Consider the following 71796-nt stretch of genomic DNA (forward strand, 5'->3'; position numbering starts at 1 on the left):
AAATATGGTTTAGGGCAGAACAGTACCGAATCTAAAATTTGCTTATGGGGATTTTCCGGAATTGTTGTTTGTTGTTCCGGCCTCATTTTAAACTTGCCTAGATGGGTAGTTTTATTATGTTTCACCTCTTGCCATGTTTAATAACATTTAATATTGTTGGGTACAAAACCGAGAGAGAACTAAATAATCGATGTGGTGTTTCGTCAATAGGCAACTCGTTGCATATTGAGCTCCACTTAACTTGTAGTATTGTTTGTTGCACTTTGCCATGCCATGCCTCTTTAAACCGGACATTCATCATACTTGTCTGTGCATCATGCCATGTTTATGCTTGTGTGTTTACCATGTTGTTTGTTTCTTTCCGGTGTTTCTTCTTAGTTCCGGTAATGTTGCGTTCGTGAGGATTCGTTCGACTGCTCCCGTTCGTCTTCTTCATGGACTCGTTCTTCTTCCTAGCGGGATTTCAGGCAAGATGACTGCTACCCTGGATCTCACTACTATCATTGCTATGCTAGTTACTTCGTTCTATCGCTTTGCTGCGCTACCTATCATCTGTTTGTCGAGCCATCCCAAATTGCCATGAACCTCTAACCTTTGAGACCTTCCTAGCAAACCGTTGCTTGGCTATGTTACCGCTTTGCTCAGCCCTCTTATAGCGTTGCTAGTTGCAGGTGAAGTTGAAGATTTCTCCATGGTGGACAGGATTTTGGTTGGGATATCACAATATCTCTTATATTATTAATGCATCTATATATTTGGTAAAGGGTGGAAGGCTCGGCCTTATGCCTGGTGTTTTGTTCCACTCTTGCCGCCCTAGTTTCCATCATACCAGTGTTATGTTCCCGGATTTTGCGTTCCTTACGCGGTCGGGTGATTTATGGGACCCCCTTGACAGTTCGCTTTGAATAAAACTCCCCCAGCAAGGCCCAACCTTGGTTTTACCATTTGCCTCACCACCACCTATATTTCCCTTGGGAGTAATTAACCCAAGGGTCATCTTTCTTACAGCCCCCCCGGGCCAGTGCTTGTCTAAGTGTTGGTCCGAACCAGAGCCACTTGCAGCGCCACCTCGGGGAAACTCGAGGGCTGGTTTTAGTTGTACGTAGTGTTCATCCGGTGTTGCCCTGAGAACGAGATATGTGCAGCTCCTATCGGGATTGTCGGCGCATCGGGCGGTCTTGCTGGTCTTGTTTTACCATTGTCGAAATGTCTTGTAAACCGGGATTCCGAGTCTGATCGGGTCTTCCTGGGAGAAGGTCTATTCCTTCGTTGATCGCGAGAGCTTGTCATGGGCTAAGTTGGGACACCCCTGCAGGGTATAATCTTTCGAAATCCGTGCCTGCGGTTATTGGCAGATGGGAATTTGTTAATGTCCGGTTGTAGATAACTTGACACCAGATCCGAATTAAAACGCATCAACCGCGTGTGTAGCCGTGATGGTCTCTTTTCGGCGGAGTCCGGGAAGTGAACACGGTCTTTGGGTTATGTTTGACGTAAGCAGGAGTTCAGGATCACTTCTTGATCATTACTAGTTGACGACCGTTCCTCTTGTTCTCTTCTCGCTCTTATTTGCGTATGTTAGCCACCATATATATGCTTAGTCGCTGCTGCAACCTCATCACTTTACCCCTTCCTTTCCTATTAAGCTTTGCTATTCTTGATACCCATGGTAATGGGATTGCTGAGTCCTCGTGGCTCACAGATTACTACAACAATAGTTGCAGGTACAGGTTATGCGATGATCATGACGCGAGAGCGATGTTTGCTTGCATTGAGTTCTTCTTCTGCTTCTTCGATCAAGGGATAGGTTACAGGTCGGCAGCCTGGGCTAGCAGGGTGGATGTTGTTTGAGTTTCTGTTTGTGTTTCATCCATAGTTGGATGATGCTCTTTTGTATTGTGATGTTGTATTCGTGTGGCATTGTATGCCTCTGGTATGTATCCCCATCTATTATGTAATGTTGATGTAATGATATCCACCTTGCAAAAGCGTTTCAATATGCGGGTCTATCCTTGGTGGGACCTTCGAGTTCCTTTTGGATAGGGTCGCATATTGGGCGTGACAATGGGCCAGGGAGTTGCATTGTCTCTTTACGCAGCTGATCTTGCAATCCTCAAAGCCATCCATGGCATGCCTAATGTCCATGATTAGGCTGTAATTAGGTGACCTTGTCTGTCCTTGGGATCTCAGTTCATTTGCAAAATTTTGATTATCCATTTCAAGGATTATCTGGCCCTTGTACACTCCAGCCACTGCCTGCAGTCCAACAAGGGCGGCACGAGCCTCGGCCTCCTCAGCACTCTGACAGCTGGGAAGTTTTTTGCAGACGGAAATGAGGACAAGGCCTTGGGAATCCCGTCCGACCACTCCCGCCGCACTTTCTCCAGTTCCCGCAAGAAAAGCAGCGTCGGTATTGATTTTGATAGTTCCTTGCTCTGGTGGCCTCCACTGGTTGGCAGCAATTTCAGTGTTTTGCTCTCTGATTTCTCTCCCACCTTCCTTGTCTTTGCTTCCAGGTCCCTCCTCAGCCCCCGCTGCACGTCTCAAATCCTCACCGTAATTCTGCAAGAACTGCACGGAGCTACCGATCAACTCCCTCCCGTTATTCCGAAGGGCGTCTTCTCTCAGGTGCCAGCTTCGCCATAGGAGCGGCAGGATTTTGGCTCGCCCTTCCTCGCTCTCCGTGTCCAGCAGATTTTGAAGCCAGTCATCACCAGTAAACCAGAATTTGCTCTCTGGTGGTAAATTCCAAACATCCCTCATAGCAGCTCGCAGGGCTCTACTCTTTGTGCACATTACCACCGCATGATGCTCGTCCTCGATACCATTTCCGCAGATATTGCAGGTGGCATCCACTTCAAGTGTTCTTCTCCACTTGTTTTTCTTTGTAGCTAGCGTATTAGTAGCCACTCTCCATCCAAATATGCAGACCTTCCTAGGGACATTTGACTTCCAGATGAGGTCCCATATGCTACGATCATTTGGGTCTCTGGAAGAGCTTGAGGCGGATTGGGCCATTTGTGGGGAGCTAGCCATAGCAAGTTTATATGCACTTCTAACCGAGAAGAATCCGTTCTTCTCATAATGCCAAGCTATACAATCCTTCACTTCCGATCCCGGTATGTTTAGTTTACAAATTTCCTTCACGTCAAATGGGTAGAAGAGTTGTCTAATCAAGCCCTCGTTCCATTCACGTCTGTCTGCATGCATGAGTTGGCTAACCCATCGGATACGCGATCTCCGAATGAAGGACGCTGCCTTCAGGCCCTCTCTTCTGGGTATCCATTGATCTCTTTGAATTTGTATGTCTTTCCCGTCTCCAACCCTCCAAATAATTCCTTTTTTCAATAGTTCAAGACCAAACTCGATGCCTCTCCACACTGGGGAAGCGTCAGAGGCGAACACCGTATCCAAGAGATTGCCATTTGGGTAATATTTGGACTTCAGTACCCTTGCACACACACTATTTGGGTTCTGTAATAGCCTCCAACCCTGTTTGGCCAGGAGCGCTTGGTTAAAAAAATTCATATCTTTGAAACCAATGCCCCCCGCCCTCTTTGGCATTGTCATCCATTCCCATGACATCCAGTGCACCTTTCGGTGTCCTTCTATGTCTCCCCACCAGAAATCTCTAATCATCCTTTCATACTTCTCACAAATACCTTTGGAGAGCATGAAGACACTCATGACGAAAGTTGGAAGAGCCTGCACCACTGATTTCACATGTACCTCTTTAGCAGCATACGACATGAATATTTCCGACCAATCACTACATCTCTTCCGGAACCTGTTCATGATCGGTTGAAATTGCTCGTCTTTCATCCTACCTTCTGGTGTGGGAAGCCCTAGGTATTTGCTCTCAAACGTGTCTGCAGTCACTTGAAGGATGCTTTTAATCTCTTCCCTTGTTTCCAAAGGGCATACTTCACTGAAGAGAATGGAGCATTTGTTGGTACTTAGGAGTTGACCCGTGCACCTCTGGAATGTGGTTAGGACTCATTTTATAGCCTCGGCTTGCTCTGGTGCGGCTTTGAAAAAAAATTAGGCTATCGTCAGCAAACAATAGGTTGGATATGCCCGGGCTATTTCTTGCGATTTTAAGAAATCCGGAATTTGGAAAACTTCTCGTGATTTGCACAAAACAAGAAATCTCTTGAATTAATAAAATGTTCACAATTAGAAAAAGGTTCGCAGATTTGAAAATATTGTTCATCAATTCAGCAAATATTCATGATTTTAAATTTTTACAAATTCAAAAACTGTGCAAGAATTTGTAAAAAATCTAAACAAAAGGAAATCATACAAAATTAGGAAAAAGAGAAACCAAACATAAAACATGCATAAGTTCCCCCCAAACTTTTTTTGAGACAATCTCGCGAAGCTTTATTACCGAAATAGGCTTGCGCCCCGCTATATTAATATTGCAACCACCCGATACAACCAGAAGTTCGACGCTGGGGCAAACAGCATAACCATGCCCAAAAGAAAAACAAGAGAAAAGCAAAAGAAAGAAATGCCGGCAGCACCGGATGAACGAAAGCTGAAGCATCCCGCAACCGTTGCGCCCACCGGAGATATCCACCACGCTCCAATGCCATCGAGTCGCCGCGAACCAAGCAACACCTTCAAGAAGGACTGCGACGACGACGACGCTGCTGCCCGGACGAATCCTAGGATTTCTCCCGGTACACGGAGGGAAGCGGGGGAGAGGTACTCCCGACGCCCTTCAAGAAGGTTGATGGCGCCCGCAGGCGTCACCGCATCGGTGCCGGGTGGACCCGAGAGGGATTTCGCCCTACCCCTCAAACCCACAACCCAGGACCAACCGGTGGCTCCACCACGCCAACCGCCCACCACCCTGCGCCACCACAATCACGAGGACACCACCGTCGCCTCTCCATCGAAGACACTGCGAGGTCGGCCGAACCAAACGAGACCACCGTCGATAGGGACCGGGAGCACCACAGCCACGTGGGAGGGGACAACCTCCACTGGCACAAGCACCATAATGTTTACAGGGATGAAATGAATACCGTCGGGTTGGCCCAACCAAACATGGTGGCCAAGCCCTAACCTTAATGCGTGCTTCGCTAGATTGTGAGCTTCAATATTTGAGCTCATGCTTTCATAGACTATATTACAGGAAATGAAAGACATTGAATTTAACTGTATTTCCTTGATGATCGCTCCAAAATCAGCAGCAGTTCCACACCTCACATCGCGTACCATTCCTTCACAGTCCGAAGCGAGCTGTATTTGATTTAGATTCAAATCTTCTGCCAGAGCCAGTCCCTCTCGAATAGCCAGAGCCTCCAGTGTCGTCGGATCATCGATGTTATTAAACACTATCGCCGAGGCTCCAAGAAAGACACCCTGTTTACTCCGGCACACCGCTCCGACCACTCCTCCTCGGCCCGTGATGACAGCAGCGTCAACATTCAGTTTAGCCAAATCATCTGGAGGTGCAATCCACCCCATACGTCGCTGCTGCTGCTGCACCCTTCTCACATCTGCAGCTTTGTTTGATAGAGCCTGTATTTCCGCCAAGTAAACAGTTATATGCCCATGTATAGCGTGGGGGCTTTTGAAGATATCCTCGTGCATGGCCTTTCTTCGTGCGCTCCAGATGGCCCATAACGTCACAACCAACGTCACAAATTCCACTGATGATAAGGATTTGTTCATCGCAAAGATCCAATCCTTTGCCTTCTCTTCATGGTGGATGCTCATTTGATATAGGATGTCCTCTGACGATAATGCCCAGGTGCTTCGAGACACCGGACAATTTAGTAAAGCGTGTCTCCATGTATCATGAGCTCCACAAAGATTGCATGAAGAAGTCGTGGCCATATTCGGGCGCTGCAGTACATCACCGGAGGGTATGGAATGTCTCGCCAGACGCCACACGAATATGCGGATTTTTGAAGGAACTTGAACTCGCCATAATGATTTCCAACCCTCGCTTTCTGCCTCCACATGCGACGAACTCTCATGTCCTTCCAGCTAGCCTTCTCTATTGTACTTTGTCTGGATTAACATCTGATATGCCGATCCTACTGAGAAGAAACCTTGCTGCTCCTCGTACCAAGCCCAAAAGTCTTTGATCCTTCGTGTGCAAAGTGGTATTTTGAGGATTGCTTCAGTGTCAAAAGGTGTAAATACCGATCGGACAACTTCCTCCTTCCATGTCGCCGTGGACTGCTCAATCAACTCAGAAACCCTTTGAGGAGGGTTCTGTATTAATGAAGTGATTGGTCTCTTGTAGCTCGCTCGCGGGATCCAGTTATGGTCCCAGATGCTAGTTGTTTCACCATCTCCTATCCTCCTTACAATTCCTTGCGCCATAATGTCCCGCCCATCCAAAATGGCTCTCCATATTTGTGATGGGTGGTTTCCCAATTCCGCATCTAGAAGTGAACAGTTCGGGAAATACACTGCCTTCAGAATGCAGCCACTTAGAGAGTATGGTTCCGTCAAAAGCCTCCATGATTGTCTTGCCAAGAGGGCAAGATTAAAAAGCTCCAGATCCCTGAATCCAAGTCCTCCCATATGCTTTGGTCTGGTCATGACATCCCATGCAACCCAAGCGGGTTTCCTTCTCCCTCTATTGCTTCCCCACCAGAACTGTCGTATGATGGTTGAAACACTTTCACATAAACCTCTAGGAAGCCTGAAGCATGACATCGAAAACACAGGGATAGCCTGAGCTACTGACTTGATTAGGATCTCCTTTCCGGCGGCAGACAGAAGTTTGCCCATCCAGCCTTTCACCTTCTCCCATACTCTATCCCTTAGGTACTTGAAAGTCCCATTTTTAGAATGACCAACCTCAGTCGGCATCCCGAGATATCGATCACTGAGCGATTCATTCTGCACTTGTAATTTGGTTTTCACCCCTTCTCTCACTACCTGTGGGCACCCTCTGCTGAAGAAAATAGACGATTTTGCGTTGTTAATTTGCTACCCCCGATGCCCTACAGTACTCGTCCACTAGGTTTGAAACCTCTTCTGCACCCTCCACACTAGCCTTGAAAAGCAACAGGCTGTCATCAGCGAATAAGAAGTGATTCACCGGCGGAGCCGAGGAAGCCACCTTAATACCTTCCAACAGTGATGACCGAGAACTGAATTTCAGGAGGCACGAAAGGACCTCTGCTGCAATCAAGAAAAGGTAAGGGGAGTAGGATCTCCCTGCCGGATCCCTCTGGATAGATTAAAATTTTCAAGCTTCTCACCATTAAAGAGCACTGAAAAAGAAACCGATGAGACCATAGCCAAAACTATATCAATCCATACCTGGGCGAAACCCAACTTGCTCATGATGGCCCTAAGATAGTCTCACTCCGACCTGTCATAAGCTTTCATCATATCCAACTTAAGTGCACAGAAACTATTGTTCTTTGACTTGTTTCGCTTCATGAAATGTAGACACTCATAGGCACAGATAATATTATCCATTATCAACCTTCCGGGGACAAAAACCAATTGCTCCCTAGAGATAATGTCTGGAAGTATTTGGTGCCTTACGCGTCGCAGGGTGGTAAACTTCTCAACTGGTCGTTACTCAAGAAAAAAAAACTTCTCAACTGGTAAAAAAAACATAAAAAACAGGAAACTGTTTTTTAGACAGTCTCGGACTCTAGTGTCGTGCCAACCGGCGGGTATACGTATACATCTCCCGATCCGATATGTACAGAGGCACACACGCCACAGGCTGTCTCGATCGTTCGTCGATCCGATATGTCACGCCGCGCACCAAGCCGCTGGTCGAGCATCCCTTCCGAGCTCGCCGGCGTCGTGCTCCGCCGCCTCCCTTGCCATGCCGACCGGACCCGCTTCGCCGCCGTCTGCAAACAGTGGCGCGCCTCTGCGCGGTGGAACTCTCCGCCCTCGCACTACCCATGGCTCGCCTTGCCTGACCGGACATTCTACAGCCTGCCTGGCTCCGCCTTCCTGCCGCTACCGCTCCACCTCGACCGCCACCGGCAGCTGCCGCACGCGCAGAGCTCGTGCGGCAAGTGGCTCGTGTTCGAGCGCTTCGACTGCGCCTACACGCTGGTCAGCCCCTTCTCCATGTCCACCACCATCCCGCTCCCCGGCCTCTCCGACTCGTACGCCCCCAACGTGCCTCTCCGGGTCGCGCAAGACGAGCCGAAGCCGTATATGTTGAAGCTCGTGGTGTGCTCCGACGACCTCATTGCCGCGATCGTCGATGACAATGAGGCATGGACGTATAGCAAGCTCGCCTTGTGCCGGCCAGGGGCGTCCTCGTGGTGGTCCGGCACGCCCGATGAGCTTCGCCACCTCCAAGACATTGTCTCGTGCGGGGGAAAGCTCTACGCCCTCGACAGCTGGGACGGGCTCTTCTCCGTGTCCATCGGCACCGACGGGCGCACCGGCGAGCCGGCCGTGTCACGGACTCACGGGTCGACCACCTCACGGGTAACCCCCGCCGGGGCCGGGCCCTCGGCAACTCGCCGCGATACCTGCTAGAATCCAGCGGAACGTTGCTGTTGGTCTGCAGGGAGGATCCTAAGAGCAAGGCGCAGCAGACGACGACAGGGGGGTGTCGGATGTGGAGTGTGCTCGAGCTGCAGATGGGGACCAAGTTCAAGGTGCTCGAGGCGGACTTGGCGCGGTCACGGTGGGCGAGGATGAGGAGCGTGGGCGACGACCGGATGCTGTTCGTCGGGCCATGGTGCTCCCGAGCGGTTCATGTTGCCGCCGCCGCCGCCGCCGAGCACGAGCAGGACTGTCTCTACACCGGGGACCGTATCTTCTTCACGGAGGACGCCATCGCTGCGAGATACAATCGTCGATACTACCAAAAACAATTGGAACCCTTCTACTGCAGCGTCTACGACATGAGGACGAGGCGGTCGGAGTTGTTCCTCCAGACGCCCGTGCGGCCGTTGAAAGGCTTCCCGGTCACGTGGCTATTCCCTCCAAGTCAGGGATAGCTGCGACGGAATTGTCACTTCTATGCATTTGATCTACTAGTAGCTAGCTCGATGTTGGTAGGCTCTGCATGCATGCTGGCCTCAAATACTTGTGTTGATGATTGCAAACCCTAGATAATGTACTCCACAAGTCCAGATTTTTCTCAAGTTAGAGTTTGAAACCTTTAGCCATAGTAGATGTTGTGTGTTAGATATTCAAATTCGAAATTTGAGATCCGGTTGCCATGTGCTAACTAACTTCTCCAGATGGCTATATGTTGGGCCCCACAATGCAAAGGTCTACAAGGGAATCTTCAAACGCTCACCTAAATTTTCTATGGCATCCGTCCGGCCGCGGACACCGCCATCCAACGCTATCCGCGTACAATTCAACCCGGTTTTAAACTAACCGGATGAAATTCAAGCAAAACACGGGGAATTTTCATATATATATACCGGACAAAATTCAATACACTTTGAATTTTTTTTTAACTAAACCTTACTCTAAACATAATATAAATGATTGCCGGTGCTTGTTCCCCATGTCCGGCCATAAGCCCTAAGAACTGAAGCTACGGTCATCTCCTGCTTCTGCTCGGACGAGAGGTTGTCCTAGAGGGCTTTGGAGTGCGAGAAGGCCATGGCGGTCATGGTGTGAAGAAAGGGATCGGAGGAGGATGACTGCGGTTATGGCCGAAGCTGGAGTTTACATAGCGGGCGGATATGGCAATGGGCCGCAACGGTGTGGTTAATGGTGGGTGACATATGGACAGACGGGTGGCGTCGAAGAAGGTTCATCGGCAATCGCATATCATTAGTGTAGGGCGACGGATCACCGGGGTGTCGTTTGAATGCGGAGAAGTCATGTGCACGGAAAGCGTTGATGTGATGTACGGTCACTGTTGACGGACACGTTCGGGCGCGTCCGTGGACGTTTGAGGGCCCAAATTTACGGTTTGCGGCTGTAGATGCTCCGGGGCAAGTATTTAAATATGGTGAGGGATGGCACAAACCATATCTGCCATGTTCGTTCGATCAACATGAATTTGATGCGCCATATACTGTTACTACCTCCGTTCGGGTTTATTGGTCCCATTGTATTTCATGCCAAATTTTGATCATATATTAAACAAACAAAATGTTCACGCCTATCACCAATATAGTACAAACCCAATGAGATAAATTTTTTTGACATGCATTAACATTTTGTTAGTTAAATCTTTAATCAAAATTTGAGATAAACCACAAAGAGGGTCTAAAAACCGGGACGGAGATAGTATATTGCTAAAAAATACAAGTCATGAATGCAGTGTTGGATCAGATCACGGGATGGGATAGCGGAAAGGATCAGTCATGAATGCAGTGCTACAGCGCGCGATTATTACCAGGAGAGGGCCAGAGGCTGTCTCCCCCGCCACGACAGCGGCGATGCATTGATACGTGAAGACTATCACAAACAGCTAGCTCCAGCGGTGCCAAAAATGGAAAAAAAAATGTAAGCATGGGCCGTCAGACAACGTTATTTTAAGCCTCTCTGTCTCAGTCCCACTCTCCCATGGTAGCTAACGCAAGCTCTCACATCCGGATCTGCCCCTCCTCTCCTCCAATCCCAGTTTCCGGCGAAGCGCAATGGCGTCGTGGGACGAGCTCGTGGACTCCACGCTCGCGACTCTGGCCGGCAAGAACCTGCTCTTCATGCAGCGCCTCATCACCCTTCCGCCGCCGGTGCCGCCCTCCAGGACCTTCGCCGGGCCGGGGCCCTGGGACCGCCCCACCGTCGAGATCCGGCTCGACGGCGCCTCCACCCAAGAATGGCTCGCCCTAAGTCAGTGCCCAGCTCCGCTCCACCATGCATGCATGCCCCTGCTGCCTGCCAACCGCCGAAACATCGATCGATCTTACATTTGTTTTCGTGTGGTTGATCAGATGGCTTGGTCAGCGAGGAGGGAGACGAGGTGGACCGGAAGGTGGTCCTCTTCTCCGGGAACGACTACATCGGCCTCGCCACGCATCCGGCAGTCCTTGAGGCTGCGGCCAAGGTTCATGCATCTTAATTTACTCTCTGTCTCGCGATGCTAGTGCTGTAGTAGTGCATGCTGTGAACAAGCTCCCAATTTTGGTGTGTGCTTGCCAGGCAGCTCAAGGCCCGGGCATGGGGCCGAGGAGCTCCTCCTTGATCTTTGGGTACACTACTTACCACAAACTGGCCGAGGAATCACTCGCGGATCTGCTCAAAATGGAGGTACGGATTTGCTAATTCTTCGATTTTGGATATGCGCAATCAGAGCATTTTAGCCCATCCCATAAAACCGGTCAGAAGAGTAAAATCCGGTTTTACTCCTCTAACCAGGACGTAGCCGATCCTGTAGCGGCCTCTCTTCCCCCAAATCCACCGTTGCCCTCATCTCGCTGGCGACCTGCCCACTGCTCCCGCACCCTCACCCATGCCGCCATGGTAGGATCCCGTGGCCGCGGCTCTCTAGTGCCGCCATTTTTTTTCAAAATTTAGTGGAGGAAAAATAGCCCACTAAGTTTACACGACGATTTACTCCATTATTTTTTAGGAAATCTGCTAGAGATGCCCTAATTAACTTGTGGTCTGTTTTACGCAGTGATTCATGTAGATTCTTTCGTTTCTGTTTTCGTGGTAGAACTGTTTTAAGAACTACCATCTCTCATTCCTTCACCTTAATTTGGGACCACCTGTTGTCAACAAATACCTTGAAAGAAAAAATTATGTCAATTGAATGATCTGAGCTGGACGGGAAAGTGAGTGTCAATTCCGTTTCTTCTACTCCCTCTAATGTAAAACGTTTTTTAACATTACACTAATGTTAAAAAACGTCTTACATTATGGGACGGAGGGAGTACCTCTGAACCGTTTTCTCCTACCTCCTGACTGAGCGCTCCCTGCCCACGAACCACCAGCTGGACCACCTGCGACTGCCTTGCCGCCCAGTCGCCCTGCTGCCGCTGCCTTCCCTTAAATCCGGTGGAAAAAAATAGCACACTAAAGCACCGCTAATAGCACGCTATAGTGTTATGAGGATTGTCTTGCTAGATAAATCAGTGAACAATGTCTTACTAATAAGCTAACACCCAATTTGACTAACGTGGAATCTGTTTTCAAGTACCTGAGAAATAGCAAACGAAAACCTTAGAGCTACGGCCTCCTACGCAAACCAACTTTCCAATCCTGAGGCCCCACATTGCTTGGTATGTAAGTTCCGTAAGAAAATTATGTAGGTGTAGCAAAGCCAAATAGCAAATGTGCCTTAATTTATGATTTTATTTTGCTCTACAGGATTGCCTTCTTTGTCCCACCGGATATGCTGCCAACACGTCCGTCATGTCCGCAATAGGTAGCATCATCTCTCTCTCAGCTACCGGGAGAAACGCGGCGCAGGATGAGAGGATCGCCATCTTCTCGGATGCGTGGAATCATGCCTCCATCATCGATGGGATCCGCCTTGCGGAGAGGCAGCAGGAAGCAGTGGCCTTTGTGTACAAGCACTGTGACATGTCACACCTTGAGTCCTTGCTGTATGCATACTTTCTTCCTTATTTCCATCACATGGCATGCAACATACTCCCTCTGTCCTAAAATATAAATATTTATTATAACCAATGTACTCATATATAATTTGTAATAACATCTTATATTATAGGATGGAGGGCGTATATGGTACTGAATTATTAGGTAGGACTGGAGTTCCAGTAACTATATTTTAACTCTCTTTTCGTATGTGCAGGTCCGGCTGCTCAATGGCAAAGAAAGTTGTTGTCACAGATAGGCAAGTAACTAACGGGTTAATGTGATAAATGGCACTTGAATTCCAGCGATTCCAAGAAACGCCACTGCAATTTTCAAACTTTGAAAAATGCCATTTCCAGTGGCATTTTTCAAAGTCTGCAATGGCGTTTTTCAAAGTTTGCAAAAATTGCAGTGGCATTATTCAAAGTTTTGGAAATTGCAATGGCGTTTCTTGAATTGCTAGAATTCGAGTGACATTTATCCAGTTAACCCTTAAACAAGTGCTACTTTATATTCGTCAGAGTTAACACCATCTTAAACCAATTTTTCAATCATAATGTGTATACAGTTTGTTCAGCATGGACGGGGATTTTGCTCCATTGCCTGAACTTGTCAAATTGCGCAGCAAATATGGATTCTTGTTGGTCGTGGATGATGTTAGTGTTCTTAACTCCTTCCAGTTTCATTGTATTATTTTAGATCAATCTTTCTATCGACGATGAATAATGTGTTAGAGACAATATTTTCTAGCAAATTAGTTTTTTTCGAGAAGATCAGGGAGTCCTAGTTTCTGTTGCCTAGTTCTACTAGGTTTTTTTTTTTTCCGCGGGGGCTACTTCTACTAGTTCGTGTAGGAGTCAGGTTGAGTGTAAGGTAGCCGTGTGATTAGGTTAAGAAAGTAGTAATGCTGAATCCGGTTTGAATTTTAAGCCATGTCGATGTAGGTCTAGGAGCTCAGCTTGGCCCAGCTGATTTTTCATATATTATTCACAGCATAGGGAGTGAGTTTTTAACACTGTGACTATTGAGAAGAAAAAAGGGAAATTAGAGGGCGTGATACGAGCTCTTGGCTTAATCTTTTGTGCCCGGCCGTGTGTTCTATTGTTTTGATGTAATGATGCTCCGGCGAAATCTAACATAGTATTGGCTACAATTGTTTTTTCAAGGCACATGGAACATTTCTTTGCGGCGAGAACGGTGGTGGCATACCTGAGATGTTTGGGTGTGAAGATGGCATTGACATATGTGTTGGCTCCTTGAGCAAGGGCGGTGGTTGCCAGGGTGGTTTCATAGCATGCAGGTTATTATACCCTTAAGAACATAATCATAATTTTCTTTCCAATGACGAAGGAGCTGTTCACCCTGCTTATTAAAATGTGCACATGAATAGAGAACATGCTTAACAAAACCAAGCATGATGCTGCAAATCAGGTTATACCATACAACTACAAACTTATGATTGTACTTGACACCTGATTTCTCATGTTTATTTATTTATCGAGACCTGAAGACGACATCTCTTATGGTTCGCGCCTGACGGTGCCCCGGCGTTTTATTTTCCTTCTTAGAAATTTCCATGTGGTATGGAGTATTTCAGTGTTATTTGAATATCCCCACAGTAAAAGAACGTTGCCAACAAGATTTACCGATAAAAAAAATCCAAATTCACCAAGGAAATTGTGCTTGTAATGTTTGTGCAAACGGTGGGAAGATATTTTTCTTGTAATCTTATAGCACTTGTGCAAACAAAGACCAAATATTATGAAATTTCATATTCTTTCTTCAACAAAGGGTGGATGAAATTTCATATTAAGCTCATGCCACCTGTTTTCACGCATCCGCGGTGCGGATTCTCAAGGTTATAAATTTGCTGAATCACTACTGGACTTGAGCGTAAGTTGGTGGCCCTTCATTTGGAGATTTATGACTAAATGTTTGTCTTATGATGGACAGCATTAGATGGAAGAAGCTGATCATATCGCGAGGTCGTCCATTCATGTTTTCGTCAGCTTTGCCACTGCCCATTATTGCTTCTCTGCTTGGTAACATCTATCATTCCTGTGAATATTGCTTGCGCTCATCACGATTTTTCGAGCATTCTGAAACTGAGCATCCACCATCGTCGGTTCTATTTTAACCTGAATAAAAACCGTTGGTTTTAGCTGCGATCCATGTCTCGAAGAAGGAGGGATGGCGAAGATCACTTGTTTGGGACCACGTGAAGTACTTTGCTTCTTTGACAAAACTCAACATAACTAGTCCCATCATTCCCATTATAGTTGGAACCGAAGAAGCAGTGCTCAAGGCTCACAGGTTCCATCTTCGATCCGCCTACTTCTTCTTACTTCCCTTTCATTGATGCATGCATGCTCTCTTTACTGCTTCATATTTCTCATGCTTCCTGATATTTTTGACACTGTAGGCACCTTCATAGATCTGGATTTCTTGTCATCCCAATCAGGCCACCAGTAGTGCCAGCCAACTCATGCAGGTTCCGGAATTCATATTTTCCCTTGCTCATATATGCAAATAAGAAAAACATATATAGTCCATTTCAACCAAGACTGATTGACTTTGGAACTCCTGGCAGGCTGCGAGTTAGTCTTAGCTCAGCTCATACCTCAGATGATATCAAAAGGCTGGTTGATGCGCTCTCTCCCTGGCTCCCCACTTGCGCTTCAGCTTCAAGGTTATAAGCAACGGGCCACTATTGGTGATATATATGGCCTAAAGCCAGTTATGGCTACAATAATTATGTCACCACTATGTGTGATGTTATTTTGAATTATGTGTATTGTGTTATTGTATAATTTTTAATAAAGTTGTCAACAAGCATGTAACTTGTTCTGAATTGTGAAGCCTCATTTCCAATATGCAATGCTATTAAAACGACTCATGTTCTCATATCATCACGTGGGACATGGTTCATAATAACATATCAATATGATCAAACTCACCAGTTTAATAATTCACTGTGTAACCAAGTGAACTAGGAAGTTGTGGCTGAAGGAAATATGCCCTAGAGGCAATAATAAAGTTATTATTTATTTTCTTATATCATGATAAATGTTTATTATTCATGCTAGAATTGTATTAACCGGAAACATAATACATGTGTGAATACATAGACAAACATAGTGTCACTAGTATGCCTCTACTTGACTAGCTCGTTGAATCAAAGATGGTTAAGTTTCCTAGCCATGGACAAAAGAGTTGTCATTTGATTAACGGGATTACATCATTAGGAGAATGATGTGATTGACTTGACCCATTCCGTTAGCCTAGCACTTGATCGTTTAGTATATTGCTATTGCTTTCTTCATGACTTATACATGTTCCTGTAACTATGAGATTATGCAACTCCCGTTTACCGGAGGAACACTTTGGGTGCTACCAAACATCACAACGTAACTGGGTGATTATAAAGGAGTACTACAGGTGTCTCCAAAGGTACATGTTGGGTTGGCGTATTTCGAGATTAGGTTTTGTCACTTCGATTGTCGGAGAGATATCTCTGGGCCCTCTCGGTAATGCACATCACTATAAGCCTTGCAAGCAATGTAGCTAATGAGTTAGTTACGGAATGATGCATTACGTAACGAGTAAAGAGACTTGCCGGTAACGAGATTGAACTAGGTATTGGATACCGACGATCGAATCTCGAGCAAGTAACATACCGATGACAAAGGGAACAACGTATGTTGTTATGCGGTTTGACCGATAAAGATCTTCGTAGAATATGTAGGAGCCAATATGGGCATCCAGGTTCCGCTATTGGTTATTGACCAAGAATAGTTCTAGGTCATGTCTACATAGTTCTCGAATCCGTAGGGTCCGCACGCTTAAGGTTTCGATGACAGTTATATGATGAGTTTATGAGTTTTGATGTACCGAAGGAGTTCAGAGTCCCGGATGAGATCGGGGACATGACGAGGAGTCTCGAAATGGTCGAGACGTAAAGATCGATATATTGGACGACTATATTCGGAGTTCGGAAAGGTTCCGAGTGATTCGGGTATTTTTCGGAGTACCGGAGAGTTACGGAAATTCGCCGTGGAGTATATGGGCCTTATTGGGTCATACGGGAATAGAGGAGAGAGGCCAAAAGGAAGGAGGCCTGCGCTCCCCCTCTGGTCCGAATTGGACAAGGGGCGCAGCCCCCCTTTCCTTCTTCCTCTCCCCCTCTTTCCCCTTCTCCTACTCCAACAAGGGAGGTGGAATCCTACTAGGACTAGGGAGTCCTAGTAGGACTCCACACTTGGCGCGCCCCCTCCTAGGGCCGGCCTCCTCCCCCCTTGCTCCTTTATATACGGGGGGAGGGGGGCACCCCATGACACACAAGTTGATCTACGGATCGTTCCTTAGCCGTGTGTGGTGCCCCCCTCCACCATATTCCACCTCGGTCATATCGTCGCAGAGTTTAGGCGAAGCCCTGCACCGGTAGAGCATCATCATCGTCACCACGCCGTCGTGCTGATGGAACTCATCCCCGACACTTTGCTGGATCGGAGTCCGAGGATCGTCATCGAGCTGAACGTGTGCTGAACTCGGAGGTGCCGTATGTTCGGTACTTGGATCGGTCGGATCGTGAAGACGTACGACTACATCAACCGCGTTGTAATAACGCTTCCGCTTACGGTCTACGAGGGTACGTGAACACACTCTCCCCTCTCGTTGCTATGCATCACCATGATCTTGCGTGTGCGTAGGAATTTTTTTGAAATTACTACGTTCCCCAACAGTGGCCTCTTTTATTTACCCAATAGAATAAAATCTGGGTCGTAACCAAACCTGGCAAATTATTTTGTATTTATATAAGGGATAAGTATATTTTCTGTCCTCGAACTCTTTCGAAAGTTGAGAAATCGTCCCTCAACTCCAAAACCACCAAAAGTTAGCCTCTCAACTATTTGAACTGGATACTTTTCGTCCCTCATAAGGTTTGAGGTGGTTTTTACATTGACATGGACCCCATTTTGACTACGTTCAGTTATATTCAGATTTTGTTAAGCTATATTTAGTACAGCTGCCTTTCTCTTGTTCACACACAAGTAGAAGAAATGCAAACACTTCCCTTTTATCTTGTTCTCACTTGTACACACCCACATACACATACTCATGCACAAACACTTAGTTGACATGGCAGTCAAACCAGTCAACATGGCCCGTTTCAATCAAAACAGGGTCCAAGTCACCGTAAAACCACCTTAAACGTTATGAGGGACGAAAAGTATCCGGTTTAAATAGTTGAAGGACAAAAAGTATCCGGTTTAAATAGTTCAGGGACTGACTTTGGGTGGTTTTGCAGTTGAGGGACGATTTCTCAACTTTGGGAAGAGTTCGAGGACGAAAAATATACTTATCTCTTTATATACCCTCACCTGCTGGGCTGGCTCCCCCCTGGTTGACAGATGATGTTTTTTTAATAGTTTCATCCATCTCATGGTAGCACGAGTTGCATTCTATGTGAGGGCAGATGTCGGGAGAAGTGCTTGGCTCAGAGAATGTTCAGAGCTTCACCACTTCCAAAGCTCCCCAACTTTCGTCGAGTCTTACGATGTCCCTTGATGTCCAAAATCCAACCTTCTAAAACCTTAGTCACATATGGAAGAAGGGTGTGTCTCTTCTCTTGAATTTACTCGAATAGGAAGTGAATGGGAGTACTTTATCTCCTAAATTATAGTAGAACCCTAATTTGGGCATGTTTGGGCTGACTAGTGCTTGCCATTATTTCTCCATGATAGGTCGTGCTCGAATCCTATGACGAGTTTGGTAGCCTGCATACACCTCAACCATGTCAGTTGGATGTAACTTTTTCGTGTTGGGTTGTTTGGTTATATGCAAACACTATTGGGCCTGCACGTCACAGTTCCAAAAAACCATTTTTCTTGTATCGCTGGAAAGCGAGCCAGACTCGATCGATGCTCTGGAGCCCACGTGTGACTTTGACAGGACGTGCATGTAAGTGGTTTGCAAATATTTCCTCTAATGACCTCATTAATCTCGTTCATCTACACAACCATACTTTGATTCGAGATAAGCTGTACACGAAAAATATGCACCTCGATATTCTGCTCCATTCAAGTGATCGGATCGTAGTTTTGTTCACTCTATATGTTGAATTTCGTGTTCTTATTTGTTGCCTTTTTGGACGGATTTCGACAAATTCGTGACACATGGTCGACCATTTGAAATTTTCTTTGAGGAGTAGTTTCACCTTGCTATTTGACACGACTTTCGTGTTGCGTTTTCTTTTTCACAAATCATAGACAAGTAAATCTACATGTGACCAGTATACTGTAATGTGCATGTCACCCTCCTAATCTTCTTCACTCCTAATCTCGTTCACTAGTCTTATCTAATCTACACAACCATGCTTCGATTTGAGATAAGTTGTACACGAAAAAGCATATCGACGTTGTGGTTCCATTCAAGTGACTGGTTCGTGATTTCGTTGAATGTACATGTTCAGTTTCATGTTCATGTTTGGAGCTATTTTGGATGAATTTCAACAAATTGATCGCGCACGGTCGTCTATCTGAATTTTTCCTTGACTAGTAGCTTCATCTCTCCGTTTCGTACGACTTTCGCGTTGTATGTATTCTATTTCAAAGGTTGTAGACAAATACTCCCTCCATTTCTTTTTACTCCGCGTATAAGTTTTGATCAAAGTCAAACTACATAAAGTTTGATCAAATTTATATCAAAAAATATAAATATCTACAATACTTAAACTATATAATATGAAAATACATTTCATGGTGCATCTGAAAATGTAGATTTCATATTGTGAATGTTGATATTTTTTAATATAAAATTAGTCAAACTATGCAAAGCTTGACTTTGACCAAACCTTATATGCAGACTAAAAAAACGGAGGGAGTACATATACATGTCTCTAGTCCCTTCTAATCTTCTCAGTGTACTTTACACCGTTTGCTTCGAATTTGTGGGAGTGCTCTCACGTCTGTGCTGTGTTCATGTGAACGTGTGTGTGCGCGTGCGTGTGTGTGCATGTGTTGTTCATGTGACCATGCGGGTGTGCCGGCATGTGTGTGTTCATGTAAACGTGTGTGTTGTCACGTGTATATTCTATTGTAACCTCTCTGTTTCAGTGTAGTTGTCAACTCCTAATTACGATGTATGTATACAATGAAACACTAGAGAGAAATTGCTTTTACAATGCAGACAATCTATATGCAGGTGACCAAACTGTTGGGGTCTATGGTAGGGTGCGTCGACTGTAAATTAAATTTTCTACACGCAGAACAATCAAGAACATGCTACGGGAGATGAATCACAGATTGTTACACTAGACGCGCAGTGCCGTGCAGCGGAAGTAGAGTTGAGGCAACGCGTTTCTGGAGTCGCCTCCTCTTTGCCGGTCTCCCACGTAGCCGGTCGGATCCCGCGAACAGGTTCGCCGGAGCGGTGCAAGTGCACTGCCTTTAATGGTATCCGTGCGTGCAGGAGGAACACCGTGCGGCGGACTGCTAGGTTCGATCACACAGTCGGCGGCGAGTGGAGGTGGCTATTCGCAACACATGCAAACCCTAGTCGCAGCGCCGAAGCGATCAACCTCATAAGTGCGCTGCACCTCCACCTTATATAGGCGTCCGTTGCGGGCTCAACACTTGGGCCTCGCACAGACCCTAAAGCCCAAAGTCTACTCGGTCACGTTTCTAGTCCAGTTCGGATCACATCCGACCAGTGTCCTACGAACCGACCTCGTAGGTTTCTTCCCTTAAGCGCGCGACCCCTTAGGTTCAAGTCGGCTTGGTCATAGTTCGGATCACTTTCGACCTGCACGGTTGGTAGCAGCCTCTAGCAAGGCGTGCCGACCATCAAGCAGACTATGAAGTTGGTTAGGCGAACCTGTACAACGTGTCACACTTCTGTTCCCTTTGCCTCACGATATATGTTGTCGGGCTCAATGCGAGACTGTCATCCTTGTGCTAGTCCGACCTCTTTCTCGTTCCAGTGATACCGACCACAAACCGGATTATCTCATAATCCCTGTCGCATGGCCATGCTTATCCTGGCCGGATCACACGAGGGGCCCAGAGTATATCTCTCCTAATCGGAGGGGCAAATCTCATCTTGCTTGACCATGTCTCGCAGCATGGGACTGCACAAACCCGAAACCTACCTTTGTAACTACCCAGTTACGGAGTAGCGTTTGGTCGGCCCAAAGCAAGTCTGTCACCATCCCGAGAACATGTGTCAGCTCAGGTCTTAGGACATAGAACGTATGTTGTACTAGAGACTCACAGAGGACATATCGCTGCTTCTCATAGTTGGGTCTGTCCGACTCGGACCTTATCTCGACTCGGATCCGACTACGTCGAATCCGACCAGACCTTTCCAAGTCCATATTATCCGGTTAGCATCCAATACTCCATGGCTAGTGAGACCAAGCCATCGACCGTGTCATATGCTAGTCTAGTTGGCTGCGCGTCCACACATCCACACAGCCCTTTCGACTAGGGACCTTTTAGGACAGTCATCATACAATGCATAGTCCCACAAACAAGTCACGTACTTGCTGATACATATCATTGATAATGTCCAAGGACTATCTTTATTCATAAACACATAGGAAATATCATCATACATGATTGCCTCTAGGGCATATCTCCAACACAAACAACATGGAAACATTGTATTTTGCCTTGTATCTTCTCAACCATGCTCTACTTAGACTTGCCCATTTTTTCCATGTAATTTCTAAATATCGGTGCAGATAGCCAAACATGTCACTAGCAATGACGCATCAACCTCCTATTTATCCTTGCGATGGTAGGATTCGTGAATTTTAAAACTCTAAATTTAAAGTTTCCAAATTTTCTAAAAAATACACGTACACATAAAGATGTTGTCTATGAGCGTGTAAAGTTTCATCATTAAATACGTTAATATACACGAACTGAGCGTAGCTTAGATAACTAGGTTCTTTGTTGTGAAACTAGCTCACCATGGTTCAAGTCTTAAACTTGGCACTGGTATTCATATTTTTGGAATTTATTTCAGAACTTTTGGTGAAGTCCATTCAGTGGGAGGAGATGTTTTCATTAAATGCGAAGGTGTTTACGGTGGAGAGTGGCAATACAAGTGCATGTGTTTTTTGTTTGAAAGGTCAAAATCATTGCAAAAGATCCGTGGTAGTACGAGAAAAAAGGTGATTCAAATCAAATCACGAAAAAATAATTCAGTTGTGTTTTTCAGAAATTCAAATAAAAAAGGACTTACGGTCACTCTGTGCATATGCCCCCCTACACACACGAAGTCACATTTGTGAAGCCAGCGAGCTAGGGTGATGGCCAGCACGACCCGACCCGGCCCAGCCAGTAGTACTGGCCCCCTGCACACACGAAACCACACCTGGCCCGTACGGCCTAGATGAAAAGAGGAACTGAAAACACAAGTAAAAAGAACGCCGGGAGCTCCGGCAAATCCTAAACGGCGCCCGTTTCTTCTATTTCGACAAACAGGCGCACACCCTGTCTCCGCGATGGGCCGGCCCCTCTTCATTTTTTTCGTTTTCCGAACTTGCTGCAAAAAACGAAGCGACGAGGAATCGAACCCGCGCCACCGGGGTCTTTACAGAATGCGCTAACCAACACAGCAAGCCACCTTCCATGATTATCTAATTCCTCCATCTTCTTTACTTCTAACGAGTTTTTCTTTTTTCTTTTTTTCTGTTGTTTTTTCTTTTTGCCTTTTTTTTTTCTTTTGCCTTTTTCCTTTTTCTGCCTTTTTCAGACGAACTTTTTTTCAGTTTTATGAACTTCCTTTCAAATTCGATGAAGTTTTCTTCAAAATCGATGAACTTTTTTCATATTCGGTGAACTTTTCACAAAATCGATGAACTTTTCTCACCAAATTCCATGAACTTTTTTCAAAATCGATGAACTTTTTTTCAAATTCAATAAACTTTTTTGAAAATCAGTGCACTCTTTTAAATTCGATGAACTGTTTTCGAATTGGATGAACTATTTTCAATATCCAAAATATGTTCAGATTTTTCGAAATTCGTTTGCCTTTTCAGAAAATGTTTTTTTTAATTCCAAATTTTGTTCATGTTTTCGAATTTTGGTCACGTTTCAAAAATACTTTCGAGTTTCAAATTTTTGTTCACCGTATTGAGGAAAAATGTTCACCATACATTGAAAAAATGTTTAGTGTGTATAAAAAAATGTTTCATCGTGTATAGAAATTTTGTTCAGCATGCATTCAAAACGAGTTCATCGTATTTAAAAAAAAGTTCTATGTGTATTTGAATATTGTTCACCATACATTGAAAAAATGTACAGTGTGTATAAAAAAATGTTCATCATTTAGAGAAAGAGAAATTTTGTTCAGCATGCATTCAAAAAAAGTTCAGCATATTTAAAAAAAATGTTCAGTGTTTCTTTGAATAATGTTCACCCTATACTAAGAAAATGTTCAATGTGTATTCTAAATTCCCTATCTAAAAATTGTTCACAGTACAAAAAAGTATTCAATTTTCGAAACTTGTTCACTTTTTGGTTTTTGAAAAACATAGTTCACATTTAAAAGAAAAGGAATATTCAAAATTTGCGTACGATATTTGAAACATTTGTTCGCATATTTAAGATTTTTAATTTTTCCAAGAATTAATGGAAAATGTTGAAAAACCCTAGATCTACCATTTGGGTTGGTACTTAAAAACAAACGCCGTTTTTAGGATGTACACAATTAGTATCCCAGCTGGCCAGCTTCGTTAGCATGCAGCGCTATGTCTGGAGTTCGAGTCCCATTGCGATTGTTTTTTCAAATTCGTTGAACTTTTTTTAGATTTGGTGAACTTTTCTTAAAAAAGAAGGATGAACGTTTTTTCAATTTTGTTGAACTTTTTTAAGATTCGATGAACTTTTCTTAAAAAAAGAAGGATGAACGTTTTTTCAAATTCGTTGAACTTTTTTAGATGCGATGAAATATTTTTAAAAAAGAAGGATGAAATTTTATCAAATAGATGAACTTTTTTTTAATTTACTGAACTTTTCTTAAACATCAATGAACTGTTTTTTTAATTCATAAACTTTTTTCAAAATTTGATGAAGTGTTTTTAAAATAATTAGGAAATCTAATAAATAGCGCTAATTTATTGATTCTTATACATTTCGCGTTCGTTGTAGTCACTAGCTGTTACTTGTTGTAGTGGTTAGCGGAATGGTTCCTTCCTTGTAGTTTCAAGGCGTGAGTTCGAGTGACTGTACCTGCAGTTTTTTCCGCGAGACATTTTTCCTTCCTCAGCGCGTGGTGGGCCGGCCCATGAGGTGCGGCGTGTAAGCGCCAGCTTCCTGAACCGGCGCTTAAGGCGCCGGTTAGGAGCTCCCGGGAGCTCCTATAGGGCGCTGCAGGCGCCCGTTGGCGCCAGGGCCAGCCCATGAAGAGTGCAAGCCAGTGAACATAAAACGCTCGCAAAACCAAAAATGGGTAAAAATGATGCTCTCCTCAGTATTTGAACTCGCCACCGCATGCTAACAAACAAGTGCCACCAGCCACACGAGCTACTTGCTATCTATGACTACTAACAGAGGCAGCAGCTTAATAACAAGGCCACAGTGCTATTCTATTGAACATAGTCATTCATCTATGGTACCACTTAATTTTTTTGAATTATTTGGAAAAAAGATCATGATTTTGAAAAAAGTTCTTCATTTTGGAAGAAAACGTTCATTGACTTTCAAAAAAAAGTTCAAGAAATGAAAAAAAGTGCAATAATTTTGAAAAAACAGTTCACAACAATGAAAAATGACCATGAGTTTGAAATAAGTTCATGGATTTGAAAAAAAGTTCACCAAAATTTGGAAAAAGTTCATCGGATTTGAAAAATAGTTCATCAAATTCGAAAAAGTTCACCAACTTTTCAAAAAAGTTTATCGGATTTGATTTTTTTTAAAAAGTTCACAAAAATTTTAAAAAAGTTTGTCAGCTTTGAAAAAAAAGTTCATCGGATTTGGAAAAAGTTCATCGGATATAAAAATAGTTCATCAAATTCGAAAAAGTTAACCAACTTTTCAAAAAAGTTCATCGGATTTGAATTTCTTTTGCAAAAAGTTCACAACAATTTTAGAAAGTTCATCGGATTTGAAAAAAAGTTCATCGGATTTGGAAAAAGTTCATCGGATATGGAAAAAGTTCATAGTTTTTTCTTGAAGTTCATCGATTTTGCAAAAAAAAGTACATCAAATTTCAAAAAAGTTCATTCAATTAAAAGAAGTTCATCGAATTTGAAAATAAGTTATCGATTCTGAAAAAGTTCATCGGTTCTGAAAAAAGTTCATCGAATTTGAAAAAAAAACGCGCACTAAAGTAAACAAAGAAAGACGAGAAAAAGAATAAAAAAGAAACCGAACTGAAGAACAAAGTAAAAAAGAGAAAAGCGAGCTAACTTTACTCGCTCGAGCGGGTGTCCCTGGTGGCTACCGCAGTGCGCTTTCAACAACTTGCTCGTGTGTTCGAAACCCCGTCGGCACACATTTTTTGCTGATTCAAAACCAGGAAAAAGAGAACGTAACAGGCCGGCCCAATTAGAAATGCCTGCAGGCGCCGGTTGGCGAACGGGCGCATAAGCGCTTATGCGCCAAATAGGATATGCCAAGAACGCCTGAATCTGCCAACTGGAGTTGGGCCGTACACACATAAAATTAGTCGACACGCGCCTCCAGAAGGAGGCTGATATCCATCTTATGAAGGAAGCAATTGTGGCTGGGGTCATTGGGTTGCCGTAAAAACCCTCCTATTGTGAGAATGGATTTTTGGAACATGGGTGCATTGGAGGACTTTATTTTAAATAGTGTAAGAATCACTTTAAAATTTGAAAAAAAAATATAAAAAAGAATTCTACATGATCATATAGATGGATGTTACACATATGTAAAGTTTGATGATGAAATAAGTATGACAAAATGATGATATCTAAATAGTGAATAATACATGCACTCTTTATCTTTTCAAAATCACAATTTGATCATTTATGTGTAACTCACATGGTTACTTATTTCATCATCAGAATTTGCACATGTGTAACATACATCCATATGAACATGTGAAATTGTTTTTGAAATTTTTTACAACTTCAAATATTATTTTGACACTATTCAAAATATAGGGCTTCAATACACCTGTCAACCAAAATAACCTTTTGTCCTATTATGATCTTTCCTAACGTGCGAAACGGCATAAGAGGCAACAGAGATCTTTATTTCTTTCTGAATTTAGATGTCTTTTTGAAGGTATTGCGCCGCCACCATCCTCTAACGCTTAACGCTTAACGCTGGAAGCCTCCTGGACTAGTGCGATGATTGTACTGCAAGTGCAATACTCCCTCCGTTTCTAAATATAAGTCTTTTTAGAGATTCCAACAAGTGACTACATACGGAGCAAACAGAATGAATCTACACTCTAAAATATGTCTACATATATCCGTATGTAGTAGTTCATTTGAAATGTCTAAAAAGACTTATATTTAGGAACGGAGGGAGTACTGCCCATGAGTTCATCACTACTACTCCCTCTATTCGAAATTAGTTGTCAAAAAAAGGTTGTATCTACAACTAAAATACATCTAGATACATTTATTTTTTGGACGAGTAATTCCGAACGGAGGGAGTAATAAATACTCCCTCTATATCAAAATATATGTCATTTGTGATTGTCAAAAATGTCTTATATTTTAATACGGAGAGAGATAATTTACAAATAGATAATCAATTTTTTTCTGTAATAAATAATATATCTTTCAGGCTAGTATCCTTACTTTGCAACTGTGGCTGCTTTAGATTCACTTTGCAAGTGTGGCTGCTTTAACTCATAAGACAGTCCGGGCGCCTTAAACCATCCTCACACGTCCTCGTTCATGTCAAAAAAAGGGACGTCCCGGGTTTTGGGGCGGCCGAGCGCGTCTGCCACGTCAACTCGGCCCAGCATGGTTCACACGTGCCACACAAATATCTCCTTCTAAAAGACCTAGACTGTAGTCCATTTCAATCTCCTTTTTCGTCCCTTCGCTGTCCGTCTCCTTAGTTGACGTCCGCAAGCTGTTCGACAGTTTACCAAGGTACAAAATGAATTCCGACGACGAGTTCTTTTTTCATAATTTCCTTTGCGACTTCAACGATTTGTCGTTCGATGACGAAGAGAAGATATTGCCTGCCGTGTTGGTCCATCACCACCTCAATAGCCAGCACCCGGCGTTTCGTGGCTCCATTCCGAGCCACCTTCCGGCGTTGAATCGTAACCGGGAGAGTGACCATTTCCTTCTTCGGAAGGATTATTTTGATACAACAAGTCCGTTGTTCAAACATCAGAAATTTCGCCGTCGTTTTCGTACGAGTAAGCATCTTTTTAACCGTATTAGAGAGGGGGTGATGGGCTATGATGACTATTTCGAATGCAAAGAAGATATCATTGGGAAGATTGATTTTTCCTCTTATCAGAAATGCACTGTCGCTATCCGAATGCTTGCATACGGAGTGCCCGGTGATTTCATTGATGAGTATGTCCGTATGAGCACGTCTATATCCCTAGACTCTCTGTATAAGTTTTGCAAGGCTGTTATTGATGTGTTTGGCTATGAGTACTGTTGAGAGAGCTGACTGCTGAAGATATAGCCCATTTGTTGGCGATGAATGCCGGCATGAGCTTCCCAGGGATGCTTGCATGCATTGGGAGTGAAAAACTGTCTTTTTACTTGGCAAGGGCCATGTCAGGGCATGCACTGTCATACTAAAGGCCATGGCGTCTTAAGATTTCTGGATCTGGCACTCTTTCTTTGACATGATAGGATCATGCAATGATATCAACGTGCTTCAGTGCTCGCTGGTGTTTGCTAGGCTTGCCGAAGACAACAACCCACCGATAAACTTTACCACAACTACAACAAAGGTACTATCTGGGTGACGGTAGATATCCTCAGTGGACCACTATTGTGAAGAATACCCAACCCTATCAAACAGAAGAGGAAACGATTTGCCCAAGAGCAAGAAAGTGCTAGGAAGGATATCGAGCGTGCATTTGGTATTCTGCAATTTTGATGGGGCATCGTTCGATATCATATTGATACTTTGAGCATGCAAAAGCTATGAAAGGTGATAACTGCTTGTATGATCATGCACAATATGATCATAGAAAATGAGCACAATATGATCGTAGAAAATGAGCGTCCAAAATGTCTGTACGATTAAGGGTTTCAGTTTCAAGGTGAGAATGTTGTGCCTGAGTATGGAGGAGAGGCAACGTTTGAACAGCTTATCCAATTTTATCATGACATGCATGATTATCCAATTTTTTAAGTAAAATAATTTAGTTGAGCATATATAAGCTCATGTTGGTAACCAATAGATATATCTTTTTTATTCGGCTTACAAAACTTTCATCTGGCTTGGATTTATTTGGTTGAAACTATACATGTCGGACGCCGGGCGGGCGCTTTGGATTTGCTCCTACTGTCTGAAAATGTCGTCCCGATGTATATACATGAAAAATGTCCGCACACTATATTTATTAATGTCGTCCCGATGTATATACATGGAAAATGTCCGCACACTATATTTATGACGTCGGATGTACCACATGAAAAATCTTGTATACATACGATATTTATGAGCTGAAAGTGAGGCATTGATCGACATTTGTGTTGCGGACCTACCCTGTTCCTCTCTCCTCCTCCGTCCCCCAATGCTCTGAATCCCCTGCAGTTTCCTCTGAAGAACTCTGTACCCGAGTGTAACTGACGAACACTGCATGACTGCATCCGACTGTAATCGATACCTAGTGCGTGGCTAACATGGCCGTCGGTCCAACACGATCGACCTCCAGCACCAATTCATCGCCGGAATTAATCAACGTGATCGCCGGACGTACGCCTTATGATCGTCGACCGATCCGACTAAACGGTACAAGACGAGACAAGAAATTAAGAACAAACAAACGAAACTAATAGTAGTTCATACACGTGAAGACGACGAGATCACCAACAGCTGGGAGAGTACAGAACGAACATATCGTAACGATCTAGCCGCGACGTGCACGCGCGGCGGCGACGGCCGGGTCACGCGCGCCTAGGCGCCGGGGGCGGCGTCCTTGGTGCGGTTGCCGAGGTAGCCGCCGTACTCGCGGCGGGCGTAGTCCTTGACGTGGCTGGCGGTGTCGGCGAGGCGGCTGCGGGCGCGGTCCACGCGGTCGGCGCCCACGGGGTGCCGCCCCGTGAAGTACCGGTACGCCCAGGTGGCCGCGGCGAGCGCGGCCACGGCGAAGCCCACGAAGGAGAGCGCCGCCACGGCCACGACCAGGAGCGCGAAGGAGAAGGGCACCCAGATGGGGCTGGTCAGCAGCGCCAGCGGGCCGAGGAAGACGAGCGCCACCACCGCGCCCGTGAACGTCAGCCCCGCCAGCACCAGCAGCGCCGCGCCGGCGACGAGCAGGGTCAGCAGGCCCACCACCTGCGTCGCGTTCGGGAGGTGCGCCTGCACGCGCTGCAGCAGCGTCGTCGACTGGTCGTCCAGGTCCGCGCGCCCCGGCCGCCGCGCCGAGGCCACGCCGCCCTCGCCGTGCCGATCCGCCATGGAAGGGAGGGAGAGTCTGCCGGAGCCGGAGGGAGCTAGCCTAGGAGGAGGAGGAAGAGTGGGGGTGGCAGCTGGGCCAAGCTGGGGGAGAAGGAAACGGCATGGCGGGGGGAAGGAGTTAAAGGGGCGGAGAGGGACGCGGGCGCGCGGGCACGTGGCCGGGGCGCCGACCGTGCATGCGCGACGTGTGTGCGGCGACGGCCGGGGTGTCTACATTCACCGTGCTCTGCGGATCGGGTCTAGTTTTTACCGGCGGCAGGATATGCTGCTGGCGTGATGCCGTTCAGTCTCAGCGGGCATCTGGTGCGGCACGTGTCCGGCGGGGGCGACGGTTCGAGGCGCTGCTGGCTGAGTGTGACACTGACACGGCGATGCCAAGCAGGCCACGGCCGACTTGTGGCCAGGCATGCCTGCGTACGTGCCTTGTCGTTGCTCCGGCGGCACTGTTCGCGGGGGCGGTATCCTTTTGGGCGTTCGCTCGGGTGACGCCGGTCCGGCCAGCCGGAGACGAGAGTCGTGGAGATCCACCGCGGCACTCCCCGCGGCACACGCACGTACCGACGATGTGTTGCGCGGCAGAACTTGGCGAGTTCGTGGTTGTTGCCGTGAAGCGCCAGTGCACGGCAGTGCTAGTCGTCCAAGATGCACCGGATGACGGGTCAAAATCACAGATTAGTCCTTTCGGGAAAGCTCAGGAATCGAACATATAAACACCGCTATGCTACCCGCCCATATGAGGCAATTGAACTTTACGATCGATCTGATTCATCCAATATGCATCGGTGTAAAGTTTTCAGTACTTTTTGACTGGCTGTCAAAGATTCAGCCGTCAGTTCTAGCTTACTTTGTGTTTTTGCGATTTAGTGGATGACACATGGGCCAGACATCTGAGTGGGCCAGCGGTGCAGTGTGTGTTGCATGTGTGCGTGTATGTGAGAAAAAGAAGCGCTATGCGGTAAAAAGAGTGGTGGACTGGAGCGCTTGTCCCCCACTAGGCGTCGCTGTGGGCTGCTGGTTCGTGTTAGAGTCGATGACATGTGGGCCAATATGCAGCGCTGGCCCGCATTTCAGTCACTGCGTGAGTGTGTGTGTTAGACTGAAAAAGAGGGCTGGGATGGAGCGGTCGTGGGCTGCAGGCCATCCAGAGCGGGCAGCAGCGCAGCAAGAGAAAAAGGAGAAGTGACACGGTTGGCAACCACAGCTCGCTGCAAGGCGGGGACGGGATCGACGGGGAGCAGTGAGGGCAGCAGCGACTACTTCCTGCGTCAGCTGAGCTCCAGCGACGGCAGCAGCGTGCCGGTGCCAGCGCCGCGCCAGCCGGAGGAATGGGAGTGCGGCTGCGGCGTCGGTGGCACTGGAAGGTGCGGGTCGAGGAGGTGGTCAAGGAAGAAGGCGCGGGCGAGAGGCCACCGGCACGGTGGTGGTGACGCATTCTGCGGGGCACCGGAGGAGGCCGCGACTGCTCCTTTCCTCTCCCCGTCGGCGCGAGTGCGCGGGTCGCTGGGTATGAGGAGAGTGAGAGGACAGTTGCGTGAGGAGGAGAAGGTCGTGGCCGTCGGCTCCTGTCCTCTCCCCGTCGGCGCCAGCGCCTCTCCTCTCTCCGTCGGCGTCAGTGCGCGGGTCGCGGGGCGTGAGGAGGAGGAGGAGGACCAGGTGGTGGCGCACCTGCCGGATCCGAGGCGCGCGGGCGCAGAGGTGAGCTTCTCATGTGCCCCTCCGTACGCCGTCACCACCGGCACGGCCTAGCGACACAGCCCACGATGGCCTCTCAGAGAGCAACCATGGCGGCGGCGTGGACCAACGAAGAGGGCAAGGCGTTCGAGAACGCGTTCGCGGCCGCGGTGCCGCCTCCGCTGCTTCATGGCGCTCCCGCGCGGTCGACGGAGGATGTGTAGCGCTATTACTAGGCCCTGGTGGAGGACGTCGGTGCGATCGGCGCCAGCCGCGTCCCCCTCCCGCGCTACGCCGGGGAGGAATGCGCCTCCGCCGTTAACGCCGCCGCGCCTAGCAGGAGCGGCGCAAGGGCATCCCGTGGACAGAGGAGGAGCACAGGTACGTATACAGGAAAGAAAGCTCGCATCTCCCATGAATAACAGGGGAAGCTCTGTATCTTTTTGATGATCGGGGTGCGAGCAGGCTTCTTGCTGGGTCTGGACAAGTTCGGCAAGGGCGGCGAGCGGAGCATCCCGCTTTTCATCATCTCCCGGACGTCGATGCAGGTGGCCAGCCACGCGCAGAAGTACCTCATCTGCCTCAACTCCATGAACCGGAACCGCCGCCGCTCCAGCATCCATAACATGACCAGCATCACAACGCCGCCTCACAGCCGCAGCGCACGGCCCCGTCACCGGCCAGGCCCTCGCCCTGGTGGGGGGCCACCCGCGGCATCATGAAGCATCCCGGAATGGTGGGCATGTACGGAGGGGCGCCCATGGGCCACCTGGTCGCCGGCCACATGGTCCCCGCCCCCGTCGGGACGCCGGTGATGCTCCCGCCGGGGCCGGGGCACCCGCCCTACGTCATGCCCGTCGTCTACCCGGCCCGCATCAGTAGGCATGCCATGCTTGCTTTGTCTCTGCTCTGGTTCGTGCGCGCGGGGCACGCCGGCATGCATGTCAAGCGCATGGACGAACCACACGAGTATTTCTTCCTGTTCTTTTTTGATTGATTCGTTCAGTGTAGCCGGCCGTTCCTCATCCTCTCTTATGTGCAGGGATGGCCGACGAATGAAGTATTTGCTGACTGTTGCAAGTGCTAGCTTATAATATGATCGCAGGCCCTGGAAAGTCAATGTACTTAGCAGCGGCCTCCCGCGGTGTAGCTGTTGGAGACTGATTTCCATTTGTCGGATGTAAACTACTTGTATCTTGTTCTCTGACGTGAATAAATTACACATGTCTCTGCTCGTATAAGCATGCACCTTAATTTCACTGTTACAGCAAGGAACGAACTAATCATCGCTCAATACTTTCTTTTGCCAATTTTTCGTTCTTTTGCCTCCAAATCTGGCCGTGCTGCAGCGCTGGGCTGGTGGTGGGTTTGACCGTTTCTTCTTTTATACGACTCGTGTGGCTGTTTCAATTCTGAATAACATGTGGGGCTCGTTTACCATGGGACCAACAGAGGAAGTGCAACTAGGGTGGGATGGCAAAATTAACAAATTTGACCTCAATGCGAAAGTATTTCCCAAACTATTAAACTATTTTAGAAAATATTTCACATTGCAGGTATGCTAGCTACTCTTCTATTAATGCAAAAAGGAGATGCACAAATAGATTGAGTGGTACCCTCCTGAAAGTATTGTAAGGATGGACATACAGATTGATTGGTAGCCCCTGAAAGCTACACATATATGAACCAATAACTTTAATAACAATGTGTATCCCAACTTCTTTTATAATCTTGAATCCTTCTCGGTCCTACTAAATTGTAACTCATGTTTCTTTTTGGAAACAATATTTTGAACATATATTAATTGTGGCAGCTACATGGGGACCTTTTGTTCTGCCGAGATTTAATGATTTCTTTCAATATACTGTTGGCGGTGTAGTTGGCAATGATTGGGTGGGTGGTTCTTCGGATTGCATTTTGTATTTAAGTTTGGACAACTGGTTGCTAATTTATCATGTGAATACGTTCTCTCTCTCTGCAGATGAAGATAGTAAATATTTTTTATATTATCCAATCAATTCGCACCATTGTTGTGACCAACACAAGATTCAGAACTTTCAAGCTCCTTTTTTTCTTGCTAGCCATGAAGGTCATATATACTTTAGTAAAAGGTGCATACATTACTAACATTTTTGCAATCTTTATGCTCCTCCATATGGATGGGAACTAAAAGGATGATGATATTATTCTACCTTTCAATATTTGGTGGTGCATATTTAAGAAAATCACAGCTAAGCATGTCAGCTTCTAGAAAGGCGCTTGACTCGAATGTATATGTATATAGTTAATAAAATCATAGTGACTGATTTTCCAGTTCCTCTATTTAGATTAGAGGTGTCTGCATGCATATTATGAAGGAAATATGCCCTAAAGGCAATAATAAAGTTATTATTTATTTCCTTATATCATGATAAATGTTTATTATTCATGCTAGAATTGTATTAATCGGAAACATAATACATGTGTGAATACGTAGACAAACATAGTGTCACTAGTATGCCTCTACTTGACTAGCTCATTTATCAAAGATGGTTATATTTCCTAACCATGGACAAAAGAGTTGTCATTTGATTAATGGGATCACATCATTAGGAGAATGATGTGATTGACTTGACCCATTCCGTTAGCCTTAGCACTTGATCGTTTAGTATGTTGCTACTGCTTTCTTCATGACTTATACATGTTCCTATAACTATGAGATTATGCAACTCCCGTTTACCGGAGGAACACTTTGGGTGCTACCAAACGTCACAACGTAACTGGGTGATTATAAAGGAGTACTACAGGTGTCTCCAAAGGTACATGTTGGGTTGGCGTATTTCAAGATTAGGTTTTGTCACTCCGATTGTCGGAGAGGTATCTCTGGGCCCTCTCGGTAATGCACATCACTATAAGCCTTGCAAGCAATGTAGCTAATAAGTTAGTTACGGAATGATGCATTACGTAAACGAGTAAAGAGACTTGCCGGTAACGAGATTGAACTAGGTATTGAGATACCGACGATCGAATCTCGGGCAAGTAACATACCGATGACAAAGGGAACAACGTATGTTGTTATGCGGTTTGACCGATAAAGATCTTCGTAGAATATGTGGGAGCCAATATGAGCATCCAGGTTCCGCTATTGGTTATTGACCGGAGACGTGTCTCGGTCATGTCTACATTGTTCTCGAACCCGTAGGGTCCGCAAGCTTAAGGTTTCGATGACAGTTATATTATGAGTTTATGAGTTTTGATGTACCGAAGGAGTTCGGAGTCTCGGATGAGATCGGGGACATGACAAGGAGTCTCGAAATGGTCGAGACGTAAAGATCGATATATTGGACGACTATATTCGGAGTTCGGAAAGGTTCCGAGTGATTCGGGTATTTTTCGGAGTACCGGAGAGTTACGGGAATTCGCCGGGGAGTATATGGGCCTTATTGGGCCATACGGGAATAGAGGAGAGAGGCCAAAAGGAAGGAGGCATGCGCCCCCCCCCCTCTGGTCCGAATTGGACAAGGGGGGCAGCCCCCTTTTCCTTCTCCCTCTCCTCCTCTTTCCTTCTCCAACAAGGAAAGGAGGAGTCCTACTCCCGGTGGGAGTAGGACTCCCCCCTTGGCGCGCCTCCTCCCTAGGTCGGCCGCCTCCCCCCTTGCTCCTTTATATACGGGGGCACGGGGGCACCCCATAGACACAACAACAATTGATCCCTTGGATCTCTTAGCCGTGTGCGGTGCCCCCCTCCACCATAATTCACCTCGATAATATCATAGCGGTGCTTAGGCGAAGCCCTGCGTCGGTGGTACATCAAGATCGTCACCACGCCGTCGTGCTGACGGAACTCTCCCTCGACACTCGGCTGGATCGGAGTTCGAGGGACGTCATCGAGCTGAACGTATGCTAGAACTCGGAGGTGCCGTAGTTTTGGTGCTTGATCGGTCGGGCCGTGAAGACGTATGACTACATCAACCGCGTTGTTCTAACGCTTCCGCTTTCGGTCTACAAGGGTACGTAGACAACACTCTCCCCTCTCGTTGCTATGCATCACCATGATCTTGCGTGTGTGTAGGAATTTTTTTGAAATTACTACGTTCCCCAACAGTGGCATCCGAGCCAGGTTTTATGCGTAGATGTCATATGCACGAGTAGAACACAAGTGAGTTGTGGGCGATACAAGTCATACTACTTACCAGCATGTCATACTTTGGCTCAGCGGTATTGTGAGATGAAGCGGCCCGGACCGACATTACGCATACGCTTACGCGAGACTGGTTTCACCGTTACGAGCACTCGTGCTTAAAGGTGACTGGCGGGTGTCTGTCTCTCTCACTTTAGCTGAACCGAGTGTGTCTACGCCCGGTCCTTGCAAAAGTTAAAACAACATTAATTTGACGAACTATCATTGTGGTTTTGATGCGTAGGTAAGAACGGTTCTTGCTCAGCCCGTAGCAGCCATGTAAAATTTGCAACAACAAAGTAAAGGACGTCTAACTTGTTTTTGCAGGGCATGTTGTGATGTGATATGGTCAAGACCTGATGCTATATTTTATTGTATGAGATGATCATGTTTTGTAACCGAAGTTATCGGCAACTGGCAGGAGCCATATGGTTGTCGCTTTATTGTATGAAATGCAAACGCCCTGTAATTGCTTTACTTTATCACTAAGCGGTAGCGATAGTCGTAGAAGCAATAGATGGCATAACGACAACGATGCTACGATGGAGATCAAGGTGTCACGCCGGTGACGATGGTGATCATGATGGTGCTTCGGAGATGGAGATCACAAGCACAAGATGATGATGGCCCTATCATATCACTTATATTGATTGCATGTGATGTTTATCCTTTATGCATCTTATCTTGCTTTGATTGACGGTAGCATTTTAAGATGATCTCTCACTAAAATTATCAAGAAGTGTTCTCCCTGAGTATGCACCGTTGCGGAAGTTCTTCATGCTGAGACACCACGTGATGATCGAGTGTGATAGGCTCTACGTTCAAATACAACGGGTGCAAAACAGTTGCGCACGCAGAATACTCAGGTTAAACTTGATGAGCCTAGCATATAACAGATATGGCCTCGGAACACGCAGACCGAAAGGTCGAGCGTGAATCATATAGTAGATATGATCAACATATTGATGTTCACCGTTGAAACTACTCCATCTCACGTGATGATCGGACATGGTGTAGTTGATACGGATCACGTAATCACTTAGAGGATTAGAGGGATGTCTATCTAAGTGGGAGTTCTTAAGTAATATGATTAATTGAACTTAAATTTATCATGAACTTAGTCCTGGTAGTATTTTGCAAATTATGTTGTAGATCAATAGCTTGCATTGTTGCTTTCATATGTTTATTTTGATATGTTCCTAGAGAATATTGTGTTGAATGAAGTTAGTAGCAATGATGCGGATTGGATCCATGATCTGAGGTTTATCCTCATTGCTGCACAGAAGAATTATGTCCTTAATGCACCGCTAGGTGACAGACCTATTGCAGGAGCAGATGCAGATGTTATGAATGTTTGGCTAGCTCAATATGATGACTACTTGATAGTTTAGTGCACCATGCTTAACAGCTTAGAATCGGGACTTCAAAGACGTTTTGAACGTCATGGACCATATGAGATGTTCCAGGAGTTGAAGTTAATATTTCCAGCAAATACCCGAGTTGAGAGATATGAAGTCTCCAGCAAGTTCTATAGCTAAAAGATGGAGGGGAATCGCTCAACTAGTGAGCGTGTGCTCAGATTGTCTGGGTACTTCAATCGCTTGAATCAAGTGGGAGTTAATCTTCCAGATAAGATAGTGATTGACAGAATTCTCTAGTCACCATCACTAAGTTACTGGAACTTCGTGATGAACTATAGTATGTAAGGGATGACGAAAATGATTCCTGAGCTCTTCGTGATATTGAAATCAACGAAGGTAGAAATCAAGAAAGAGCATCAAGTGTTGATGGTTGACAAGATCACTAGTTTCAAGAAAAGGGCAAAGGGAAAGAAAGGGAACTTCAAGTAGAATGACAAGCAAGTTGTCACTCCCACGAAGAAGCCCAAAGCTGAACCAAAGCCTAAGACTGAGTGCTTACACTGCAAAGGAAATGGTCACTGGAAACGGAAATACCCTGAATATTTTGTGGATAAGAAGGATGGAAAAGTTAACAGGGGTATATTTGATATACAGGTTATTGATGTGTACCTTACTAGTGTTTATAGTAGCCCCTGAGTATCTGATACTTGTTCGATTGCTAAAAATTAGTGACTCGAAACAGGAGTTATAGAATAAACATAGACTAGTTGAAGGGGAAGTGACGATGAGTGTTGGAAGTAGTTCCAAGATTGATATGATCATCATCGCACACTCCCTATACTTTCAGGATTAGTGTTAAACCTAAATAAATGTTATTTGGCATTTGCGTTGAGTATGAATATAATTTGATCATGTTTATTGCAATACGGTTATTCATTTAAAATCAGAGAATAATTGTTGCTCTGTTTACATGAACAAAACCTTCAAATGGTCATACACCCAATGAAAATAGTTTGTTGGATCTCAATCATAGTGATACACATATTCATAATATTGATGCCAAAAGATGCAAAGTTAATAATGATAGTGCAACTTATTTGTGGCACTGCCGTTTGGGTCATATCGGTGTAAAGCACATGAAGAAACTCCATAAAGATGGATTTTTGGAATCACTTGGTTATGAATCATTTGATGCTTGCGAACCGTGCCTTTTGGGCAAGATGACTAAAACTCCGTTCTCCGGAACAATGGAACGAGCTACTGACTTATTGGAAATAATACATACCGATGTATGCGATCCGATGAGTGTTAAGGCTCGCGGCGTGTATCGTTATTTTCTGACCTTCACAGATGATTTGAGCAGATATGGGTATATCTACTTGATGAAACATAAGTCTGAAATAGTTGAAAAGTTCAAAGAATTTCAGAGTGAAGTGGAAAAATCATCGTAACAAGAAAATAAAGTTTCTATGATCTGATCGTGGAGACGAATATTTGAGTTATGAGTTTGGTCTTCATTTGAAACAATGTGAAATAGTTTCGCAACTCACGCCACCTGGAACACCACAATGTAATGGTGTGTCCGACGTCATAATCATACTTTACTAGATATGGTGCGATCTATGATGTCTCTTATCGGTTTACCACTATCATTTTGGGGTTATGCATTAGAGACAGCTGCATTCACGTTTAATAGGGCACCATCTAAATCCGTTGAGACGACACCGTATGAACTATGGTTTAGCAGTAAACCTAAGCTGTCGTTTCTTAAAGTTTGGAGTTGCGATGCTTATATGAAAAAGTTTTTCAACCTGATAAGCTCGAACCCAAATCGGGGAAGTGCATCTTCATAGAATACCCAAAGGAAACTATTGGGTACACCTTCTATCACAGATCCGAAGGCAAGGTATTCGTTGCTAAGATGGATCCTTTCTAGAGAAGAAGTTTCTCTCGAAAGAAGTGAGTGGGAGGAAAGTAGAACTTGATGAGGTAGTTATACCTTCTCCCTTATTGGAAAGTAGTTCATCACAGAAATCAGTTCCAGTGATTCCTACACCAATTAGTGAGGAAGTTAATGATGATGATCATGAAACTTCAGATCAAGTTGCTACCAAACCTCGTAGGTCTTCCAGAGTAAGATCCGCACCAGAGTGGTACGGTAATCATGTTCTAGAAGTCATGTTACTAGACCATGATGAACCTACGAACTATGAGGAAGCGATGATGAGCCCAGATTCCGCGAAATGGCATGAGGCCATAAAATCTGAGATATGATCCATGTATGAGAACAAAGTATGAACTTTGATTGACTTGCTCGATGATCAGCAAGCCATGTTAAATAATGGATCTTCAAGAGGAAGACTGACACTAATAGTAGTGTTACTATCTACTAAGCTTGACTTGTTGCGAAAGGTTTTCGACAAGTTCAAGGTGTTGAATACGATGAGATTTTCTCACTCGTATCGATGCTTAAGTCTGTCTGAATCATGTTAGCAATTGCCACATTTTATGAAATCTGGCAAGTGGATGTCAAAACTGCATTCCTTAATGGATTTTTAAAGAAGAGTTGTATATGATGCAACCAGAAGGTTTTGCTAATCCTAAAGGTGATAAGAAAATGTGCAAGCTCCAGCGATCCATCAATGGACTGGTGCAAGCATCTCGGAGTTGGAATATACGCTTTGATGAGTTGATCAAAGCATATGGTTTTATACAGACTTTTGGAAAGGCCTGTATTTACAAGAAAGTGAGTGGGAGCACTACAACATTTCTGATAAGTATATGTGAATCAGAAATGATGTAGAATTTTTCTGGAAAGCATAAAGGAGTATTTGAATGGAGTTCTTTAAAAAGAAAGACCTCAATAAAGCTACTTACATATTGAGCATCAAGATCTATTGAGATAGATCAAGACGCTTGATAAGATTTTCAATAAGTACATACCTTGACAAGATTTTGAAGTAGCTCAAAATGGAACAGTCAAAGAAAGAGTTCTTGCCTGTGTTGCAAAGGTATGAAATTGAGTAAGACTCAAATCCCGACCACGACAGAAAATAGAAAGAGAATGAAAGTCATTCCCTATGCATCAGTCATAGGTTCTATAAAAGTATGCCATGCTATGGACCAGAACTATTGTATACTCTGCCCTGGTTTGGCAAGGGAGTACAATAGTGATCTAAGAGTAGATCACTGGACATTGGTCAAAATTATCCTTAGTGGAATAAGGAGATGTTTCTCGATTATGGAGGTGGTAAAAGAGTTCGTCGTAAAAGTTACATCGATGCAAACTTTTACATTGATCCAGATGACTCTAAGTCTCAATCTGGATACATATTGAAAGTGGGAGCAATTAGCTAGAGTAGCTCCGTGCAAAGCATTGTAGACATAGAATATTTGCAAAATACATACGGCTCTGAATGTGACAGATCCGTTGACTAAGCTTCTCTCATGAGCAAAACATGATAACACCTTAGTACTCTTTGGGTGTTAGCCACATAGCAATGTGAACTAGATTATTGACTCTAGTAAACCCTTTGGGTGTTGGTCACATGAAGATGTGAACTATAGGTGTTAATCACAAACAGATGTGAATATTGGTGTTGAATCACATGATGATGTGAACTAGATTATTGACTCTAGTGCAAGTGGGAGACTGAAGGAAATATGCCCTAAAGGCAATAATAAAGTTATTATTTATATCCTTATATCATGATAAATGTTTATTATTCATGCTAGAATTGTATTAACCGGAAACATAATACATGTGTGAATACATAGACAAACATAGTGTCACTAGTATGCCTCTACTTGACTAGCTCGTTTATGAAAGATGGTTATGTTTCCTAACCATGGACAAAAGAGTTGTCATTTGATTAACGGGATCACATCATTAGGAGAATGATGTGATTGACTTGACCCATTCCGTTAGCCTTAGCACTTGATCATTTAGTATGTTGCTACTGCTTTCTTCATGACTTATACATGTTCCTATAACTATGAGATTATACAACTCCCGTTTACCGGAGGAACACTTTGGATGCTACCAAACGTCACAACGTAACTGGGTGATTATAAAGGAGTACTACAGGTGTCTCCAAAGGTACATGTTGGGTTGGCGTATTTCGAGATTAGGTTTTGTCACTCCGATTGTCAGAGAGGTATCTCTGGGCCCTCTCGGTAATGCACATCACTATAAGCCTTGCAAGCAATGTAGCTAATAAGTTAGTTACGGAATGATGCATTACGTAAATGAGTAAAGAGACTTGCCGGTAACGAGATTGAACTAGGTATTGAGATACCGACGATCGAATCTCGGGCAAGTAACATACCGATGACAAGGGAACAACGTATGTTGTTATGCGGTTTGACCGATAAAGATCTTCATAGAATATGTGGGAGCCAATATGAGCATCCAGGTTCCGCTATTGGTTATTGACCGGAGACGTGTCTCGGTCATGTCTACATTGTTCTCGAACCCGTAGGGTCCGCACGCTTAAGGTTTCGATGACAGTTATATTATGAGTTTATGAGTTTTTATGTACCGAAGGAGTTCGGAGTCCCGGATGAGATCGGGAACATGACGAGGAGTCTCGAAATGGTCGAGACGTAAAGATCGATATATTGGACGACTATATTCGGAGTTCGGAAAGGTTCCGAGTGATTCGGGTATTTTTCGGAGTACCGGAGAGTTACGGGAATTCGCCGGGGAGTATATGGGCCTTATTGGGCCATACGAGAATAGAGGAGAGAGGCCAAAAGGAAGGAGGCCTGCGCCCCCCTCTGGTCCGAATTGGACAAGGGGGACAGCCCCCTTTTCCTTCTCCCTCTCCTCCTCTTTCCTTCTCCAACAAGGAAAGGAGGAGTCCTACTCCCGGTGGGAGTAGGACTCCCCCCTTGGCGCGCCCCCTCCCTAGGTCGGCCGCCTCCCCCCTTGCTCCTTTATATACGGGGGCACGGGGGCACCCCATAGACACAACAACGATTGATCCCTTGGATCTCTTAGCCGTGTGCAGTGCCCCCCTCCACCATAATTCACCTCGATAATATCGTAGCGGTGCTTAGGCGAAGCCCTGCGTCGGTGGTACATCAAGATCGTCACCACGCCATCGTGCTGACGGAACTCTCCCTCGACACTCGGCTGGATCGGAGTTCGAGGGACGTCATCGAGCTGAACGTGTGCTAGAACTCGGAGGTGTCGTAGTTTCGGTGCTTGATCGGTCGGGCCGTGAAGACGTACGACTACATCAACCGCGTTGTTCTAACGCTTCCGCTTTCGGTCTACAAGGGTACGTAGACAACACTCTCCCCTCTCGTTGCTATGCATCACCATGATCTTGCAGGTACGTAGGAATTTTTTTGAAATTACTACGTTCCCCAACATATTAGCCAAGTGATTGGTCTTTCCAGCTCAAAAGAGAAAGTGATCAATGTTTTGGCATATTTTCCAACTGTGCAATATTAAGCGTGATATTAGCTTTTGTACCCTTTAGATCACTACTTTAGTTTACACAGTGAGTACATATTTCTATTTGAGTAGACTGGAAGCTACTATTGCCATTGCATCTAAAATTTGCCCTTTGTTGTCGTTTAATCAGTAGAACCATTGGGCCTGATTTTTTTTGCAAATGGCAACACCGCCGAATTCCTCTATCATTAATTTTTAGAATGAGATATATTCTTTGGTATATAACATTTTTGCCTACCTCTATTGCCATAGGGTTAGTTGGATGGTTAGTGCTCTACTTTATAGAAGCAATCTACATATTGATTGTTATGTACTATCGGTAATGCTAAGCATTTATTTGCTAATATCTCCTCATCTGAATTTGTATTTTGTGCGATTTGGCATTTTAACTATATGGGCATCTACAAATGGTCTGAAAACCAAGATAGGCCAGAGATAATAACTATACGGGCTGCTCCAGATGGACTAAGAATGGAACCATATCCTAGGCCTACATGCTAATATTGTACAGCAATGAATGCTTCACTTATTTATACTTAATCAGTTGTGCAATAATAAGAGTGATATTAGCTTTCGTACCCATTTTCATGGTTGAAATACTTTTCTACAATATGTGACACATTTGCTTCAGTTTCCATATGTCTTGCTTCATGCTGTCAACATTGTTAATTGTTTATCTTTATCTTTCTTTTCCTTTTCAACCTACATGAATGGATATGGTTCCTGGAGACCATTTCTTATGCATCAGGTCCTGAAGGTGGATGCTGCTTGTTTAGATATTTATGGTTCCAAATTATTCAGAACGGTTCATGTCATACTGGATGCTATTTTATTGAGAGTGGCTTCGAACAATATGGCATAAACATATTTGTTTTCTCTTTGGCCAATAATGAAATGATCTTTGTGCATATAAAATGGTTATCGATACCATAATTCTTGGTTTTAATTAGCTTCTTGTGTTAACCGGTTTAAGACATTCGTAATACAATCCGCATCGCATCATCTTTCCATTTATGTCTCTTACTTATTCAATACACATCGCTTCTAACTGGCTTCTTGCGCCATTGGCACAACCGGGTCATCTAGTCCGACATAAACTTTAACATGATCTAACACATTTCTAAGAGCATCTTCAACAGTAACTCTACAATTTGATGACAGAACCTTTTTTTCTTTAGAATAGAAACTAATTTTTAGATAGGGGGAGAGAAGATTTGTGACCAAGACAGCCTTAACAGGAAAGAGGAGGGGGAATCACCCTATCGGATCCCTTAAATTGTCCTCATATGTCCGGACTGTTCGCGAATTCTTACACCAGCCCACATTGAAGGACATGAGGGCGTTTCGGCGTGTCTGGACAGTCCACCATGTTGGATTTGGACTACTTCAGACCACTTTCTCAATTTGTTTATTCTTTCTATTCTTTTTTTTCTTAATTCACACCAATCATAAATGCATGTAACCGGACACGAAAAGCGGTGGCTACATACATGGAAGAAAGAGGGCTTGAGACATGCCCAGACAACGTCCGAAGTGCACGTGGAGGTATAGGGAGTTGGATTTGCCTTGTCCAATTGTAGATGCTTTAATTTGACCTTTTTCTTCTCCTCTTCTACTGCACAATTACAAACCATGGCATGCTAATTAAAACTTTGCAACATCATAACAAACATGATCAACAACATTTAAAAATCAAGTTCAAATACATAATATTTCAAATTTGTGCATCACAAACATAGAAAAAAATGCATAAAAATGCATTCTCTCCAATGGCATCATTGCTTGCCTTGCCATCCATGTCACCCATGCCACCTATGATCCTCCCGTGCATCCTCCAAAGCCTACAATCCAACTCATGAAGCCTCCCATAAACCTCTTCACCAACACTTGATCGAGACAAAGCTTTAAGTATGCTCCTGCCTTCCCATCGAGACTACTTTGATCCATGAACATGAGCTTTTGCTCAATTATATGCTCTTGATTCTTACTTCATTGGCCACCTTCCTCTCCTCACCTCGACCCTCCTCTCCTCGGTTGCCGCACTCCCTTCCTCGATCGTCGGTCTCCTCTCCTCGGTTGCCGCACTCCCTTCCTTGGTCGCCAGTCTCCTCGCCTCGGTTGCCGCACTCCCTTCCTCGGTCGTCGGTCTCCTCTCCCCAGCCTCCCTCTTTCCTCCATTTATTTAGCCTTCAACATTTTTGTATCATCATCATCCACACTAAATATATCAAATTTGAAGAAAATACGCGAACATCATATCACAAAACTGCATATAAAATGGGAAGCATGTGAAAATAAATGAAAAAGCCGGAGAGTGAACTTTTTTTTACCTTTCGGTCATTTCACCGAATATGTTGGGGACGTTGGCAGTTTGTGATAGTGGATGACACCGGCTCGTCCTCTTGCGCCGGTGGGAGGGGAGGTGAAGACGCCCTAGGCGGTGCCGGAGGAGCCATTGCAATAGTGGAAAGGGATTAACAACGGTGGGGTTTTTACCGCCTTCTTCCTCGTGTGGGGGCCGTAGCCGTGTTTGACGGATCCCGGTGGCATCCTCTTGATGACCTGCCTGCGGGGAGGCTTGGCGGCAACTGCGGGGGAGGGGGAGGGTCCTTCGGCGCTTCGTAACCGGTTGGCGCAAGGCCTTCGCGACAAACTGGTTCGACTTGTTGCGCCTTCACCGTGGTCCATTACTGAGTTTTTTGGAACAAATTTTCTGACATTTGCGCACATTTGGTCAAAGTTTTAAAAATTATCAAATTAAAAAAGTTCACAAAACTTAAAATGTTCTCAAATTCAAAAGCACAAAATTTAAAAAAATCCTACATTTCGTAAAAAAATTGAACATTTTATCTGCTACCATTTTTTAAAAAATAAAAAAAAGTTGTGAAAAGAGAACAATTTTTAAAACAAATGAGCATTTTCTGTAATCTCTAATATTGTTTGGAAAATGCGAACATTTGTTTAATAGTAGAACTTTTTTTTTGAAAACATGAACAATTTTTAAACAATGAATCATTTTTAAAAACATTAATGTTTTTTTAAATCAGAACTTTTTTAGGGAGAGAGAATATGTTTGAAATTGTGGACATTTTGAATCATATTTTGAAAATGTGAATAGTTTTTGAATATGTAAATTTTTAAGAATATCTTATAAAAAATGGTCAAATTTTGAATATTTCTTATTTTTGAAAAATATATCAAAAAAGGGAACTATAAAAACCAATAAAAATAGAAACAAAAAATGAAAAACAATAAACTGATAAAAATCCCTTGATGAAATAGAAAAATAAATAAGTCAAACTGAAACATTCTACAAGGTTCCTCAAATGGACACGACTATTCTACACCCGGGCTCAGGGTGTGAACAATAAAATCATTTTAAATAGTAAAAAAATAAAAAATATTTAATTGTTTGCTGCAAGATGTTCATGTGCATATTTGGTGGAGTTTGGGCATTCGATGATCTTCGTGGCAAAAAAGACAATTTTTGGGTGCTTGAAAAACTTTTGAAAGCAACATTGTTCACACCTAATTTTGTCTTTTTTGCCACAAGCTCCTTGAATTTACAAACATCCTGAAATTTTGCATGAACATCACGCATATGAGCATCTAGCATTACACAAAACTCAGTTTTCCTTTGAATTTTTCTGCTATTTGTTTTTATTTTACTGTTCACCGGGTCCGGGTGTAGATGAACCCAAGACCGAATTGAATTATCGTCCTAAAACTAGCAAAAACAAAAGAGGAAACCTTCTCAAAACTGATAACCCCCATACGGTACCTAGTTGGGCCAGCCCAGTCATTCACTAAGTATCGTCGCTGTGTGCGTTACCTCGATAGTTAGATGCAGAGATAGTAATACATGAAACTAGATGATGCCTCGTGCGTTGCTACAGAAATCAGTCGCAATATATTTTGAAATTTGATTGTAAAACAAAGAATACATATTTTATACAGTATTTGATTATTTTATAGTTCAAAATAATTATTGATATAAGTGGCATAATATAATGAAAAAAAAATTGAATGCATGTTGAGTGGACCTTTGATGAGGTGGGATGTTTGCATGGGAACAAGTAATAATGAATTTCTTTTCACATGCATCTTGTGGTGGGCCTTTGATGATGGGCATGTGTACATGTGTTAAGATAATAGAAGTAGTGAGGATCAACTTTTTTTTCTTCTGAGTAACTGTAGTGAGGATCAACTTTGTAGGTATATAGGATTACAAATAAGGTGGGCTGGTTTAATGGGAGTTGCTCCTTCCGGGCCTTGCGCCCCAGAAGGCCCATACCTAACCCCGTCCACGCCGCCGAGTGATCACGAGTTCACGACTAGTACGATGGCCAGTGTCGCCTTTCCCTAAAAAAAAAGACGGCCATTGTCGCCGGCCAGGTTCCCTCCCGGCGGCGGCGCGGCCGCCTGACTCCTCCCTGGCCTCCGTCGTTTTTGAGCGCGGACGCAAGCCGAGGCGGCTCCGGCGAACCGAGCGCAGCCGCCCCATTCCACGCGGTGGGTTATCTTCTCCCTCCCTCTCTCTCGGCCTTCAGACGGCGGCGCCGCAAACCCCACCTTCTCCCGGCTCGCTCTCCGGCCCAGAGCACGGCACCTAACTCACTTGGATTCTTCACTGGCTCACCGTCATCTGTTGTTCGCAGGGTCGGTCCGGTCTCCGGTGGCTCAGCCCTGCACTGCCTCGCAGCCTCGCTCACCACGTTGGGTGTCTGCTGTTCTGCCCACCGATGCCATGTAAAATCCTTTTTCTTCAGCACAAGTCTCTCCGGATTTGTCTGAATTCAGTTCAAGGCATTTCAATCTGACGAGTTTTGCTCTGAAGACTGATGCAGACATTTCAACTGCAACAGATTGCCAAATTGGAAGTAACAAAAACTAGGTAGTATCTCATTACTGTGGTTCGCTTTTTACACAATGCCCGGTTACAGAATTTCAGCCGAACAAACAAACATGGACAAAAAATCTGGTATGCTTATAGTATGATGATCTGAACCTGTAGACTTGACATATACAACTTGATTAAGACAACACTGGAATTTACACTTCTCTTTTGTACAGTTTAGCTAGCCAACTACTTATAAATTAACCTGACCGGAGCGCGCAATCCTGAAGACTCCGCACTATGTGTCGGATGCCGGCGGAGCGGGCGCCTGCGTGCTGCTCATCTTGCTTCTCAGCTCCTCGAAGACTTTCATGCTGTCCGCGTCGAAGCCTCCGGCAAACTAAGCAATGGCGAACGGTAAGTTCTTGATTTGAAATGTCTCCGGTTTACCTGTAATTATATACTCATACTGTGGAAATGTAAGTTTGGATAGTTATTTATACCTGATGAACTCGGAAGGCGAATCTGACGCCCTGGAGGAGCAGGAACTCCCTGTTGGGCTCTTTCTCAGTGCCCTGCAACGCGTCGAGCTCCGAGGTGACCCTCTCCATGTACTTCTTTGCCAGCTGAACAGACGCCAGTTTGATCTGCAACCAAGGTATGAAGTTAAACTTTGATTCAAATCTTATTTCATGTTCTGACTCAAAACTTATATCTTTATAAAGAATTGTATGCTCTTTCAAATAAGTAAGGCTGCCAACATATGCACCTTGCCAACTTTTCCTGAATCAGATAGCCAATCGACTGGTATTCCATACTCCTTGTACCGTGCGGTGGTCATGTCTCTTGTACGAAGAAGTGCGTAAACACTCTGCTCCACTCTGCCAGAAGTATGACATTAGTTTGTTCACTGAAATTATGATTCTTAGGGTAAACATCTTGGAATTCACAAAAAATGCCAATTATTTTCTGAACAGTTATTACCGATTTACTCTGAAGAACTATGCTATTTTGTGAACATACTAGTTCAGAGAAGCCACTTACTTCTCAAGCAACGAATACATCCTCTTGAGAGCTTCTTCACATGGAAGTTTTGGATCGTCGACGAAGGATGTGGCCTTATTCTCTAGTTTCACCAGGTCCTGATACTCAAAGGCGGACTCTCTTAATGCATCAGTTTTGCTCTCTGGCCAATCGAAGTGCTTTAGCACTGCTCTCTCATCAACCTAAAAAAAAGTTTAATTGATCCTTTTAGTAGTAGATCATGTGCAGCCTAAGTACAATATCTAACATGGATAAATTAATGGGGTCTTACCAAGAATGACAACTCCTCATCCAGCCAATGTACAAATGCAACAACATCATCGATATTGGCGAATCTTGCTGCCCGGACCTCGCTCGCTAGGGACTCGACAAATTCTCCTTGTGTCTCCACATCAGCTTTGACCTGAAACATTCCATGTTTTTCACAATATTCGTCATAATGAGCTGATTATATTGAAGTTATACCTACTGACTACAATGAGCTGCACTAATGATGACGACATGGATTTGGCAGGATTTTTATGCGCGGTGGGCCATCCGAAGATACTTACAGCTAATAGGAATGTTGATCTGTTCTCAATCTCTCCAATCATGTTGCTTCTGTTATCAGAAACATTCGATGATTTTGATCCCAAAGAGGTGGTGTCCTTCTTGGCTTCACGTTTCATGAGACTCTGATAGAACTCCACGACCTCCGGAGCACGGTGCACCTTGTCGCCACCAGCAAGGCTCTTGGATAGAGAACCGGGAGGCGGCGGTGGCGGCGGAGGGCCACCGGGTCTCCCTGGAGGTGGTGGGGGAGGAGGTGCACCTGGTGGGCGTGGCGGCATCGGTGGTCCACCGCTCGCAGTACTGGTAGCTCCTGAAGCAGCGGCGGCCGATGCCGTGGGTGGTGGACGGGGGACTCTTGGAGCTCTCTTCTCAATTTGGGCAAGCTTCAACTGGGTGACAGCCAGGGGGTTGTTCGGGACATCACTAGATTGCTCACCAGGTTCAGAATTAACTGTGGGGGCCTTCTTCTCCTTTATTTGAGCGAGTTTTGGGGGGAGTGCAGCTCTCGGGGAGGGAACCAGAACTGAACTGTAGCCACCACCAAACCTCTGTGCTCTGGCTTGCTCGGCCTTCTCTTTGATCGCCTTCTCCCGTTCCGTCGCAAGCTTATGCCGGTCTTTGTAAGCGGGGTACTTCTCATCAGCGAAGCCTTCGACATTCTTCGACATCAGCTGGAATGAAGATGCAACATTTGCATCATCTGCATCACCGGATTCTTGGTCCCTTTTTCCAAACGTTGTGATGGACATGCCATCTCCTGCATTTCTGATCATGAGAGACTCCAGGGGCCCCTTTGGTTTCTGGCTCCTCTTCGGAGAGCTGCTGGTCAGGGACCGCGACGACGGGGATGACAGATAGCTGCCGTCGTCCTTGCTCCTTCCCCACTTCTTGAGTTTCTGCATCAGGTTCGGCCTCTTGCTTAGGAAGCTGTATCTGCTGGAAGAGCTGTCGATCGAGGCGGTGTCGAAGTCTTCGCTTCTGGGGGAAGAAGGTGCGGAGGAAACGCTGTCAAGGTCGGTATCGCCCTGGCCTCGTTCGGACCCGAATTCGAGCATCATCTGTTTGGCCCTCTCCTGCGACTTTGGGCTGAGCTTCGTGCTGAGGTCGCGGGCAGAGATTTTGCCTGATGGCGTCTGGTAGTTGCGGAGCTCGAATCGCAGACAGGCGTTGACCCAGCGCAGGTACACCAGCTCTTCCACTTCACTGAATCTGTTCATCTGTAGGCCTTCCACTTGCTTTGTCAGGTCCTCGTTTGTGTGCCTGAGGTTGTTGATCTCCTCTCTTGCATGGGCAACTACATCACTCTGCATGATGATGATATGTCATATGTACATTATTGGAGAAGTATGTCATGAAAAAGTATTTGGCTAAAACTTAATTACTATGTACTGCCATTCTTCGTTTGTAGAACTTCAGGAATTGTGATGTGGGTCTGAAATACTAACTCTCAATAAAGAAAAGCACCTCAGCTGACTGCTAGTTCTACTGAACAGGGAAGAAAATTGCATTTACCCCGATACTAGAAAAATGTTCAATTTCTTGCCCAGATAACAATGTCATGGTAAAAATCATGCTGTCATGTTTAATAGTAAAGTCAAAACTTGCGGTCCTTCTCATGAATCTTACTGATTTGTTTGTTTGTTTTTGTAGGACAAAAGCAATATAAAGGAGAGTGCATATCATTAGGTCCTACCTTTTACAAGTGAAAACAAAAGCAAAATCCTAATTTTGAACTAGAGACAAACTAAGAGGATAGGCCTGTACACTACACGGATAGAGACAAATCCAACAAACGTAGCAGAACCACTGCTAGCCTGCCACAGAAACTTGGACCGTCTAGGACCATGCAAATGATTAGGCTAGAAAAAAAAAACTGCTGCTGAATATTCTTGTGTCATGTACTAAAATGCAAAAGCCTTTACAAACTTTGCAGAGTAACAGTAACAGAAGCAGAGTAGTGCTATACCTCTGTTATTTTTCCCTGTGCTGCATCCAGCTTCACCATGAGGTCCCTCTTCTCGTACAGCAGCTCCTTGTTCTTCCTCCTCAGCTCAAGCACCTCCACCTCCAGGTTCTTGAGCTTCTTGAGCTTCTGCTCGATCTCGGCGTCCTTCTTGGCCACCTCCTCCTCCTTGGCCCTGAGCCCCATCACCTGTTGCTTGAGCAGCATCAGCTGGCCCTTGGTCTGGTTGGCCTCCATCTGTATCTGCCGCTGCAGCTCCTTGATCCTGCTCCTGGACGCGTCGAGCTCCTTCTTGGCGGCCGTGCCGCGGGCCACGTCCTCCTGCAGCTTCTTCCTCTCCGCCTGCAGCGAGCTGATGGTGAGGTTGAGCATGTCGACCTCCACCGTCTTGATCTTGAGCTGCTTCTGCAGCTCGGTGACGTCGGTCTCCTGCTCCTTGAGGCCGTAGTACTCGAGCAGCTCGCCCTCCAGCTTCACCTCCCGCTCCTCCAGCTCCCTCACCAGGCCGCGCAGCCGCTCCATCTCGGCGGCGTTGCTGGCCATGTGCGCGTTGTACCGGGACCGCTCGAACCTGTCGCCCGGTATCGGGATGTCGACCTCCCCGCCCAGGAGGCTCTCGATCTCCGAGAACATGTCGTCCTCATCGTCGTCGTCCACCGACGGGGCCGAGTTGATTATGCCGCTGATCGTCTTAACCTCTTCCTCCTCGCCTTCTTTCTCCCCCTGAAATAATCAACATTTGGGCAGGCAGAAGGATGAGCAACACGCACAACCAACAGTTCTTTGCTTTAAACTGCGTCGTGGGCAGTGGATGCGTGTACATACATGTCCAGTATGCCGAGCCTTCTCCTTCCCCTTGCCTGCTTGGCCATTGTCTGAAAGAGGTGAGGCATAAGCTTGAAATTCAGATAAACAGAAGGAATCATTGATGGAGTGGAGAAGTAGAGGAGTACCTTTCTTAGGCCCCTTGCCTCGCTTAAGAGTGAACGCGGCGAAGGTTGCTAATACCACGAATCCGAGTCTCACAAGCATGACTCCGTGCACTCATCACTGTCCGTTCCGGCCTCGACCGGCGGGAGGAGGGCAGGGGCGGGCAGCTGATCCGGCTCTGCTCATCAGAGAGCAGCTGTAAAAGCGGAGCTGGGAGGAGGAAGGAGCACGTGTGAATGGCCGTGGCCGGGGGTGCTAGCTAAACCCCGCTCATATCTTTAGCCCGCAGGAGCGGGCGAAGGAACACCACCGGAGGAACATGTGGATTGGGTTGCCTATCTATGTTTATCCCTCGGGAAAGACAGGCTCGTGTAGCACAGGAGGTCTCTTTTCTTTTCTCTTCTGCTGCGTGTGTCCAATAGTGTGGTACCTGACAATTTTTTGATATGCTGATGGTACCAGGAGGTGGTGGCTGACAAAAAATTTCATATGCTGATGACACACGAAACTGCGGAAGGCTTTGTGGCTTTGGAAGAGAGTGGTAGGCCGTTGTTTGCTGTGCACGGAAATGGGTGGTTGCTGGTGTGTCCGGGTGAGGGTGAAGCGGGGGGTTGTGGTCTGGGTGATGGTGATATATCTGGATAGGGGAGACGCGGTGGGTTATGATGATGATGAGGCTCACAGGATGGAGCATGGCAGTGGACAGTGGTACTACCCTCCCCCTCTGGACTCTAATCTCAAGTGATTTTTTATATAATTCAATACTAGCAGGGAATCCCCCCTGTTTTTTTAATCCCTACGAGTGATTTTGTATCTAATCTGAATTCTACTAGCGTAGAAAAAAGCGACCGATTTTACCTAAGGTGTATTTCAGAATCTCAGCTGGCACTTGTCAGAAACTCTGTCTTTTTGGTCTTTGTTGGAAAGTCCTATGAATCAGGAAACTTGCCTGTAATGTACTTGAAGATACTCATACTTCTTTTGATAAATTGATGAGTTGGGTCATTACTACTACTTACTACTGATTTAACCTGTCACAGCCAGTGTATATTTGCAGGGCCTGAAGTCTCCGGTGATTGCCCGAACCCATTATCGGGTACACTCCGAATCCAGGTTGGAGACATGCCCGAACCCATCAGGTAACCCGACCCAATTTGGCTAATTGTTCCTTGCAACAATGCCTATACCGCGTGCTCACGCAGGAAGGCTTTTATGGATCAAGCAACCACCTGCTATGTTTGTATAGCCTTGCCGATACGATATCCCTATGCCGTCGTTAGCTACTCGAGGTGAAACGAAGGAAAGGGCAAAGTCCTAGAGGAGGCGGGGACCTGCATCTTGCTGTAAATTTGGTTTTTCTGTTTTCCTTTTGTTGTCAATCAATTCTTTCTGTTTTCTTTGGTTTTCCTTTTTTTTCCTTTTCTCTTTGCTTTTCACTGGTTTTCTGGGGGATTTTAGTTTACTATTTTTTTTCACTTTTTAACACATGTCTACATTTTTCATAGACATTGTAAATTTTTGTATACACCAGAAACCTTTTTTAATGTTTACCATTTTTCAAATACATGATTAACCTTTCTGTCAAACATATATATATTTTGATTTCTATTTTTTCATACACATTGTACATTTTTACTTACATATAATTTTTAATATATATGATTATTATTTTAAATACATGACTAACATTTTCCAAATACATTTAAAAAAAATTGAATATGTGTTAAATATTTTAAAATACAAGTTGATTTTTTGAATGATACAAATCATTTATGTTAAAATTTGTGAACATTTTTTACACTGTATAAATTTCTAAAAATAGCCCAAACATATTTTCTGAAACACGTGAATATTTTTTACAATGTACATTTTTTTAAATGTAAAGTGCAAATTTTTGAACATGTGAACACTTTTTCAATGTCACAAACATTTTTTTAATGTTATGAACATTTCTTCAAACTTGCACGGATATTTTTTGTACACTGCATGAGTATTTTATAAGTGCATGATGAAATTTTCAAAAATTTAACAATTATAGTCAAGCGCGCAGTGTAGCTTGCAATAAGGTATCCATTTTTTTGGGATGCATTGAGAATACATATCTCCTGCTAGAGTTTTTTTTAGACAAATATCCTACTAGAGGTGGGGCTGTATCGCCTGTTGCGAGACCGAAGGAGAACTCGCCTCAAGCTCCTGTTGCTACTATAGGGCCAACCCTAGTAGCTTCATGCAGGTTAGCTTATTTTTTCTTTTGTCTTTTGTTCATGTTTTTGAAATTATTCTACATATATGAATTCCAAAACTTATAATTACTTCAATTTAATAAAAGCAAATTTGAAAAATATTGCCATACTGTAAAACATTGTTAGCGTAGTTTAAAAAATGTTGGTAAAATTAATAAAAAGGTTGTGACATTTAAAAATTCACATGTTTAAAAAGATGTACGAGACATTTTGCAAAAACAATTATACAACCTAAAAAAATTGTTTAAAATGTACATTATATTTTTTTAAATCAAGAATTTCAAAAAATGTTCGGGTAAAAAAATGTTTCAAAACGTATTTGAAAAATCTTTAACACGTATTGTAAAAAATATTCAAAACATGTATTTCAAAAAAATGTTAATCGTGTATTTGGAAAATGTTCAATGTGCATAAATATTGTTTTAGATACACATGAGAAATATATAGCGTGTGTTAAAAAAGTACCTAGGGCTAGATTAACCAGCTGCTCAACTTGTTCGGCTCATTATCGTTAAGCTCGTTATCATTAAGCTTGTTAATATTAATGAGCCAAAACTTATGTTTGCTTGATTCGTTTCATTAAGGTAATAAACAACATAGAATAATCCCATGATCCCTCTTTTGGCTTGTTATCGTTAAGCTTGTTATCATTAAGCTTGTTAATATTAACGAGCCAAAACTTATGTTCGGCTTGGTTTGTTGTGAGCTTGTTAAGTTCGCGAGTGTTCACGACTGCTCGTTAAGGTAATAAACAACATAGAAGAATTCCATGATCAAATTCACAATGGCCTAAATTAAACAAGGACATAAAGGTAATAAACAACATAGAAGAATCCCATAATCCCATAAAAAATTCACAATGGCATAAATGAAACAAGGACACTCAAATAGTAGCAACACGGCCAGCAGCAACACGCTCAACACACAAGTCAAAGTGCACCTTTGCATAATTTGAATTTTAAAAATAGTAGCTACACGCTACAACCAAACACATACGCTTCCCATCACAACAGAGGCTAGGGCAGCTTTCTTCCTTGTGTATCCGAGAAATTCACAACAGCACAAATTAAACAAGAACTTTCAAATCAAATGGTAGCAACACTAGTACGTAGCAGCAAAAACACTAAAGTCTGGTTCACCCTTGCATAATTTGAACTTTAAAATAGCCAAAACACGAACGCACCCCATCACAAATTCACAAATAACATAAAGTAGCAACACTAGTACACAGCAGGAACCACACACACAAGTCTTGTGCACCTTTCACCTTTGCATAATTTAAACTTTTACCATATTAGCAACATGCTACAGCTAGTAGTAAAAGACCAGTCCAGGAGCCCAACATGCTATAGCCAGTAGTAAAAGAACTTTCCAAAAGCTCTTCCACCTTGCTGCCTATGCCTTAATGAAGTTGCTATTTTTATGAGAAGTGTCAAAGGCATTGCAGAGTTTTCATAGATGCAAATTTTCAAACAAAGAAAATAAACTTTCAGGTTTCTTGTAGTAGACCTTAAATAGGAGAAGTATTAATAGAAGAAAAGGGCATTACACTATAAATAGTACTCCCTCCGTCCCAACATGTAAGACGTTTTTGACACTAAAAACGTCTTACATTTTGGGAGGAGGGAATACAAGAGAAAGAAAATAAAATTTTAAAATAAAAATCACAAGTGTCAACTAGTAGCGAAGCACCAACCTGTTGGTTGCTTTCCACCATAAATTCAGGAAATGGAATAAACTCAACATCATCATCAATGCGATCCTCCTACAAAAGGAAACACAATTTCAGTTACATAGTCCATCTAGCAATAGTATGTCAAACTTACAAGTAATTGATAGTAAAAAGGAACTAATATTACCACTATGATTATAGGCCTAATGTTGGTTTCTTTTGATCCCTTAATGCAGCTAGAAGCACAAACAAGTACCCCAACCATGTTTGGGCGTAGAAGTACGGTAGTCATCGAGAACTCTACCACTTGTAGAGGAAGTCGACTCTAACGAGACACTAGTAGTCGGTATAGTCAAGAACCTATTTGCCATTTTTTTCATAATAGGATATCTATAAGCATTTAGCCTCCACCAGTCAAGTAATGTGAAAGTTGGATCCTGAATAGGATGATATAACTAGTTAAATCAGACTCGCATGGCTCTGAATTTGTCTCCTTGAGAAAGGATTGAAACCCACTCGACAATGTGGCCATAGATGTAGTTGTTTGCCTACTTGAAGTTGAGCTCTGACGATGGTGTTAGAAGCCTCATTCTGACGATTTTCCATCTCATATGTGGCATACAGATCAATGAACTTTGTTTTGATATATTCCGCCTCACTGCCATCCTTCTCTCAGCCATACATTTTCTTAAAACAATGATCTAGAAGTTTCATCTCAAATCTAGGATCAGGAATGGTGGAAATCACCATAACATTGTTCTTTACTTTTTTTATCTTGCCGATTTTTTTTTTCGGGCACAACAGAGCTATCCCAGTACTTATCAAACTTATCAAGTATTGCTTCCCTCATCATTTTCAAATTGTCATCTCCGGACAAAACATGCTCTACTATAGCAATCCCAATATTCATGATATATGGATAAAAAATGTTGGTAGTGGGGTAGGTAGATCCCAATTGTATAGTGGTTATCCTCATCAAATGATTTCAAGAGGGGTTGAATTTTGCCATATAATACCAAATCATCATCGTTAGGCTGCCATTCATAATTAGGATCTGATTGTGCATACTCATTCAAAGCTTCCTTATACAAAGTGTAAGCATCTAGCATTATGTACGTAGAACTCCATCTACTTGTACATCTAGGCATAATCCTTTCCCAACATTAATATTCAGAGACTTGCAATCTGACAAGAAGTTCGACATGCGTGATGGAGATTTTTTTTCTAGAACTTGACAATTTCTCTAAGCTTGCATACCAAAGGTTGCAATGTTTCCATGCCATCATTGACTATCAAATTCACTATGTGTGCACAACTGTGAGCATGGAAGTACTTAGATATGAATTTTGTTGATCTCCTAGCAATGAACTTGTCCATCAATTTCTTAGCAGCAGAATCACTCGGGGAACATTATTCATGGTCGTTCTCATGATCTTAGCTTCTATTTTTCATTCTTAGCAGCATTCAGAAACATCTTGAGCTTTGAAAAAGCCTGAGGGAGGTGGGTCTAACTCCACCAAGTTTAAAACAGGACATTGCATAACCTAATCATTATCTATGTAGTGAGCAACCACAGCTGGGTAGGAAAGATTCTAGTTGGAAGTCCATATATCAGATGTCAAACTAATGTTCTCAGTAGACCTTAGTTGCTTATTAAGTATTTCTCTCAGAAAGAGACACCTTCATGCATTTGGATCTAATTTTTCTACCAATGAACTTGTATGATGCATTCATATATCTCATGAGGATATTAAACCAAGCATGTTCTATAATCCTAAAAGGGTATTCATGCACAATTATCATCTTTGCTATGATTTGAAGGACTTCCGCATGATCATATTCATGATTCACTATAAGAAGTGCACCTGGCTTTTCAGGATCCAAGTTGGTTGCACCTTGTCATAGTTTTCTTCCCTTCTTGTTTATATAGTGAGCACAAAGTTATGTATGCTTATTGAGACTAGTAGTTCGTACCCATGGAGTTTAAGCAAAAACCACAACAATGCAAGCATTTTGCCTCCGTGATGACCTTCTCTTGTTTCTTCATGCATACAACTTTGACCTACTTGAAATGTTGGGAACATTTTGCACACTTGCTCTAGTTTTCCCCACCTTTACCTTACCAACATCAATTGTTAGCCTTTTTTATTTTTCCCCTCTGTCTTCTCAGTGGCATTGACCTCAACTATTTCATCATTTTCATTATCACCAAATCCTAAAGAAGGCTTTGCCATAACATCATCCATGTCATATGCATCTACCTCATCAATATCTTCATACCCTTCAACAACTTCTACCCATTCCTCTATATCATCATCATGTGCACAAAGAAATAACATGATTTTGACAATCACATTTGGCAAGTCATCATTGCCTGATTTATTAGGAATATGATTAATGAAGTTCTATTATTTTATAATGTAACTAGAGTCCTATATGAATATACCAAAAATTGCAATGTTCAAAATTGTTACTAGGGTTCTATACCAAAATTGCGATGTACAAAATAGAAATAGAAACTCATTGAGTGAAATCTAGTAGTGCATTGAACTAGTAGCAAGAAAAATGGAGTTTACATGCATACTGCATTGTTAACTTTAACCATCTAAACACAGGTTGTGAGCACACAAGAAATTTATGCTCCTGATTCGGCATCACCATCAGAGATTGCCACATCCACCCTTGGACTTTTATGTGCTTGTATACCTTGTGGTCAAAGATGAGGAGGCTTCGCTGTGGTCGGGGGTGAGTCCCATGACGTACCATTGAAGGCCATAGGCTTCTTCCGCAATTGTATGCTTATAGTTGGAGCAGAAGGTGATGGGTGCCGGCGTTGATCCATTCTTCCTGGCTTCCGGACGCCGGGCTTGTAGATGACAAATGGGAGATGGGGAGCATTGGAGACAGTGGAGGCAAGAGGTGGGACTCGGTGCTGTGCTCGGGAATGGAGATGATGGAGGCGAGAACTACACGAGGGCGGGACGCCAAACGACTGGGATGGTCGGCAGCCACCGTCATACCCGAGCGGGAGGGGAATCAACAACTCAACGCCCTATCTCTAGTCGCCGCCCTCGAGGTCCAAGCTCCATCTTTCGTTTGGTCTCCTGGCTCTTGAGTCTTGTTGAATCAATACCTTATCCTCCCTTGTAGACTAGTAGAGATGAAGTATGGAGACCAAATGAAAGATGGAGCCTGGACCCTGGAGGGCGGCGGCTAGGGATAGGGCATTGAGTCATTGACTCCCCTCCCGCTCAAGTACGGTGGCAATCGCTGACCACCCCAGCTGTCTAGCGTTCCAAAACCCGCGGTGTCCCGCCACAGCACACCTCTCGCCTTCATCATCTCCATTCCCAAGCAGAGCACTGACAATCTCTAATGGTGATGCCAGATCAGGAGCGATAAATTACTTGTGTGCTCACAACCTGTGTTTAGATAGTTAAAAGCTAACAATGCAGTATGCATGTAAACTCAATTTGTCTTGCTACTATCTAAATGCACTACTAGATTTCACTTATGAGTTCCGATTTCTATTTTCTACATCGCAGTTTTGGTATAGAACTCTAGTTATAGTTTTGTATAGTGCAATTTTTGGTATATTAGTATAGAACTCTAGTTATACAATATACACTAACAGAACTTGATTATTTGCATTCTTAATAAATCATGCGATGATGACTTCCCAAATCTAATAATCTAAATCATGTTATTTATTTGTGCACGGGATGGTGATATAGAGAATGGGTAGACGCTGAGGAAGGGTATGAAGAGGCTTGAGGGAGTCCTGGATTAGGGGGTGTCCGGATGGCCGGACTATGACCTTTGGCCGGACTCCCGGACTATGAAGATACAAGATTGAAGACTTCGTCCGTGTCCGGATGGGACTTTCCTTGGCGTGGAAGGCAAGCTTGGCAATACGGATATGTAGATCTCCTCCCATTGTAACCGACTCTGTGTAACCCTAGCCCTCTCCGGTGTCGATATAAACCGGAGGGTTTTAGTCCGTAGGACGAACAACAATCATACCATAGGCTAGCTTCTAGGGTTTAGCCTCTCTGATCTCGTGGTAGATCTACTCTTGTACTACCCATATCATCAATATTAATCAAGCAGGAGTAGGGTTTTACCTCCATCGAGAGGGCCCGAACCTGGATAAAAACATCGTGTCCATTGTCTCCTGCTACCATCCGCCTAGATGCACAGTTCGGGACCCCCTACCCAAGATCCGCCGGTTTTGACACCGACATTGGTGCTTTCATTGAGAGTTCCTCTGTGTCGTCACCTTTAGGCCCGATGGCTCCTTCGATCATCAACAACGATGCGGTCCAGGGTGAGACTTTTCTCCCCGGACAGATCTTCGTATTCGGCGGCTTTGCACTGCGGGCCAATTCTCTTGGCCATCTGGAGCAGATTGAAAGCTACGCCCCTGGCCATCAGGTCAGATTTGGAAGTTTGAACTACACGGCTGACATCCGCAGAGACTTGATCTTCGACAGATTCGAGCCACAGCTGAGCGCGCCGCACTATCATGATGGGCATGATCTAGCTTTGCCGCCGGACTGTGTCCAGAAGGCCGCTCAGGTGTCCGCTCTGACCCTTAGCTCGGAGCCGACTGCGCCAATCGAGGACAGATGGTTGGACACCGCCTCGGGGGCTGCAATCTCTATGGCGATCGAGCCGAACACCAGCCTTGTCCTTTGCGAAGCTCGTGACTCCAAGGTGCCGGACTCCTCTCCGGACTCTGAATCTTCCGCACCCCTTCCGATCGAACCCAATTGGGCTCCGATCATGGAGTTCACCGCCGTGGACATCTTTCAGCACTCGCCCTTTGGCGACATCCTGAATTCACCAAAGTTTCTCTCTTTATCAGGAGAGCCCTGGCCGGACTATGGTCAGCAAGGTTGGGATGCGGACGACGAAGAAATTTGAAGCCCACCCACCACCCACTTCATAGCCACTGTCGATGATTTAACCGACATGCTCGACTTCGACTCCGAAGACATCGATGGTATGGACGCCGATGAAGGAGACAACCAAGAACCAGCGCCTATAGGGCATTGGAAAGCCACCTCGTCATATGACATTTACATGGTGGACACCCCAAAAGAAGGGGATGGCGATGAAACAACGGAGGATGACCCCTCCAAGAAACAACCTAAGCGCCGGCGTCAGCGGCGTCGCTCTAAATCCCGCCAAAGCAAAAACGGCGATTCCGGCACCGGAGACAATAACACCCTGGACAGTGCCGAAGACAACCCCCTCCAGCAGGATTCAGCGTAGGAGGATGGAGAAGCCAGCCCTCATGAGAGAGCGGCAGCCATAGAGGTTGAGGACAATAATTACATGCCTCCCTCCGAAGACGAAGCAAGCCTCAACGACGACGAATTTGTCGTGCCTGAGGACCCCGTCAAACAAGAGTGTTTCAAACGCAGGCTTATGGCCATGACAAGCAGCCTCAAGAAAAAACAGCAGCAGCTTAGAGCTGACCAAGACTTGCTAGCCGACAGATGGACTGAAGTCCTTGCTGCCGAAGAGTACAAACTCGAACGCCCCTCCAAGAGCTACCCAAAGCGCAGGCTGCTACCCCAATTAGAGGAGGAAGCAACTAAACCTACATCACCAGCGTATGATGCGGCCGACCGGCCACCCCGTGGCCGCGACAGAGAAGCCTCTCGGCCATCAACTCAAGCTACACCCCGGCGCCGCTCAAAAAGTACCAAGGCATGGGGAAACGCGCCAGACCTGCGAGACATATTGGAGGACAAGGCAAGGTAAACAAGATTGATCTACGGATCGCGTGGGCGCCCCACGACACGTGATGATAACCGTCACGCCGGATATGGCAAATACGGCCAGGCCGAACACATCAGGCAAAGCTCATATGAGCTACGTCGTGATATAGCCCAGTACAGAGGCGCCACACACCCACTATGCTTCATAGACGAAGTAATGGATCATCAAATCCCCGAGGGCTTTAAACCCGTAAACATCGAATCATACGATGGCACAACAGATCCCGCGGTATGGATCGAGGATTATCTCCTTCATATCCACATGGCCCGCGGCGATGATCTACATGCTATCAAATACCTCCCACTCAAGCTTAAAGGACCAGCTCGGCATTGGCTCAACAGCTTGCCAGCAGAGTCAATTGGTTGCTGGGAGGACCTGGAATCCGCATTCCTCGACAATTTCCAGGGCACCTATGTGCGACCACCAGACACCGATGACCTAAGCCACATAATCCAGCAGTCAGAGGAATCAGCCAAACAATTCTGGACACGGTTCCTAACCAAGAAAAATCAAATAGTCGACTGTCCGGACGCAGAGGCCCTTGCAGCCTTCAAGCATAACATCCGAGACGAATGGCTTGCCCGTCACCTAGGACAGGAAAAGCCGAAATCCATGGCAGCCCTCACAACACTCATGACCCGCTTTTGCGCGGGAGAAGACAGCTGGCTAGCTCATAGTAATACAAGAGCCCTGGTAATTCGGACACCAAGGACAACAATGGCAGGTCGCATCGTAACAAGCACAAGCACCGCATTAACGGCGACAATACTGAGGATACGGCAGTTAATGCCGGATTCAGAGGCTCTAAACCCGGTCAGCGGAAAAAAGCCATTCAAAAGAAACACTCCGGGCCCGTCCAGTTTAGACCGGATACTCGATCGCTTGTGCCAGATACACGGCACCCCCGAACAACCAGCCAATCACACCAACAGGGATTGTTGGGTGTTCAAGCAGACGGGCAAATTAAGTGCCGAAAACAGAGACAAGGGGCTGCATAGCGATGACGAGGAGGAGTCCCGGCCGCCGAACAACAGAGGACAGAAGGGTTTCCCCCACAAGTGCGGACGGTAAACATGATATACGCAACCCACATCCCCAAAAGGGAGCGGAAGCGTGCACTCAGGGACGTATATGCGTTGGAGCCAGTTGCCCTGAAGTTCAACCCATGGTCCTCCTGCCCGATCACTTTTGATCGAAGGGACCACCCCACTAGCATTCGTCACGGCGGATTCACCGCATTGGTTCTAGACCCAATCATTGACGGATTTCACCTCACTAGAGTCCTCATGGACGGCGGCAGCAGCCTGAACCTGCTTTATCAGGATACAGTGCGAAAAATGGGCATAGATCCCTCAAGGATTAAACCCACAAAGACGACCTTTAAAGGCGTCATACCAGGTGTAGAAGCCAGCTGTACAGGCTCAGTTACACTCGAAGTGGTCTTCGGATCCCCGGATAATTTCCAAAGCGAGGAGTTAATCTTTGATATAGTCCCGTTCCACAGTGGCTATCACGCCCTGCTCGGGTGAACCACATTTGCAAAGTTCAATGCGGTGCCACACTATGCATACCTCAAGCTCAAGATGCCAGGCCCTCGAGGAGTTATCACGGTCAATGGAAACACCGAACGCTCTCTCCGAACAGAGGAGCACACGGTGGCCCTCGCGGCGAAAGTACAAAGTAGCCTCTCAAGGCAATTCTCCAGTCCGGCCGGTAAATGTCCGGACATCGTCAAGCGCGCCCGGAGTAACCTACAACAAGACCGTCTGGCACGTTCCGAGCAAGCATAGCAGTGCGGCCCCAACCCAAGCCCTCGCGAGACTGCGAAACCAGTACCACGCATACATAATTACGCTCTGGAAATACCATGGGCATAAGGGGAGGGTCACAACCACGACACGCCCAGAATGCGGCTCAACCGCACTAGGGGCTCCCGATTTTGTCATTTCTCTTTTTTTTTTACTTTCAGGACTCCACTATTTGGAAGGCCTGTCCAGCAGTACAATTGCCGAACACACGATGCAACAGCCAGGGAGACAACAAGCCACGTCGAATGTCCAGGTGGTCTCTATAACGAGCTAAATACCTGTTTTACTTAAAGTCTCACAGCTTGCCCCTGGAGGGGGACATGTCAAATAATCCCATCTCTTGCTTATCGCACTATTTGTATCGTCCTGCTTTCATAGCAGCCCTTTAATAAACAATACATAGCTCTTGTCTATTATTGCATTCATTTTTTAAAATATTTTCAGTTATGACATTATGCAATCGTACACTCTGGTACGGCCAATACACCAGGGGCTTAAGTACCCCAGAATACGGTGTGAGAAGACCGAACACTCTCACAAGTGCGGCACCCTGAACTTATAGCATTATATGCATCGGCTCCGAATCATGTCTTGGGTCAATAGTTGGGTTTGCCCGGCTCCCATGTTTTGGTACCTTACGTTCCGCTATATCGGCTAAGGTAGCGCTGGGAGAACTACTGCGATTGTGTCCCAGTTGAGCTGGGTTAACACCTCAGCAGAGAAAGCTAAAACTGACCGTCATGATAGGGCGAGAGCCGGTCGTTGTTCGAGAGGTTTTTCGAGTCCCTAAAGACTTATGCCGCTTAGAGCGAGGAGCTGGCTTTGTCTGGCCTAGGCATGGATAGCGCCCCGAACTCGGTCTTCCGAATACTAGGGGCTTCGTCGAAATTTAAAATTATAGAATTCTATGGCTAAGTGAGAGTGATAAAGCATTATAAGTCTGATTGCCTTGTTCGTTGTGCTGAGCGCCTCCCTCGACGGACCCAAGAATGGGAACAAGAGCGCTCAGATTTATCCAGAACACCCCAGCACTCGTGGCAAGGGGGTAGAAGCCGACGACTTGCATCTCTCAGATTTAATAAACGGCCGCACAGAAGGTAATATTTTAAATTCAAACATCGTTGCTTAGCGCATGTGAACAAGTTTTCAGCGCACAGGATAAACATGAGCGAGTTTACTCAAAAAATTAAATCCTTGGAACATTCGTTCGCCACAAGGCGGGCACCCTTCAGGATGCCCTCATAATACATCTCGGGCTTGCGATGCTCCTTCCCCTCCGGTGGCCCTTCTGTTACCAGCTTCTCAGCATCCAGCTTGCCCCAGTGCACTTTAGCACGGGCAAGGGCCCTGCGGGCGCCTTCGATGCATACGGAGCGCTTGATGACTTCAAGCCATGGACAAGCATCCACCAGCCGCCTCACCAGCCCAAAGTAGCTCCCAGGCATGGCCTCCCCAGGCCACAACCGGCCTATAAGGCCCTTCATGGCCTGTTCGGCTGCCTTATGGAGCTCAACCAGCTGCTTCAGCTGGTCGATCAGGGGCACCGGGTGTCCGGCCTCAGCATACTAGGACCAGAACACCTTCTCCGTCGAGCTCCCTTCTTTGGCTCGGTAGAATGCGGCGGTGTCGGACACACTGCGGGGCAGATCTGCGAATGCTCCTGGAGAGCTCCGGATTCGGGTAAGTAACATGTAATTCACCTTCACATGCTTGCTTTGCATAAAGAATGCCTTACCCGCCGCTATCTTCTTCATCGCCTCAATTTCCTGGAGGGCTTTTAGGGCTTCGGCCTTGGCAGATTTGGCGCTTTCAAGTGCCGAGGCAAGCTCGGACTCTCGAGTCTTGGAGTCAAGCTCTAAACTCTTGTGTTTTTTCACAAGAGCATTGAGCTCTTGCCGCACCTCCGCCACCTGCGCCTCTTGTTTCTCTCGCTCAGTGCGCTCCACGGCCGCATCGTCTTTGGCCTTGGACAGCGCTTCCTTCAGGGTCGCCACCTCAGTTGTGGCCCCTGTAACATTCACGTTGGTCCTGTCACTATTTGCAACCATGTATTTTTATATATACTTACATAAGGTACTACCTACCTTCCTTGTCCTCAAGCTGCTTCTTGGCACGGCCAAGCTCGTTCTCGGACCGCTCAAGGCTCTGCTTCAATGCATTGACCTCCGTAGTCAGTGCGGCAGAGGTCAGCAGCGCAACCTGCATTCCCATATTGACATATTTACGTTAGACTCCTGGGTATATCTTTTTAGATCCTCAGTCCGGCTTTTCTTTTCTAACACCAAACTGAGCATCAGGGGGTACTGTCTATGCGGTAACATTTTTATATGTTTTAAATACATACCTCAAAGCCTGTTAGAAGGCTGGCACAGGCTTCTGTCAGCCCGCTCTTGGCGGACTGAACTTTCTAGATCACCGCACTCATAACAGTGCGGTGCTCCTCGCCGATGGAGGCGCCGTTAAGCACCTCTAGCAAATTGTCCGGCGCCTCCGGTTGGACGGAGGCCGCCGGTGTTGTAGGCTTGCCCTTCTTGCGAGGGGCCGCCTGCCAGACTCCGGAACCACTGAAGGTTCCGGTGCGGTGTCCGGCCCAGGGCTGGACTTAGATCCCTCCAGGGTTTTATCCCCTTTGGGCCTGGAGTCCGGGAGGTCACCTTGCGGCGCCTCCAGGACCACCTCCTCCTGGTTTAGCCCCTTTTGGGACTCCACCTCGGCATTGTCCGTAGGGCGAGGGGAGGTAGCAGTCGGGAGTGAAGCACTGTTCACATCCGACGAATCCAGGGAGCCGCTCGACGAATCGTCGAGCTGAGCCTTGGGCGGACTGCATGATTATATTCAGCGTCAGAAGGTACTGTGCAATAAAGGAGCACCATGAGTTATTCTGGTGTCCGGATACTTACGATTTTGCCAGGGGCTTGGCCCTGGATGGCCACTCCTCTCCGTCGTCTTCGGCGTCGAAGGCATAGTCTGGAAGAAGGGTCTTCCCCTTCTTGGACCCTCCGGCCTCCCTAGTTGGGGCGACCTTTCTCTTCTTTCCTCCCCCCGTTGGAGGGGGAGAGGCTTCTTCTTCTTCCTCCTCGTCTTCGGAGGAGGAGTGCGCTTTGGGGTCGTCGGGCGATGAGTCCGACACCACCAGGTGCCGCGAGCTCCTTCGAGTTCCCGTGGACTTCTTCTTGGCCTTCTTCTCCGGCACCATGTGAGGTGCCGGAACCAGCAGCTTTGCCAAGCGGGCGTCTGCTGGGCCTTCGGGCAAAGGAGCCGAACAGTCGATCTGTCCGGATGTCCTCTTCCAGTCCTGTCAAAGGAACGGGAGCTTAGATCCCGCATGGAGTCAAATAATGAAAAAAAAGTACCCTGTAAAGGGTAAAACAGGCTTACCGCACTGGCTTGGCACTTCGCGCAGAATCCGCGATCCTCGGTAATTGGAGGGGAAACCTCGGAGCCCTTGAATAGCACCTTCCAGGCGTCTTCGTGCGTTGTGTCAAAGAGCCTGGACAAAGTCTGGTGCTGGGCTGGGTCAAACTCCCACAAGTTGAAAGCCCGTCATTGACACGGGAGGATCCGATGGAAGAGCATGACCTGGACTACGTTGACAAGTTTAACCTTCTTGTCCATCAGGTTTTGGACGCAGGTTTGGAGTCCGGTCACCTCTTCCGAATCACCCCACGATAGGCCCATCTCTTTCCAAGAGGTGAGACTTGTGGGGATGCCAGATTGGAATTTGGGGGCCGCCCCCCATTCAGGGTCGCGCGGCTCGGTGATGTAGAACCACCCCGATTGCCACCCCTTGATGGTCTCCACAAAGGAGCCCTCGAGCCATGTGACGTTGGGCATCTTGCCCACCATGGCACCTCCGCACTCCGCCTGCTGGCCACCCATAACCTTCGGCTTAACATTGAAGGTCTTCAGCCATAGGCCGAAGTGGGGCTTGATGCGGAGAAAGACCTCGCACACGACGATAAACGCCGAGATGTTGAGGATGAAGTTCGGGGCCAGATCATGGAAATCCAGGCCGTAGTAGAACATGATCCCCTGGACAAATGGGTGGAGTGGGAAGCCCAATCCGCGGAGGAAATGGGGGAGAAATACCACCCTCTCATGGGGCCTGGGGGTGGGGATGAGCTGCCCCTCATCTGGGAGCCGGTGCGCGATGTCATTGGATAAGTATCCGGCTTTCCTCAGCTTTTTGATTTGTCCCTCCGTGACGGAGGAAGCCATCCACCTGCCTCCCGCTCCGGACATGGTTGGAGAAGGTCGAGGTGGGAAGTGCGGACTTGGGCGCTGGAGCTCGAGTGCGCGGAAATGGACAAGCAAGGGAGGAAGAAGGCGTAGATGAAAAGGGTGGATCCTTATCCCCTTATATGGGCGGCCGAAACTATGTGCCCCCGCCAGCCTAGTAAAACTCGCTTATCTCCCAAGCGCCGTGATTAATGGCGCGGTTGGGTTACCCACGCCCGTATTGATGAGAATCCCGGAATAAGGGGACATGATCTCTGCTTTGACAAGACGTGCCAAGGAAACCGCCTCGCTAAACGCGCTGAGGTGGAACAGTAAAATGATTCGAATAAAGGCTTGGCTGTGGCATGATGTCACGCTACGGAGTACGTCAGCTGATTAGATTTGTACAAATATTATTCTCTCTACGGTGGTATGTGGAACTTATTTTGCAGAGCCGGGCACTATCCTTGTGTTCAGCATCTTCTATGAAGTATTCGGAGGAGAAACCCGCCTTGCAATGCCGAAGACAATTTGCGCGTCGGACTCGTCATCATTGAAGCCTGGTTCAGGGGCTACTGAGGGAGTCCTGGATTAGGGGGTGTCCGGATGGCCGTACTATGACCTTTGGCCGGACTCTCGGACTATGAAGATACAAGATTGAAGACTTCGTCCCGTGTCCGGATGGGACTTTCCTTGGCGTGGAAGGCAAGCTTGGCGATACGGATATGTAGATCTCCTCTCGTTGTAACCCACTCTGTGTAACCCTAGCCCTCTCCGGTGTCTATATAAACCGGAGGGTTTTAGTCCATAGGACGAACAACAATCATACCATAGGCTAGCTTATAGGGTTTAGCCTCTCTGATCTCGTGGTAGATCTACTCTTGTACTACCCATATCATCAATATTAATCAAGCAGGAGTAGGGTTTTACCTCCATCGAGAGGGCCCGAACCTGGGTAAAAACATCGTGTCCCTTGTCTCCTGTTACCATCCGCCTAGACGCACAGTTCGGGACCCCCTACCCGAGATCCGCCGGTTTTGACACCGACAAGGCTGATGAGGCAGACACATGTGACATGGATGATGATATGTCAGAGCCTTCTTTAGGATTGGGTGACAATGAAAATGATGGAGAAGCCGAGGTCAATGACATAGAGAAGACAAAGAGAGGGAAAAGTGAAAAAAGGCAACAACTGATGTTGGTAAGGTTAAGGTCAGGAAAACTAGAGTCAAGCATGCAAAATGCTGGCATCATTTCAAGTAGGTTAAAGTTGTATGTAGGAAGAAATGAGGGAAGGTAGTCACGAAGGCAAAATTCTTGCATTGTTGTGGGTTGTTTTCTTATACTCCAGGGGGATAAACTACTAGTCTTAATTAATCAACATACAAAAGTTTGTGCTCACTATATGAATAAGGGAAGATGGATACAAGAAGGTACAATCAACTTGGAAACTGAAAAGCCAGGTGCATATCTTATAGTGAATCGTGAATATGATCATGCAGAAGTTTTTAAAATCATAGCAAAGATGGTAACTGTGCATGGATATCCTTTTAGGATGGTAGATCATGCTTGGTTTAATATCCTCATGAGATATATGAAATACATCATACAAGTTCATTGGTAGGAAGAAAAATTAGAGCCGAATGCATGAAGGTGAATCTTTCTGAGAAAGAAATCCTTAAGAAGCAACTAAGGTCTATTGAGAGCATTAGTTTGACATCTGATATATGGATTTCCAACCAGAATCTTTCCTACCTAGCTGTGGTTGCTCACTACATAGATGATGACTGGGTTATGCAATGTTCTGCTTTAAACTTGATACAGTTAGACCCACCTCACTCAGGCTTTGACATAACTCAAGACGTTTTTGGATGCTGCCAAGAATGGAAAATAGAAGATGAGATCATGACAATGACCATGGATAATGCTGCCCCAAATGATTCTGCTGCTAAGAAATTGATGGAAAAGTTCACTGCTAGGAAAATTCATATCTAAGTATTTCCATGTTTGTTGTTGTTGCACACACATAGTGAATTTGGTAGTCAATGATGACATGGAACCATAGCAAACTTTGATATGCAAGCTTAGAGAAACTGTCAAGTCCTTGAAAAATATATCCATCTCACATGTCGAACTTCTTGTCAGATTGCAAGCCTCCGTATATTAAAGTTGGGTAATGATTATACCTAGATGTAGGAACTAGATGGAGTTCTGCATACAGAATGGTGGACACTTGCGCTTTGTATAGCGAAGCTTTCAATGAGTATGCACAGTCATATCCTAATTATGAATGGCAGCCTCATGATGAAGATTGGGTATTTTATGACAAAATCCAACTTATCTTGAAATCATTTGTTGAGGTAATACTATCAGGATCTACCTACCCCACTACCAACATATTTTATCCATATATTATGAATGTTAAGATTGCTATACTAGATCATGCTTTGTCCGGAGATGACAATTTGACAATGATGGGGGAATCAATGCTTAATAAGTTTGATAAATATTGGGATAGCACTATTGTGCCAGAGAACAAAAATCAAAAAGATAAAAAAGGTAAGAACAATGTTATGGTGATTTCCACCATTCTTGATCCCAGATTTAAGATGAAACTTGTGGACTAATGTTTTTAAAAAATGTGTGGAAGAGAGAAGGGAAGTAGTGAGGCAGAAGATACCAAAACATAATTCTTTGATCCGTATGACACATATGAGATGGAAAATCGTCTGAATGAGGCTTCTAACACCAATGATTAGAGTTCAACTTCAAGTAGGCAAACAACTACATCTATGGCCATATTGTCGATTGGGTTTCAGTCCTTTCTCGAGGAGACAATTCATAGCCAGGCAAGTCTGAAATAACTAGTTATCTTGAAGACAAAACTCATTCCATTCAGGATCCAAATTTCACATTACTTTGACTGGTGGAGGCTGAATGCTCATAGATATCCTATTATGGCAAAAATGGCAACGAAGTACTTGGCAATACCGGCTACTAGTGCCTCATCAGAATCGACTTTCTCTACATGAGGTAGAGTTCTCGATGACTACCATAGTCCTCTACACCCAAACATGGTCGAGGCACTTGTTTGTGCTTGTAGCTTAGAAAACCACATTAGGCCTAAAATCATAGTGGTAATATTAGTTGCTCTTTACTGTCTTTTACTTACAAGTTTGACATACTATTACTAAATGAACTATGTAACTGAAATTGTGTTTCCTTTTGTAGGAAGATGATGTTGATGATGATGTTGAGTTCATTTCATTTCCTAAATCTATGGTGGAAAGCAACTAGCAGGTTGATGCTTGGCTACTGACTAAGACTTATGATTTTCATTTGCAACTTTATTTTCTTTCTCTTCTACTATTTATAGTGTAATGCCCTTTTCTTTATTAATCCTTATTAAGGTCTACTACAATACAGTATGAGAAACCTGAAAGATTACTTTCTTTGTTTGAAAATTTGCATGTATGAAAACTCTACAATGCCTTTGAGACTTCTCGGAAAAAATAGGAACTTCATGAAGGCATAGGCAGCAAGGTGGAAGGGCTCCAGGATAGTTCTTTTACTATTAGCTGTAGTGTGTTGGGCTCGTGGACCGGTCTTTTTACTACTTGTTGTAGCATGTTGCTATTATTTTAAAAGTTTAAATTATGCAAAGGTAAAAGGTGCACTGTGTTTGGTTGTAGCTTGTTGTTTTAAAGTTTAAAGTATGCAAAGGTGCACCAGACTTGAGTGTTGTTGTTGTTGTTGTTGTTGCGTACTAGTGTTGCTACCATTTGATTTGAACGTCCTTGCTTAATTTTGCTATTGTGAATTTGTGATGGGAAGCTTATATGCGTTTGGCTGTAGTGTGTTGCTACTATGTTTTTAATTCAAATTATGCAAAGGTGCACCAAACTTGTGTGTTCATGTGTTGTTGCTGTGCTGCTAGTGTTGCTACTATTTAAATATCCATGTTTAATTTATGCCATTGTGAATTTTTATGGGATCATGAGATTCTTCTGTGTTGTTTATTACCTTAATATCCTTGTTTAATTTAGGCCATTGTGAAATTTTGATGGGATCATGGGACTCGACTATGTTGTTTATTACCTTAAGGAGGACTGGTGAGCGCTCGCAAGCTTAACGAGCTCATAATGAACCGAGTTGAACATAAGTTTTGGCTTGTTAATATTAACGAGCTTAATGATAACAAGCTTAACGATAATGAGGCAAACCAGCGAGCAACTCGTTATTCCAGCTCAATCCATGTATTGGAAAAATAGAAAAGGAAAAAAAGAAACCAAAAAAATGAAGAAAACCCAATGAAAAATCGCTAGAAAACACATAGAAATGATAGAACAAGAGAAAACCGCACAAATGTTCTAAAACCAGTCCATAGGACCTTCCTAAAAGGCTAAACCACTACAAGAACTGAAGTGTTGTGCCGCCTCATTTAGTGTGGTGGCAGAGGTGAGACCGAAGGATCTCTCATACAGGCGAGAAAAAGCCCTCGCGAAGGCCTAGAGGGAAAAACATATGCTTGTTAGTCTTGGACTTTTGGGTTACTTGTTCTGCATTTGCTTGTTTTCAAATAATCGTGCAGATTTACTACCCATTATATAGACTATAAGGGTATATTTTCCTAAAAATATGTGTTATATAAATAAAATATTTATAAATTAGTAATCATAGTTAATCGGGTTACCCGTGGGTATGAGTATGAATAGGGTGAACAGGATCAGATTTGGGTGGATAATCTTTAACTATATCCTATTCCAGATTTATTTTCAGATTCGGAAGAAGAACGGGTGCAGATTCAAATACTGGATTATGCGTATTCGGACATGGTACTAGTGGCATAGCCAGGATTTTAGGCCAGAGTTGTCCAGTTCACATAAAAAGTTACACCACAAATTCAACAAACCAACATGCCATTATATAATACTCCCTCCGTAAAAAAATATAAGAGCGTTTAGATCACTAAAGAGCGTATATACTAAAGTGAACCAACCTGTGGTTCGATGATTAGG

The 71796-nt window shown here is 45.1% G+C and overlaps 3 protein-coding genes and 2 pseudogenes across 4 annotated transcripts; 3 read left to right on the forward strand and 2 right to left on the reverse strand.

Annotated features, from left to right (window-relative positions):
- The first annotated feature begins 7727 nt into the window (after positions 1-7727).
- On the forward strand, positions 7728-9066 carry LOC123099807 (uncharacterized; annotated as a pseudogene).
- Positions 9067-10464: 1398 nt separating this feature from the next.
- LOC123099818 (8-amino-7-oxononanoate synthase) lies at positions 10465-15370 on the forward strand. The gene is made up of 11 exons (XM_044521897.1): positions 10465-10764; positions 10866-10978; positions 11074-11181; positions 12244-12482; positions 12692-12733; positions 13043-13130; positions 13641-13774; positions 14428-14516; positions 14637-14787; positions 14897-14965; positions 15065-15370. The coding sequence occupies exons 1-11, from the start codon at positions 10569-10571 to the stop codon at positions 15168-15170; spliced, it is 1335 nt and encodes a 444-aa protein (XP_044377832.1). The 5' UTR covers positions 10465-10568; the 3' UTR covers positions 15171-15370.
- A 13047-nt stretch (positions 15371-28417) lies between these two features.
- LOC123099828 (oleosin G) lies at positions 28418-29161 on the reverse strand. The gene has a single exon (XM_044521902.1). It carries the CDS (start codon positions 29064-29066, stop codon positions 28563-28565), a length of 504 nt encoding a protein of 167 aa, XP_044377837.1. The 5' UTR covers positions 29067-29161; the 3' UTR covers positions 28418-28562.
- A 1954-nt stretch (positions 29162-31115) lies between these two features.
- LOC123099840 (transcription factor MYBS1-like) lies at positions 31116-31734 on the forward strand (annotated as a pseudogene).
- Positions 31735-46595: 14861 nt separating this feature from the next.
- Positions 46596-51473, reverse strand: LOC123147753 (protein CHUP1, chloroplastic). Of its 2 annotated transcripts, none has more exons than XM_044567073.1 (9): positions 51071-51473; positions 50943-50977; positions 50121-50840; positions 48154-49458; positions 47874-48005; positions 47603-47784; positions 47328-47439; positions 47062-47205; positions 46596-46958 (listed from the first exon to the last, which is right to left on the reverse strand). In XM_044567073.1, the coding sequence occupies exons 1-9, from the start codon at positions 51147-51149 to the stop codon at positions 46857-46859; spliced, it is 2811 nt and encodes a 936-aa protein (XP_044423008.1). In that variant the 5' UTR covers positions 51150-51473; the 3' UTR covers positions 46596-46856. The 2 variants fall into 2 exon arrangements, with proteins under 2 accessions (XP_044423008.1, XP_044423000.1); XM_044567065.1 differs by having other exon boundaries at positions 50943-50992; positions 51071-51467.
- Between the last annotated feature and the right edge of the window lie 20323 nt (positions 51474-71796).

The sequence above is a fragment of the Triticum aestivum genome, chromosome 1B, assembly GCF_018294505.1.
Source record: "Triticum aestivum cultivar Chinese Spring chromosome 1B, IWGSC CS RefSeq v2.1, whole genome shotgun sequence".
In the NCBI taxonomy this organism is placed as follows: Eukaryota; Viridiplantae; Streptophyta; class Magnoliopsida; order Poales; family Poaceae; genus Triticum; species Triticum aestivum.

What these genes read in the sequence shown, in the direction of transcription:
- LOC123099818 (XM_044521897.1), top strand. Translation starts at nt 10,569, where the DNA reads ATGGCGTCGTGGGACGAGCTCGTGGACTCCACGCTCGCGACTCTGGCC. An exon ending in CCAAGAATGGCTCGCCCTAA is followed by an intron (nt 10,765 to 10,865) that starts GTCAGTGCCCAG and finishes GTGGTTGATCAG; the next exon opens with ATGGCTTGGTCAGCGAGGAG. An exon ending in CATTATTGCTTCTCTGCTTG is followed by an intron (nt 14,517 to 14,636) that starts GTAACATCTATC and finishes CGTTGGTTTTAG; the next exon opens with CTGCGATCCATGTCTCGAAG.
- LOC123099828 (XM_044521902.1), bottom strand. Translation starts at nt 29,066, where the DNA reads ATGGCGGATCGGCACGGCGAGGGCGGCGTGGCCTCGGCGCGGCGGCCG.
- LOC123147753 (XM_044567065.1), bottom strand. Translation starts at nt 51,149, where the DNA reads ATGCTTGTGAGACTCGGATTCGTGGTATTAGCAACCTTCGCCGCGTTC. An exon ending in AGGCAAGGGGCCTAAGAAAG is followed by an intron (nt 50,993 to 51,070) that starts GTACTCCTCTAC and finishes CACCTCTTTCAG; the next exon opens with ACAATGGCCAAGCAGGCAAG. An exon ending in TCGCCTTCCGAGTTCATCAG is followed by an intron (nt 46,959 to 47,061) that starts GTATAAATAACT and finishes GCCATTGCTTAG; the next exon opens with TTTGCCGGAGGCTTCGACGC.